Here is a 72,089-nt window from a genome sequence, read left to right on the forward strand (position 1 = left end):
TTCTCTTAACAATAATGACTATGACGAATGGTTTAGCTAATATGGTAACAACGATATAGGCTGTGTGTAGCGGTTATGATATGGTGTGGCTTGGAAAAGTTTTTTCGCCTGGAAGGGAAAAGGTGAGAGACAGAGAGCGCATAGATGAGAGAAGGAATACAGTGATTAAAGTGACCTGTGTTTATGTGTGATCAGGGGTGTATTCATTCTGCCGATTCTGTTGAAAATGTTTATTTAACAGAAGCAAACGGAACAAAACGGGGATAAACATACCTGAATTTGTCCAATTGAAACTATCGTTTGCAACTGTTGGACTAATTATTACACCGTAGATTGGCTAGATGCAGGCAAGAGTGAGCAAGGCAGTATTGAATGTGTCACTGTCTGTCAATTCAAATTATTCTCTCAACCTGTTTGTGCCTACATTGTAAACTTTCATTCATAGGCTAGGTTGTAGCAACCTCATGATGGGTAAAGGGAAAATGTGAGTATCATGTACAGTAGTAGCCTAAACCTATCAATGGTAAATTAAACTGAGTGAATGGAATATGAATGACAGTCATCCAATATGCTGTAAAAGAATTAAGGTCATTCTCATGAAAAACAGAGTGTCCTCCATCATCATAAACGTCACAGACCGACACTGGCAGGCAGACCAGCTCCTTGGGAGTGGAGCACCCTTACTGGGTTGTATGGAACAAGCATGTCTGTCAGATAAGAGGGGGCAAGGTCATGCAGTACTTTAAAAGTTAAGTGTAAGATCTTAAAAATCAGACTGATACTTCACAGGCAACCAGCCCAGTGCAGATAAAACTGGAGGGATTCTAGTGTTGGTTAAAATCCCAGCTGCAGTGTTTTGGACAATTTGTAGGCTTTAATAATAGAGACTGAGCAGCTGGAGAGGAGGAGCTCAATCGTCTAATCTAGATTAAACAAATGCATTGGCCAATTTTTCGGTATTTGACTGTGAGATTAAGTGTATGGGCTATGGGTTTATCTGTGATTGACTGTATGACTAGTTGAACCTACATTTGTAGTGTGTGTCGGGGCAGTGTTCACCAACCATCTTTGCTGAGATCGGTGGATTTTCACCACAACGTCACATAACACAACAGATTCCGCCAAACAAGTTCCTGTTGGGGAGCTAAGTGTACAATGGAAAGGTCAGATGCTTATTATCTAAATGTTGAAAGTGTGTTGGCGACGGAGAGAAACAAAATGGTGAAGTTTGAGGCAAGGTGGTGGAGAGTGATGAGAGTGATGCGGAGCTGAAGATGAGGGTGTGAGCAGGTGGGTCTGGCCAGGTGTGATGTCGTAGTGGCAGGGAATATAATGCAGGCAAACATAAATCTGTTTAACCTCATTTCTACCAGCATGTCACATGTGCAACCAGAGGGAAAAAAACTCTAGACCACCTTTACTCCACACACAGAGATAAGAACAAAGCTCTCACTCGCCCTCCATATGGCAAATCTGACCATAATTCCATCCTCCTGATTCCTGTTTACAAACAAAATCTAAAGCAAGAAGTACCAGTGACTCACTCAAAATGGAAGTTGTCAGATGATGCGGATGCGTCATCGGCTTCATCAATAGGTGCATCGATACGGTCGAGTGACCGTACGTACGTATCCCAACCAGAAGCCATGGATTACAGGCAACATCCGCACCGAGCTAAAGGTTAGAGCTGCCGCTTTCAAGGAGTGGGACACTGATCCGGACACTTATAAGAAATCCTATGCCCTCAGACGAACCATCGAACAGGCAAAGCGTCAATACAGGACTAAGATTAAATCCTACTACACCGGCTCTGATGCTCATCCGATGTGGCAGGGCTTGCAAACTATTAAGGACTACAAAGGGAAACCCAGCTCTAAACCCTCAGAGGTAGTAATCACATTACCTTTGTTTTGGTAGTGTTCAGTAGAGAAAGCTTGTTGGACACTAAGAAAGCTATGCTGTAGAGCTTTTAACACAAAAACACGGTACGGTCCAGCTGAGTATAAGACCGTATCATCTGCATGTAAATGGATGAGAGAACTTCCTGCCTGAGCTATGCTATTGATGTATATTGAGAAGAGCGTAGGGTCTATGACTTGGGTGGCTGGAGTCTTTGGCAATTTTTTGGGCTTTCCTCTGACACCGCTTGATAGAGTGGTCCTGGAATGCAGAGAGCTCGACCCTGGTGATGCGCTGGGATGTCCGCAACACCGTCTGTAGCGCTTTGTGGTCAAGAACGGTGCGTTTGCCATACCAAGCGGTGATACAGCCAGTCAAGATGCATTGTCTCCCAAGATGGCATAGCAGTCAGGCGTCCTTTGTCCTCGTCTTGTTGTGTCCCGTATATATATTTACACCTTTCTTCGCTTATCGTTTATATATTTTATTTTCCAAAAACTCAACTTCAAAACACTCTTCTGCAACCCGCAGTATTATTTATCTCAAATCTGAAATGCACAATTGAAGCTAACCAGAAGCTAACCAGAAGCTAACCAGAAGCTAGCCAGAAGCTAACCAGAAGCTAACCAGAAGCAAGCCAGAAGTTAGCCAGAAGCCAGCCAGTTTACTGGCTAACTTTAGTATTCAGCTAACCACGGTTTGTGGTCATCAGCTATCCTTTAGCTCGAAAATATTTTTGTACAACGCAACTCAGACCAGAACATACCGGTCCTATTTTTCTCTCCATATCCCCAGATTTCAACCACAAGTTCTGGACATTTACACCTGGATCTCGCAGCTAGCTAGCTGCTATCCGTGTGACTATTGGCTTACGTCGATCCTGGAGCAAACATCAATTATTCCGGAGCTAGCCAGCTGAAGAGTTCCATCAGCCACTCCTGGGCTACAATCACCTATCCGGACCCGTTTTACTGCCAATGTGGAGCCCCACTGTGCCTTCACGTCTGGACTACCGACGTTATCCAACTGGCCCCTCCGTCGCGACATTACCTGAACGCCCATCTGTGGCCCGCTAATCATTAGTTGTCTTATCGGCTGCTATCTGAATAGGTCTTTCGGACTATTTTTCTTGGGTCACTATAACTATATCTATTTGCCACTTGGATTGATCCCCTCTACCACACGGAACCCCACTAATCTACCGACGGAAATGCACGAGGTGGCAAAAAACAGACCTCCATTCTATGCTAGCTTGCTACCGATGGCCCGGCTAGCTGACTGAATCGCCGTGACACCCAACCAACCTCACTACTCACTGGACTCTTATGATCACTCGACTAAGCATGCCTCTGCTTAATGTCAATATGCCTTGTCAATTGCTGTTCTGGTTAGTGTTTATTGGCTTATTACACTGTAGAGCCTCTAGCCCTGATCACTATAACTTATCCAACCTTTCAGTTTCAATGATGTTTCTAGAGACAATATCTCCCTCATCATCACTCAATACCTAGGTGAACCTCCACTGTATTCACATCCGACCATACCTTTGTCTGTACATTATACATTGAAGCTATCTTATCGCCCCCAGAAACCTCCTTTTACTCTCTGTTCTAGACTAACAATTCTCATAGCTTTTAGCCGTACCCTTATCCTACTCCTCCTCTGTTCCTCTGGTGATGTAGAGGTGAATCCAGGACCTGCAGTGCCTAGCTCCACTCCTATTCCCCAGGGGCTCTCTTTTGATGACTTCTGTAACAGTAATAGCCTTAGTCTCATGCATGTTAACATTAGAAGCCTCCACCCTAAGTTTGTTTTATTCACTGCTTTAGCACACTCTGCCAACCCGGATGTTCTAGCCGTGTCTGAATCCTGGCTTAGGAAGACCACCATTTTCATCCCTAGCTACAACATTTTCAGACAAGATGGAACGGCCAAAGGGGGCGGTGTTGCAATCTACTGCAAAGATAGCCTGCAGAGTTCTGTCCTTACTATCCAGGTCTGTACCCAAACAATTTGACCTTCTACTTTTAAAAATTCACCACTCTAAAAACAAGTCTCTCACCGTTGCCGCCTGCTATAGACCACCCTCTGCCCCCAGCTGTGCTCTGGACATTATATGTGAACTGATTGCCCCACAATTATCTTCAGAGCTTGTGTTACTAGGCGACCTAAACTGGAACATGCTTAACACCCCAGCCATCCTACAATCGAAGCTTGATGCCCTCAAACTCACACAAATTATCAATGAACCTACCAGGTACCACCCTAAAGCCGAAAACACGGGCACCCTCATAGATATCATCCTAACCAACTTGCACTCTAAATACACCTCTGCTGTTTTCAACCAAGGTCTCAGCGATCACTGCCTCATTGCCTGCATCCATAATGAGTCAGCGGTCAAACAACCTCCACTCATTACTGTCAAACGCTCCCTGGAATACTTCAGCAAGTAGGCCTTTCTAATTGACCTGGACGGGGTATTCTGGAAGGATGTTGATCTCATCCCGTCAGTAGAGGATGCCTGGTTATTTTTTTTATGACTTCCTCACCATCTTAAATAAGCATGCCCCGTTCAAAAAATGTAGAACCAGGAACAGATATAGCCCTTGGTTCTCTCCAGACCTGACTGTCCTTAACCAACACAAACACATCCTATGGTGTTCTGCATTAGCATCGAACAGCCCCCATGATATGCAACTTTTCAGGAAAGCTAGAAACCAATATACACAGGCAGTTAGAAAAGCCAAGGCTAGCTTTTTCAAGCAGAAATTTGCTTCCTGCAACACAAACTCAAAAAAGTTATGGGACACTGTAAAGTCCATGGAGAATAAGAACACCTACTCCCAGCTACCCACTGCACTGAATATAGGAAACACTGTCCCCACTGATAAAACCACCATAATTGACAATTTCATTTTTCTAAGGCTGGCCATGCTTTCCACCTGGCTGCCCCGGTCAACAAAACTGCACCCCTACAGCACCTCGCCCAAGCCTTCCCCATTTCGCCTTCTCCCAAATCCAGTGAGTTGATGTTCTGAAAGAGCTGCAAAATCTGGACCCCTACAAATCAGCCGGGCTAGACAATCTGGACCCTTTCTTTCTAAAATGATCTGCCGAAATTATTGCCACCCCTATTACTAGCCTGTTCAATCTCTCTTTCGTGATGTCTGAGATTCCCAAAGATTGGAAAGCAGCTGCGGTCATCCCCCTCTTCAAAGGGGGGGACACTCTTGGCTCAAACTGCTACAATCCTAAATCTATCCTACCCTGCCTTTCTAAGGTCTTCAAAAGCCAAGTCAACAAACAGATTACTGACCATTTAGAATCCCACCATATCTCCGCTATGCCATCTGGTTTCAGAGCTGGTCATAGGTGCACCTAAGCCACGCTCAAGGTCCTAAACAATATCTTAACCGCCATCGATAAGAAACAATACTGTGCAGCCGTATTCATTGACCTGGCCAAGGCTTTCGACTCTGTCAGTCACCACATCCTCATCGGCAGAATTGACAGCCTTGGTTTCTCAAATGATTGCCTCGCCTGGTTCACCAACTACTTCTCTGATAGAGGTTGGTGTGTCAAATCGGAGGGTCTGTTGTAACACAGGGTTCAATTCTTGGACCGACTCTCTTCTCTGTATACATCAATGATGTCGCTCTTGCTGCTGGTGAGTCTCTGATCCATCTCTCCTTCCGTGGCCTCCAATTGCTCTTAAATACAAGTGAAACTAAATGAATGCTCTTCAACCGATCGCTGCCTGCACCTGCCCGCCTGTCCAACATCACGACTCTGGACGGCTCTGACTTAGAATATGTGGACAACTACAAATACCTAGGTGTCTGGTTGGACTGTAAACTCTCCTTCCATACTCATATCAAACAACTCCAATCCAAAGTTAAATCTAGAATTGGCTTCCTATTTCGCAACAAAGCATCCTTCACTCATGCTGCCAAACATACCCTTGTAAAACTGAACATCCTACCAATCCTCGATTTCAGCGATGTCATTTAAAAAATAGCCTCCAATACCCTACTCAATAAATTGGATGCAGTCTATCACAGTGCCATCCGTTTTGTCCCCAAAGCCCCATATATTACCCACCACTGTGACCTGTACGCTCTCGTTGGCTGACCCTCACTTCATACTCGTCGCCAACCCCACTGGCTCCAGTTCATCTACAAGACCCTGCTAGGTAAAGTCCCCCCTTACCTCAGCTCATTGTTCACCATAGCAGCACCCACCTGTAGCACGCGCTCCAGCAGGTATATCTCTCTGTTCACCCCCAAAACCAATTCTTCCTTTAGCCGCCTCTCCTTCCAGTTCTCTGCTGCCAATGACTGGAACGAACTACAAAAATCTCGGAAATGTATCTCCCTCTCTAGCTTTAAGCATCAGCTGTCAGAGCAACTCACAGATTACTGCACCTGTACATAGCCCATCTATAATTTAGCCCAAACAACTACCTCTTTCCCTACTGTATTTATTTTTATTTTTATTTTGCTCCTTTGCACCCCATTATTTCTATCTCTACTTTGCACATTCTTCCACTGCAAATCAACCATTCCAGTGTTTTACTTGCTATATTGTATTTACTTCGCCACCATGGCCTTTTTTTGCCTTTACCTCCCTTATTTACATTTACATTTATCTCACCTCACTTGCTCAAATTGTATATAAACTTATTTTTCTACTGTATTATTGACTGTATGTCTGTTTTACTCCATGTGTAACTCTGTGTTGTTGTATGTGTCGAACTGCTTTGCTTTATCTTGGCTAGGTCGCAATTGTAAATGACGACTTGTTCTCAACTTGCCTACCTGGTTAAATAAAGGTGAAATAAAAAATCAAATAAAAAATTCCATGGTGCAGCTCTAGAACTTTTAGTGGACTTCGTCTCATGCAAATTAATGTTAGATTTAAATTATGTTGACAATGTGAAATATTAAGAGTAGAATATCTTTATTATCACATAAAATCACACGTTGTCTGAACATAGGGATTTTTTATTCAGGAAAATGAGAAACCGGAAGGCCTGCCTCTTGTGCAGTCAGTGTGTTATGCGGGTGAATGAGGACCCAAAAGCGACTTGGCGAAAACAGAGTTTTTAATCCAGTAAAGTTACTTTACAAAACAAAAGGCATAATACTACTCGTAATGACGAGAACAGACTGGAGACTTGATCAAGAACTGCAGGTTGCCTCGGGAAGGCACTTGAACGTAGCAGACTCAGACACCTGCTCACCACGCAGCATCTGAGGGAAACACGACACGACAGGGCAATACATAGACACAGCACGGTGAATTATAGACAAGGATCCGACAGGGCAGGAACGGAAAACAAGGAGAGAAATAGGGACTCTAATCAGGGAAAAGGATCGGGAACAGGTGTGGGAAGACTAAATGATTGATTAGGGGAATAGGAACAGCTGGGAGCAGGAACGGAACGATAGAGAGAAGAGAGAGCGAGAGAGTGAGAGAGGGAGGGGGAGAGAGAGGGATAGAAAGAGGGAAAGAACCTAATAAGACCAGCAGAGGGAAACGAATAGAAGGGGAAGCACAGGGACAAGACATGATAATCAATGACAAAACATGACACAGTGTATATATATATACAGTGGGGAGAACAGGTATTTGATACACTGCCGATGTAATACAATAGGCAAGCATCTTCGTGAGAAGGCAACAATTATTAGAAAATGGAAGAAGTTCAAGATGACCGTCAGTCACCCTTGGTCTGAGGCCGCATGCAAGATCTCACCTCGTGGGGCATCAATGATCATGAGGAAGGTGAGTGATCAGCCCAGAACTACACGGCAGGACCTGGTCAATGACCTGAAGAGAGCTGGGACCACAGTCTCAAAGAAAACCATTAGTAACACACTACGCCTTCAATGGATTAAAATCCTGCAGCGCACGCAAGGTCCCCCTGCTCAAGCCAGCACATGTCCAGGCCCGACTGAAGTTTGCCAATGACCATCTGGAAGACCCAGAGGAGGAATGGGAGAAGGTCATGTGGTCTGATGAGAAAAATATCTAGCTTTTTGGTCTAAACTCCACTCGCCGTGTTTGGAGGAAGACGAAGGATGAGTACAACCCCAAGAACACAATCCCAACCGTGAAGCATGGAGGTGGAAACATCATTCTTTGGGGATGCTTTTCTGCAAAGGGGAAATGATGACTGCATCATATTGAGGGGAGGATGGATGGGGCCATGTATTGCAAGATCTTGGCCAACAACCTCCTTCCCTCAGTAAGAGCATTGAAGATGGGTCGTGGCTGGGTCTTCCAGCATGACAACGACCTGAAACACACAGGCAGGGCAACTAAGGAGTGGCTCCGTAAGAAGCATCTCAAGGTACTGGAGTGGCCTAGCCAGTCTCCAGACCTGAACCCAATAGAAAATCTTTGGAGGGAGCAGAAAGTCAGTATTGCCCAGCGACAGCCCCGAAACCTGAAGGATCTGGGGAAGGTCTGTATGCACGAGTGGGCCAAAATCCCTGCTGCAGTGTGTGCAAACCTGGCCAAGAACTTCAAGAAACATATGATCTCTGTAATTGCAAACAAAGGTTTCTGTACCAAATATTAAGTTATGCTTTTCTGATGTATCAAATATTTATGTCATGCAATAAAATGCAAATTAATTACTTAAAATCAATGAATGTGATTTTCTGGATTTTTGTTTTAGATTCCATCTCTCACAGTTGAAGTGTACCTATGATAAAAATGACAGACCTCTACATGCTTTGTAAGTAGGAAAACCTGCAGAATCGGCAGTGTATCAAATACTTGTTCTCCCCACTATATATATATATATTTATACATGTATATTTCTGTATGAACTCAAACCATTAAGTAATGACTTTAACAATGATTACCTACTGCATTCAAAGAGAACCAACCTACAGCAATAGACGACACATCACTTGCATCATCCTTGTGGTATTGAGAGGTAAACATGGCAATGCTTTCACTGATTGCACGTAAAGGAAGATCATTCCTACATGATAGAGTGCTTGCTTTGTTATCATCTGATCTTTTGTCTTTTCTGTCATCCTGTGAACCCCTGTCATTGCTGTTCACGGGCAATATTTTGTTTTTTGGATGCTGAAAACATTTAACTTATTGCCAACCACTAAAAATGGGAATCTATTTCTGAATGAATGTGTCCAGTTGTCTTTAAAAAAATCATTTTTTACTAAAGATGCAAATGTTTGTCTTTCTCTTTGTCTTAGGTTGGCCATGGGTGGAAAGGGCTTCCTAGGATGTTTCATCCTGTTTATGTCTCTGGCTTCAGTAGCCACTATCAAACAAACCCTTATTTCAATACATGACCTCAGGGGCATAGAGTTTGGCCACACTTTTCCTCGACATGGCCTGATGCTGCTCCACTGGCTAGCCAACAACATTCACACTGACAACAACGGCAACATGAGACTCAATTTCAACCCAACTAGGGGAGACTATGGCTTTAATTTCTATGGAAACACTGACAGACTCCGCCCATTACCTTTTCTGCCCTGTGAAAGTGGTAGTTATTACTCATTAGGGAATATTGATAGAAATTACAACTATAATGGCGCTACGGCACTTCCTGACTATGTCACTCGAAGCTTCTACAACTCAGGGAGAACAGAGAGAAACAGGGACAGAGTCATTATCAGAGTTAGGGAGGAAGGATCCAATCAGTTCATAGTAGATGAGGTCTACATCACACAGCATTACTCGCCAAATGAAAACAGAGGAAGTGCCTATGATCCAGACAATACATACCCTGTCAGTTTCAGCCGCTTAACACAAATCCAAATTCTCCCAACCATTACACGAGATGTAATTCAACGTATACACAATGTAGAGATCAACGACAACAGTGTGGAGAACATCTGGGGACATACACCTGGGCTGGCACTTCTTTTGGCAATTGCATTGTACTTGACACGTCCCAAGGTCTCATTCATACAGCAAGTGTTTATGACCATGGAAAGCCAGCATCACATGCAGGATGATGAAACTAAATCGATAAAGCTTGCGGTGAAAACTACAAATAGAGGAGGTGCCAGGATCACCTTCAGTGGTATCCCCAGGAGGCTTTTGGACAAGGGTGTGATTTGGGCGCTTTAAAAGAACAATGACAGTACGGACATGCTAGACTTTTCCTCAGTCATAGATGGTGCCTCTGGTTCCTTTGACACCTCAGGATCCCTCAACCCTGGTCACCAGGCCAGGCTTCATCAGCACAAATCAAGGTGTCCTTTTGTATTATGCAGGAATTATAACACATCTGGGGAGGAAATACATAGGAGTCCTGAGTTTCATGATGCCAACAGAGAGATTCCTGTTGATATAAGCGGCTATAAGCCTAACGCCAGTCTGCAGCTCTTCCTAAAGGATGGAAAGGCCTGCGCTCGCCTGTATGTGACGAAGTCCTTCACTGACTGGAAGGAGAAGTTGAATAACTCCTGGGTTGGGTTTTACTCTTCAGAAAAAAACAACACCAATGAATATTATATATTATTATAATATAAAACCTCCCAATGGCAATGGGCTGTGAAGTTTTCTGAGGAAAGCCGCTCAGATTGGAAAGATATACCTGAGTATGACGTCTATGTGTACAGGTCTAGTATGCCCATGTCTCCTGGGGTCCAGACCCGATTCATGCTGGGGAAATCTGGGGGTGAAAAGGCACGAACTCCACCCTGGGAGGTACATACATCAACAATTTAAAGCACACAACTTTTACTGGTACGTGCTTTTGTCCATTGTGTTTAGCCTGGTTCTTACATGCCCATTTTCTGCTTGTTATTAATGGATTATTATCTATGAGATTTTTCATCCTGTTTCGTATTGATTACATATGTCATTTATATTATCATTGATATCTAATTGTGTAATTGTCTCCGTCCATTTTTGTTTATCATTTCTGCACCCTGCTTGTCCTTTATATTGATTGGTTTGAATTGCTAATCTGTGCAGAGTGTCAAAAGAAAAATATAAAGAATCTGTCCTCAATAAACTGTTGAGGAAATTGAAGTGAAAACACAATAACAAGCTGTGAAAACCAAATAATCTTGAGCACTTAGAAGATGGTCTGAGTGCAAGGGTGAGATAATGCTAGCCGGTCACGCTGATGGTTGACTAATGTCCATAGTCAGTCAGTTTTCATATTAATGTAAGGTATTATGAAGGATGGAACCTTATGTGAACTGTCAAATATACTGTACACATACACAAACACACACACAGGACTGCATGAATACGTTTTAAACCTAAGAACATAACATAATTTTAAGAAACTGAGTTTCAAGAAAAGCATGTGTAAGTGGTTTTGCAACTTTATGAAGCTTTCTTTACCCTTCGTGTTCGTTACTAAAGAGCTTCCTCTTCATAAGTTTAGATAAGCCCCCAAACCAGGAAGTACTAAGTTTAGCAATGGGCCTCACATCCTCAATGACACGAACCTGTTTTCCTCCTGTTATGCAGGTGAATGAGGACCCAAAAGCGACTTGGCGAAAACAGAGTCTTTAATCCAGTTTAAGGAAATAGCAATACTCCTAGACAAATCGGAGCGGTAAATAAAGCATAAAAACAATTTCACTCGTAATCACGAGAACAGACTGGAGACTCGATAATAAACTGCAGGTTGCCTCGGGAAGGCACTTGACCGTAGCAGACTCAGACACCTGCTCACCACGCAGCATCTGAGGGAAACACGACACGACAGGGCGATACAAAGACACAGCACGGTGAACAATATACAAGGATCCGACAGGGCAGAAACGGAAAACAAGGGGAGAAATAGGGACTCTAATCAGGGGAAAAGATAGGGAACAGGTGTGGGAAGACTAAATGATTGATTAGGGGGAATAGGAACAGCTGGGAGCAGGAACGGAACGATAGAGAGAGAGAGAGAGAGAGAGGGAGAGAGAAAAAGGGGAACGAACCTAAAAAGACCAGCAGGGGGAAAACGAACAGAAGGAAAAGCAAAATGACAAGACAATATAAGACAAAACATGACAGTACCCCCCCACTCACCGAGCGCCTCCTGGCGCACTCGAGGAGGAATCCTGGTGGCAACGGAGGAAATCATCAATCAGTGAACGGTCCAGCACGTCCCGAGACGGAACCCAACTCCTCTCCTCAGGACCGTAACCCTCCCAATCCACTAAGTATTGGTGACCCCGTCCCCGAGAACGCATGTCCATGATCCTACGTACCTTGTAAATAGGTGCGCTCTCGACAAGGACGGGAGGGGGGGAGGGAAGACGAACGGGGGTGCGAAGAAAGGGCTTGACACAGGAGACATGGAAGACAGGATGGACGCGACAAAGATGTCACGGAAGAAGCAGTCGCACAGCGACAGGATTGACGACCTGGGAGACACGGAACGGACCAATGAACCGCGGAGTCAACTTACGAGAAGCTGTCGTAAGAGGAAGGTTGCGAGTGGAAAGCCACACTCTCTGGCCGCAACAATACCTTGGACTCTTAATCCTGCGTTTATTGGCGGCTCTCACAGTCTGTGCCCTGTAGCGGCAAAGTGCAGACCTCACCCTCCTCCAGGTGCGCTCACAACGTTGGACAAACGCTTGAGCGGAGGGAACGCTGGACTCGGCAAGCTGGGATGAGAACAGAGGAGGCTGGTAACCCAGACTACTCTGAAACGGAGATAACCCGGTAGCAGACGAAGGAAGCGAGTTGTGAGCGTATTCTGCCCAGGGGAGCTGTTCTGCCCAAGACGCAGGGTTTCTGAAAGAAAGGCTGCGTAGTATGCGACCAATCGTCTGATTGGCCCTCTCTGCTTGACCGTTAGACTGGGGATGAAACCCGGAAGAGAGACTGACGGACGCACCAATCAAACGACAGAACTCCCTCCAAAACTGTGACGTGAATTGCGGACCTCTGTCTGAAACGGCGTCTAACGGGAGGCCATGAATTCTGAACACATTCTCGATGATGATTTGTGCCGTCTCCTTAGCGGAAGGAAGTTTAGCGAGAGGAATGAAATGTGCCGCCTTAGAGAACCTATCGACAACCGTAAGAATCACAGTCTTCCCCGCAGACAAAGGCAGACCGGTAATGAAGTCTAGGGCGATGTGAGACCATGGTCGAGAAGGAATGGGGAGCGGTCTGAGACGACCGGCAGGAGGAGAGTTACCTGACTTAGTCTGCGCGCAGTCCGAACAAGCAGCCACGAAACGGCGCGTGTCACGCTCCTGAGTCGGCCACCAAAAGCGCTGGCGAATAGAAGCAAGAGTGCCTCGAACACCGGGATGACCAGCTAACTTGGCAGAGTGAGCCCACTGAAGAACAGCCAGACGAGTGGAAACAGGAACGAAAAGAAGGTTACTAGGACAAGCGCGCGGCGACGCAGTGTGCGTGAGTGCTTGCTTAACCTGTCTTTCAATTCCCCAGACTGTCAACCCGACAACACGCCCATAAGGAAGAATCCCCTCGGGATCAGTAGAAGCCACAGAAGAACTAAAAAGACGGGATAAGGCATCAGGCTTGGTGTTCTTGCTACCCGGACGGTAAGAAATCACAAACTCGAAACGAGCGAAAAATAACGCCCAACGAGCTTGACGAGCATTAAGTCGTTTGGCAGAACGGATGTACTCAAGGTTCTTATGGTCTGTCCAAACGACAAAAGGAACGGTCGCCCCCTCCAACCACTGTCGCCATTCGCCTAGGGCTAAGCGGATGGCGAGCAGTTCGCGGTTACCCACATCATAGTTGCGTTCAGATGGCGACAGGCGATGAGAAAAATAAGCGCAAGGATGAACCTTATCGTCAGACTGGAAGCGCTGGGATAGAATGGCTCCCACGCCTACCTCTGAAGCGTCAACCTCGACAATGAATTGTCTAGTGACGTCAGGAGTAACGAGGATAGGAGCGGACGTAAAACGTTCTTTTAGAAGATCAAAAGCTCCCTGGGCGGAACCGGACCACTTAAAACACGTCTTGACAGAAGTAAGAGCTGTGAGAGGGGCAGCAACTTGACCGAAATTACGAATGAAACGCCGATAGAAATTAGCGAAACCTAGAAAGCGCTGCAACTCGACACGTGACCTTGGAACGGGCCACTCACTGACAGCTTGGACCTTAGCGGAATCCATCTGAATGCCTTCAGCGGAAATAACGGAACCGAGAAAAGTAATGGAGGAGACATGAAAAGAGCACTTCTCAGCCTTCACGTAGAGACAATTCTCTAAAAGGCGCTGGAGAACACGTCGAACGTGCTGAACATGAATCTCGAGTGACGGTGAAAAAATCAGGATATCGTCAAGGTAGACAAAAACAAAGATGTTCAGCATGTCTCTCAGAACATCATTAACTAATGCCTGAAAAACAGCTGGCGCATTGGCGAGACCAAACGGCAGAACCCGGTACTCAAAATGCCCTAACGGAGTGTTAAACGCCGTTTTCCACTCGTCCCCCTCTCTGATGCGCACGAGATTTACATTTACATTTAAGTCATTTAGCAGACGCTCTTATCCAGAGCGACTTACAAATTGGTGCATTCACCTTATGACATCCAGTGGAACAACCACTTTACAATAGTGCATCTAAGTATTTTAAGGGGGGGGGGGGTGAGAAGGACTACTTTATCCTATCCTAGGTATTCCTTAAAGAGGTGGGGTTTCAGGTGTCTCCGGAAGGTGGTGATTGACTCCGCGAGATGGTAAGCGTTACGAAGGTCCAACTTAGTAAAGCACCTGGCTCCCTGCAGAATCTCGAAGGCTGATGACATAAGGGGAAGCGGATAACGATTCTTAACCGTTATGTCATTCAGCCCTCGATAATCCACGCAGGGGCGCAGAGTACCGTCCTTTTTCTTAACAAAAAAAAACCCCGCCCCGGCCGGAGAGGAAGAAGGCACTATGGTACCGGTGTCAAGAGACACAGACAAATAATCCTCGAGAGCCTTACGTTCGGGAGCCGACAGAGAGTATAGTCTACCCCGAGGAGGAGTGGTCCCCGGAAGGAGATCAATACTACAATCATACGACCGGTGAGGAGGAAGGGAGTTGGCTCGGGACCGACTGAAGACCGTGCGCAGATCATGATATTCCTCCGGCACTCCTGTCAAATCGCCAGGTTCCTCCTGAGAAGTGGGGACAGAAGAAATGGGAGGGATGGCAGACATTAAACACTTCACATGACAAGAAACGTTCCAGGATAGGATAGAATTACTAGACCAATTAATAGAAGGATTATGACATACTAGCCAGGGATGACCCAAAACAACAGGTGTAAAAGGTGAACGAAAAATCAAAAAAGAAATAGTCTCACTGTGGTTACCAGATACTGTGAGGGTTAAAGGTAGTGTCTCAAATCTGATACTGGGAAGATGACTACCATCTAAGGCGAACATGGGCGTAGGCTTGTCTAACTGTCTGAAAGGAATGTCATGTTTCCGAGCCCATGCTTCGTCCATGAAACAACCCTCAGCCCCAGAGTCTATCAAGGCACTGCATGTAGCACCCGAACCGGTCCAGCGCGTAGATGGACCGACATAGTAGTACAGGATCTAGATGGAGAGACCTGAGTAGTAGCGCTCACCAGTAGCCCTCCGCTTACTGATGAGCTCTGGCTTTTACTGGACATGAATTGACAAAATGTCCATCAAATCCGCAATAGAGGCACAGGCGGTTGGTGATCCTCCGTTCCCTCTCCTTAGTCGAGATGCGAATACCTCCCAGCTGCATGGGCTCAGTCTCTGAGCCAGAGGAGGGAGATGGTTGCGATGCGGAGCAGGGAAACACCGTTGACGCGAGCTCTCTTCCACGAGCTTGGTGACGAAGATCTACCCGTCGTTCTATGCGGATGGCGAGAGCAATCAAAGAGTCCACACTGGAAGGAACCTCCCGGGAGAGAATCTCATCTTTGACCACTGCGTGGAGTCCCTCCAGAAAACGAGCGAGCAGCGCCGGCTCGTTCCAGTCACTAGAGGCAGCAAGAGTGCGAAACTCTATAGAGTAATCCGTTATGGATCGATCACCTTGGCATAGGGAAGCCAGGGCCCTAGAAGTCTCCCTACCAAAAACTGAACGGTCAAAAACCCGAATCATCTCCTCTTTAAAGTTCTGGTAATTGTTTGAACAATCAGCCCTTGCCTCCCAGATAGCTGTGCCCCACTCTCGAGCCCGGCCAGTAAGGAGTGAAATGACGTAAGCAACCCGAGCTCTCTCTCTAGAGTATGTGTTGGGTTGGAGAGAGAACACAATATCACACTGGGTGAGAAAGGAGCGGCACTCCTTGGGCTGCCCGGAGTAGCAAGGTGGGTTATTAACCCTAGGTTCCAGAGGCTCGGCAGACCAGGAAGTAACAGGTGGCACGAGACGAAGACTCTGGAACTGTCCAGAGAGGTCGGAAACCTGAGCGGCCAGGTTCTCCATGGCATGACGAGCAGCAGACAATTCCTGCTCGTGTCTGCCGAGCATGGCTCCTTGGATCTCGACGGCAGTGTTACGAGCGTCTGTAGTCGCTGGGTCCATTCTTTGGTCGGATCCTTCTGTTATGCAGGTGAATGAGGACCCAAAAGCGACTTGGCGAAAACAGAGTCTTTAATCCAGTTTAAGGAAATAGCAATACTCCTAGACAAATCGGAGCGGTAAATAAAGCATAAAAACAATTTCACTCGTAATCACGAGAACTGACTGGAGACTCGATAATAAACTGCAGGTTGCCTCGGGAAGGCACTTGACCGTAGCAGACTCAGACACCTGCTCACCACGCAGCATCTGAGGGAAACACGACACGACAGGGCGATACAAAGACACAGCAAGGTGAACAATATACAAGGATCCGACAGGGCAGAAACGGAAAACAAGGGGAGAAATAGGGACTCTAATCAGGGGAAAAGATAGGGAACAGGTGTGGGAAGACTAAATGATTGATTAGGGGAATAGGAACAGCTGGGAGCAGGAACGGAACGATAGAGAGAAGAGAGAGAGAGAGGGAGAGAGAAAAAGGGGAACGAACCTAAAAAGACCAGCAGGGGGAAAACGAACAGAAGGAAAAGCAAAATGACAAGACAATATAAGACAAAACATGACACCTCCATTTCAGAGCAGTGGGTTTGTCCGCACCTGGTATGTCATGTACGCCTCAACGCTGACATACCCTGCCAATAACATTCTCTGCCCTCTGAAATAAGTAATTATTACTCTCTAGGGATAAGTTGAATTTATTTTGAAACATGTGTTACCAAGTGGTGTTGTAGATCAGCCTTTTTAAAACTCAGTTTTGCTGGCCCTTGTCTTGTAACTGCCCTGTCTACTGGTTGTGTATGTAGGCTACAAGAGGGATATTTTAGACAGAGGAGAGAGACAAACAGTCCAAATTTGATTCTGGTGGTGTAACATCATTCCTCTGTTGAATGAAGAGAGTCAGACCGAAATGCAGCGTGTAGGTTATTCATGACTTAAATGAAGGAATTGCGGTACATGAAAATAACTGAATAAATACAAAAACAACAAACGGAACGTGAAACCTATTACAGCCTATCTGGTGAACAATACACAGAGACAGGAACAAACACCCACAAAATACAAAGCGAACTCAGGCTACCTAAATACGGTTCTCAATCAGAGACAACGACAAGCACCTGACTCTGATTGAGAATCGCCCCAGGCAGCCAAGCCTAACTAGATACACCCTTAATCATACACAATCCCAATACTACAAACCCCAATACGAAACACAACATATAAACCCATGTCACACCCTGGCTTAAGCAAACATATACAAAATACAATGACCAAGGCGTGACAGGTGGATGATATATTTTTGGGTTACTCATTCGTTTTATTTTGATGTGAGGACAATAATGCATCATACTACAGTATCGATCAATTAACAAGTTTCCACATGTTATTTTGGAAGACCTTATGGTTCATATTGTGACAGATTAAAGTGACAGTTCACTCCAAATTCAAAGTTGTCAAATTTTACAATTAGACATTTTTAGACCTAACCTTTTCAGATCTAGTGGTATAACTATGTTCCTGAACACTTTTAATGTATTGTCAAACACTAGAAATCAATTACAGATAAAAAAAACTGTAAACAATTCTGAAGGTACAAACATTGACACAATCGTTGCTCTGACTTAGGTTGGCCATAAGTGGGAAAGGTTTCCTAGGTTATTTCATCCTGCTTTTGTCTCTGGCCTCATTATGCCCTGTAAAGGCCAATACACTGTAACCATTACCTCAATAAATGATCTCAAAGATTGAGCTTGGCCACGCCTCTCCACAACATGAACTGATGAGGCTCCAGTGGCTAGCCAATGACATGAACTGATGAGGCTCCAGTGGCTAGCCAATGACATGAATGTTGAAAACAATGGCAACATGAACTGATGAGGCTCCAGTGGCTAGCCAATGACATGAATGTTGAAAACAATGGCAACATGAACTGATGAGGCTCCAGTGGCTAGCCAACGACATGAACTGATGAGGCTCCAGTGGCTAGCCAACGACATGAACTGATGAGGCTCCAGTGGCTAGCCAACGACATGAACTGATGAGGCTCTAGTGGCTAGCCAATGACATGAACTGATGAGGCTCCAGTGGCTAGCCAACGACATGAACTGATGAGGCTCCAGTGGCTAGCCAACGACATGAACTGATGAGGCTCCAGTGGCTAGCCAATGACATGAACTGATGAGGCTCCAGTGGCTAGCCAATGACATGAACTGATGAGGCTCCAGTGGCTAGCCAATGACATGAATGTTGAAAACAATGGCAACATGAACTGATGAGGCTCCAGTGGCTAGCCAATGACATGAATGTTGAAAACAATGGCAACATGAACTGATGAGGCTCCAGTGGCTAGCCAACGACATGAACTGATGAGGCTCCAGTGGCTAGCCAACGACATGAACTGATGAGGTTCCAGTGGCTAGCCAACGACATGAACTGATGAGGCTCTAGTGGCTAGCCAATGACATGAACTGATGAGGCTCCAGTGGCTAGCCAACGACATGAACTGATGAGGCTCCAGTGGCTAGCCAACGACATGAACTGATGAGGCTCCAGTGGCTAGCCAACGACATGAAATGATGAGGCTCTAGTGGCTAGCCAATGACATGAACTGATGAGGCTCCAGTGGCTAGCCAACGACATGAACTGATGAGGCTCTAGTGGCTAGCCAATGACATGAACTGATGAGGCTCCAGTGGCTAGCCAACGACATGAACTGATGAGGCTCCAGTGGCTAGCCAATGACATGAACTGATGAGGCTCCAGTGGCTAGCCAACGACATGAACTGATGAGGCTCTAGAGGCTAGCCAATGACATGAACTGATGAGGCTCCAGTGGCTAGCCAACGACATGAACTGATGAGGCTCTAGTGGCTAGCCAATGACATGAACTGATGAGGCTCCAGTGGCTAGCCAATGACATGAACTGATGAGGCTCCAGTGGCTAGCCAACGACATGAATGTTGAAAACAATGGCAACATGAACTGATGAGGCTCCAGTGGCTAGCCAACGACATGAATGTTGAAAACAATGTCAACATGAACTGATGAGGCTCCAGTGGCTAGCCAACGACATGAACTGATGAGGCTCCAGTGGCTAGCCAACGACATGAATGTTGAAAACAATGGCAACATGAGGATTGATTTTGATCCAACGAGGGGAGACTATGGCATTTATTTATATGGACATTATTATAGAGTTCAGTCAGCACTTAGTGAAGTCTACATCACACAGCATTATCACCCAGATGACTACAGAGTAACAGGGTCAGAGTTCAGTCAGCACTTAGTGAAGTCTACATCACACAGCATTATCACCCAGATGACTACAGAGTAACAGGGTCAGAGTTCAGTCAGCACTTAGTGAAGTCTACATCACACAGCATTATCACCCAGATGACTACAGAGTAACAGGGTCAGAGTTCAGTCAGCACATAGTGAAGTCTACATCACACAGCATTATCACCCAGATGACTACAGAGTAACAGGGTCAGAGTTCAGTCAGCACTTAGTGAAGTCTACATCACACAGCATTATCACCCAGATGACTACAGAGTAACAGGGTCAGAGTTCAGTCAGCACATAGTGAGGTCTACATCACACAGCATTATCACCCAGATGACTACAGAGTAACAGGGTCAGAGTTCAGTCAGCACTTAGTGAGGTCTACATCACACAGCATTATCACCCAGATGACTACAGAGTAACAGGGTCAGAGTTCAGTCAGCACATAGTGAAGTCTACATCACACAGCATTATCACCCAGATTAGTACAGGAGGGAGAAGCTGTGATCCAAGCTATACATACTGTGTGGATGTCAACCTCCTAAGAGAAATTCAAATGCCCTCAACATTTACCTGAGGTGAAACTCCATATAAAGAAGTGATTCATGAAAAAAAGTTTGAAGCATCTTGAAAAAACCTGGAGGACACCTGGTCTGCCACTTTTACTGTCAAATGTACAGTACTGAGTCAGGTAACCAACTGTACAGTACTGAGTCAGGTAACCAACTGTACAGTACTGAGTCAGGTAACCAACTGTACAGTACTGAGTCAGGTAAACCACTGTACAGTACTGAGTCAGGTAACCAACTGTACAGTACTGAGTCAGGTAAACCTCCAACTGTACAGTACTAAGTCAGGTAAACCAACAACTGTACAGTACTGTACAGTACTGAGTCAGGTAAACCACTGTACAGTACTGAGTCAGGTAAACCAACAACTGTACAGTACTGAGTCAGGTAACCAACTGTACAGTACTGAGTCAGGTAACCAACTGTACAGTACTGAGTCAGGTAACCAACTGTACAGTACTGAGTCAGGTAAACCAACTGTACAGTACTGAGTCAGGTAACCAACTGTACAGTACTGAGTCAGGTAAACCAACTGTACAGTACTGAGTCAGGTAACCAACTGTACAGTACTGAGTCAGGTAACCAACTGTACAGTACTGAGTCAGGTAAACCAACAACTGTACAGTACTGAGTCAGGTAACCAACTGTACAGTACTGAGTCAGGTAAACCAACTGTACAGTACTGAGTCAGGTAACCAACTGTACAGTACTGAGTCAGGTAACCAACTGTACAGTACTGAGTCAGGTAAACCAACAACTGTACAGTACTGAGTCAGGTAACCAACTGTACAGTACTGAGTCAGGTAACCAACTGTACAGTACTGAGTCAGGTAAACCACCAACTGTACAGTACTGAGTCAGGTAACCAACTGTACAGTACTGAGTCAGGTAACCAACTGTACAGTACTGAGTCAGGTAAACCACCAACTGTACAGTACTGAGTCAGGTAACCAACTGTACAGTACTGAGTCAGGTAAACCACCAACTGTACAGTACTGAGTCAGGTAACCAACTGTACAGTACTGAGTCAGGTAACCAACTGTACAGTACTGAGTCAGGTAAACCAACAACTGTACAGTACTGAGTCAGGTAACCAACTGTACAGTACTGAGTCAGGTAACCAACTGTACAGTACTGAGTCAGGTAACCAACTGTACAGTACTGAGTCAGGTAACCAACTGTACAGTACTGAGTCAGGTAACCAACTGTACAGTACTGAGTCAGGTAACCAACTGTACAGTACTGAGTCAGGTAACCAACTGTGCCTTAGTCCTTTGTGCCACTCGGGAACCCCAGTAGGAGCTAGACTGTGTCTTGCCTGGCAGAGACACTGGCAACACCTCAGTACCCCTCAACCCTCAAGGTCAGGCTTCAGAAAAGTATCATTCTCATCCACTGTGGGGAAGGAGGTCTGGAGAGGTTTTAAGTTTCATGATGCCAACAGAGAGAATCCGGCTGATAATATCGGCTATGATGCCAGTCTGCAGCTCTTCGTAAAGGATGGAAAGGCCTGCGCTCGCCTGTATGTGACGAAGTCCTTCACTGACTGGAAGGAGAAGTTAAATAACTCCTGGGTTGGGTTCAACTCTTCCCTTAATAAAGCCATGCTCTACTATAATACCTGGCAATGGGCAGTGTCTTTTCCTAAAGAAATACAATCAGATTTTGGAGGGCTTAGCTGAATATAACGTCTATATCTAGTATAGTCATCGCTCCTGTGGTCCCGGTCTGATTTATGCTGCAGAGTAGATCCAGTGAAATAGCCCTACTATGCCTTGCGACAGAGTTGTGCTCAGACAAATCATATCATAAAGGGATTATAGATGAGCTGTGACAGTAGAAATTGACAGAGAAATCACCCTGTCATGTACAATGCATCAACAATTTACACAACAATACACTTATTTACATGTTTTAGTGTTAGTAATATAATAATAATAATAATATATGCCATTTAGCAGACGCTTTTATCCAAAGCGACTTACAGTCATGTGTGCATACATTCTACGCATGGGTGGTCCCGGGGATCGAACCCACTAACCTGGCGTTACAAGCGCCATGCTCTACCAACTGAGCTACAGAAGGACCGCATTGTGTTGTACATTATTTGGTTCTTAGATGTGCTTCTTCTGCCATTCAGTTGTATGTATTATTACACAGTATCCTGTTTCATATTGATTACACAACGTTGATAATGTCGCTGATAACGGACTGTGTAATTACCTCTTGTCAGTGTTTGTTTCATTTCTACACCCTGCTTGTACTTTTTATTGATTGATTTTGCTCATCTGTGTGAAATGTGAAAGAAAGAGAGCCAGTTCTCGCTATCTGGTCAATCAAATGGGGGGGGGGGGGAATAAACACTTGTGAAGAGTCAAGTTTGACTCATCCTCAACATAATGAAAAGCTGACTGGTTCTGGAGCTGGTCAATGCAGATTTATTTAATTCAGTCAATGAAATTGTTCAATTTTGAGCTTGACGTTTTTGCCGATGAGTGTCAAGTATTTACATACTGTAACAGACAATATTTTGAAAGAAGCCACCCAAAGACAAACAAACAAGTAAACAAACACACACACAGAGCAATGATTACAACATCAACGGTGGTTATGATTAGCATTAGCATAGCATGCATTAATAATCTAAATGCTGCATTCACCTTTCTAGATCATTTCAGATATTATGATTAGCATTAGCATAGCATGCATTAATAATCTAAACGCTTCATTCACCTTTCTAGATCACTTCAGATATTATGATATGTGAAGTGAAATAGAATGATATAGCATCTCTGGAGAGACCATTATGGGGGATTGTGTGTAGATTGATTCAAGAAAAAAACAAAGAATTTAATCCATTTTGAGAATAAGTCTGTAACGTAACAACATGTAGAAAAAGTGAAAGGGTCTGAATACTTTCTGAATGCTCTGTAACCAGATACATAAACAGCCATCTATGGTCTAGCTACCGCTATACTCACCATCATTAGGGACCAACCTATTCCACATGGTAGGGTACTCGGGTCCTTTTGGCAGAGCACGCCATCCATAGTTGGCTGTGCACCCTGCTGGAAACATGCATTGTCGAACCAGAGCCAAGGCATGGTCAATCCGTATAGGACCTTTTCAATCTCAAATGGCAGTGGTCCTTTGGCACATGTTGGGGGCGATGAAACAACAAAGCTCCATTCAATGAAAGGAAGTGGAGTGGGCGGCGGAGCGATTTGCATGTAGAGCTTGGCAAAAGGAGGCATGAATTGTTGACATCCAAACTCATTGTAATGCACTCAGGTTACAAACTAGGTTTTAGACGAGACTATTTGACCAACATTATCAACATTATTATTACAATTTGTAGTCAATTTTGACATTAGAATACATGTTTCTGACTCATATCGATTAGTTGGTTTTTAGGGGCAGTAGTTCATTAAGTGAAATAATAGCTTGATCTGAAGTTCATTACAGTATGGCAAATGTAATTCAGTTAATTTGCGTAAAATATGATGTTTCTGTATATTATTTTCAATAAATGTGCAAAAATGTCTAAAAACATGTTGTCACTTTGTCATCAAGGCTGAGAGAAAAACATCTGTTTCCTCCGTTTTGAATTCAGACAGTAACAACATGTGGAATAAGTGAGGGGTGTGAATACTTTCTGAAGGTTATCTGGATGTTCACATGATGGAAGTCAGAAGTAGCCTAAATATTCATTATTTAATATATAGAAAAAAATGCACTGACTATTATGTGACAAAAAATATCTGCGACTAAAACTAGACTGAAGTGTTCTTGTTTTAGTTGCCTGACATGTGACTAAGAATAAAAAAGTGTTTTAAGACTTAAAAAAAAACACTGGTATGTTGTTCAGCTAAAATAGTTGAACAATCTTTTATCATTATTATTATTATTTGATATGATCACGTATTTCTATTGTGGTCCTCATGAAAATACACGAAAACAAAATATACATACGATTATAACACGGAAAAACGGAAAAATTATCTCAGATACATCTTATAGGGAGTAAACCGTAGAAGGCATCTAATTGATTACCAAAAGTAACATTCAATGAAACAATTATACTTTCGTTAAGCCGGTGCAGTTTTAAAGCATTTTGTCCATTAAACACTTCTTATGGTTTATCTTAACACACCATAGCGTATGGATGGATCTTTATGAACCATTCTGTTCCTCTGCACCAGTGTTAAAACATTCTAACAAGGGAAACAAAAGGTATTTGTCATGCTATTTCATTACCAGATCATATCGAGGATCCCAGTAGACCATGTCATTTGTTGTCATCATATCCAGAAACATTTATAAGAATAGCGTCGGGTGTTGCACAATAGTCTATCCTACACAAACTATGCACAGAAGAGTAGGTCTCCAATCCAAGGCAAGAAAACATATGAAAACATAAACTCATTACCTTGATGCTTTCTCTGTTAAAATCGAACGAGAGCTTGCTGTAAATCAAGCAGGAAACAACAGACTATCAACATCAATTATTAGATTCAACGTGGATCCAGGAAAAACTGGGTAATGTGTATGGTGCTGAGCTTCCTGCCATCCAGGACCTCTATACCAGGCGGTGTCAGAGGAAGGCCCCCAAAAGTTGTCAAGCACTCCAGCCACCCTAGTCATAAACTGTTCTCTCTGCCACCGCACGGCATGCTGTATCGAGCGCCAAGTCTGGGACAAAAAGGCTCCAAAACAGCTTATACCGGGAAGAGCAGCTGCTGTTTTGGCAGCAGCTAATGGGGATCCTTTGTAAATACAAGTACAAATACCCCCAAGCCATAAGACTGCTGAACAATTGTTATTATTTTACCAGGTAAGTTGACTGAGAGCACATTCTCAGCAACGACCCGGGGAACAGTTAGAGAGGAGGGGGGATGAATGAGCCGTTTTGAAGTTGGGGATGATAAGGTGACCATGATGGTATGAGGACAAGATTGGGAATTTAGCCAGGACACCGGGGTTAACACCCCTACTCTTACGATAAGTGCCATGGGATCTTCAGTGACGACAGAGAGTCAGGACAGACGTTTAACGTCCCATCCGAAAGAAAACACCTTACACCTGCCCCTGGGCAGTCCCCAATCACTGCCCAGGGGCATTGACATATACAGTATTTTTTAGACAAAAATAAAGAGTGCCTCCTACTGGCCTTGCAGCAGCATTTCCAGCAGTTACAATCCATTTCTGATATCTCTATACAAAAAACTGTCGGACAGCTAGATCCAGGATTCTTACAGGGAGTAACGATTCTTATATGATATAACCAGGGGCGCAACTTTCATTGGGGACGGGGGGAAATGCCCCCCCCCCACACACATTCTGAAATTGCATTTTTGTCCCCCCCAGTTTGGTTGTGAATGTGATACAAAATGAGGCAACGGTGTGCTTTACGACTATGCCCTGCTAATCCGACAGAAAGAATTTAAAAAATGAAATGATGTCCCCCCCATTTCTAAAACCGAAGTTGCGCCCCTGGATTTAACGACAACTTACACTGCCATAAATACAAGGACGGAAAAGTAATGTTTTATGTAACATGATTTTAGACAAGTACATCAAGACACCAACCATGAGAAATTGTTAAACTTGTGAATTTGAAATGGTTAAACTCTTGAATATAGCTATGATCCCCTTTATATCTTAATGTAATGACATGACAAAATTTGGCAGATTATTATCAATGACCTGTCAACAGCTGTAACAAGTTGTCCAGTGTAGGAAATCCTCACTGGTATGCTAGTATATAGAAAGACCCCAGTCCTTAATGATTTCCAGAATACCCATAACATGAGTGATGTCTTCAGTTGGATTTGCCCCAAACATAATGCTTTCTATTCAGTACAAAAAAAAGCAATTTCTTAGATTATTGTTTTTTGCAAGTTTACTTTCGTGAAAACAGGATGCATGTTATGGAATATGTTGTATTCTTCCTTCTTTTCACTCTGTCATTTAGGTCAGTATTGTGGAGTAACTACAATGTTGTTGATCCATCCCCATATTTTTCTTATAACAGCCATTACACTCTGTAGCTGTAATAAATTCACCATTTGGCTTCATGGTGAAATCCCTGAAGGGTTTCCTTCCTCTCCGGCCAATGAGAGAGAAGGACGACTGTATCTCTCTAGTGACTGACTGGGTGTATTGATACACCATCCAAAGTGTAATTAATAACTTCACCATGCTCAAAGGGATATTCAATGCAGCATTTAGATTATTAATGCATGCTATGCTAATGCTGATCATAATATCTGAAGTGATCTAGAAAGGTGAATGCAGCGTTTAGATTATTAATGCATGCTATGCTAATGCTAATCATAACCACCGTTGATGTTGTACTCATTGCTCTGTGTGTGTGTTTGTTTACTTGTTTGTTTGTTTGTCTTTGGGTGGCTTCTTTCAAAATATTGTCTGTTACAGTATGTAAATACTTGACACTCATCGGCAAAAACGTCAAGCTCAAAAGTGAACAATTTCATTGACTGAATTCAATAAATCTGCATTGACCAGCTCCAGAACCAGTCAGCTTTTCGTTATGTTGAGGATGAGTCAAACTTGACTGTTCACAAGTGTTTATTTTTCCCCCCCATTTGATTGACCAGATAGCGAGAACTGGCTCTCTTTCTTTCACATTTCACACAGATGAGCAAAATCAATCAATAAAAAGTACAAGCAGGGTGTAGAAATGAAACAAACACTGACAAGAGGTAATTACACAGTCCGTTATCAGCGACATTATCAACGTTGCGTAATCAATATGAAACAGTGTAATAATACATAAAACTGAATGGCAGAAGAAGCACATCTAAGAACCAAATAATGTACAACACAATGCTAACACTAAAACGTGTAAATAACTGTATTGTTGTGTAAATTGTTGATGCATTGTACATGACAGGGTGATTTCTCTGTCAATTTCTACTGTCACAGCTCATCTATAATCCCTTTATGATATGATTTGTCTGAGCACAACACTGTCGCAAGGCATAGTAGGGCTATTTCACTGGATCTACTCTGCAGCATAAATCAGACCGGGACCACAGGAGCGATGACTATACTAGATATAGACGTTATATTCAGCTAAGCCCTCCAAAATCTGATTGTATTTCTTTAGAAAAAGACACTGCCCATTGCCAGGTATTATAGTAGAGCATGGCTTTATTAAGGGAAGAGTTGAACCCAACCCAGGAGTTATTAAACTTCTCCTTCCAGTCAGTGAAGGACTTCATCACATACAGGCGAGCGCAGGCCTTTCCATCCTTTAGGAAGAGCTGCAGACTGCCATCATAGCCGATATTATCAGCCGGATTCTCTCTGTTGGCATCATGAAACTTAAAACCTCTCCAGACCTCCTTCCCCACAGTGGATGAGCATGATACTTTTCTGAAGCCTGACCTTGAGGGTTGAGGGGTACTGAGGTGTTGCCAGTGTCTCTGCCAGGCAAGACACAGTCTAGCTCCTACTGGGGTTCCCGAGTGGCACAAAGGACTAAGGCACAGTTGGTTACCTGACTCAGTACTGTACAGTTGGTTACCTGACTCAGTACTGTACAGTTGGTTACCTGACTCAGTACTGTACAGTTGGTTACCTGACTCAGTACTGTACAGTTGTTGGTTTACCTGACTCAGTACTGTACAGTTGGTTACCTGACTCAGTACTGTACAGTTGGTTACCTGACTCAGTACTGTACAGTTGGTGGTTTACCTGACTCAGTACTGTACAGTTGGTGGTTTACCTGACTCAGTACTGTACAGTTGGTTACCTGACTCAGTACTGTACAGTTGTTGGTTTACCTGACTCAGTACTGTACAGTTGGTTACCTGACTCAGTACTGTACAGTTGGTTACCTGACTCAGAACTGTACAGTTGGTGGTTTACCTGACTCAGTACTGTACAGTTGGTGGTTTACCTGACTCAGTACTGTACAGTTGGTTACCTGACTCAGTACTGTACAGTTGGTTACCTGACTCAGTACTGTACAGTTGTTGGTTTACCTGACTCAGTACTGTACAGTTGGTTACCTGACTCAGTACTGTACAGTTGGTTACCTGACTCAGTACTGTACAGTTGGTTACCTGACTCAGTACTGTACAGTTGGTTGTTTACCTGACTCAGTACTGTACAGTTGGTTACCTGACTCAGTACTGTACAGTTGGTTACCTGACTCAGTACTGTACAGTTGGTTACCTGACTCAGTACTGTACAGTTGGTTACCTGACTCAGTACTGTACAGTTGGTGGTTTACCTGACTCAGTACTGTACAGTTGGTGGTTTACCTGACTCAGTACTGTACAGTTGGTTACCTGACTCAGTACTGTACAGTTGGTTACCTGACTCAGTACTGTACAGTTGTTGGTTTACCTGACTCAGTACTGTACAGTTGGTTACCTGACTCAGTACTGTACAGTTGGTTACCTGACTCAGAACTGTACAGTTGGTGGTTTACCTGACTCAGTACTGTACAGTTGGTGGTTTACCTGACTCAGTACTGTACAGTTGGTTACCTGACTCAGTACTGTACAGTTGGTTACCTGACTCAGTACTGTACAGTTGTTGGTTTACCTGACTCAGTACTGTACAGTTGGTTACCTGACTCAGTACTGTACAGTTGGTGGTTTACCTGACTCAGTACTGTACAGTTGGTTACCTGACTCAGTACTGTACAGTTGGTGGTTTACCTGACTCAGTACTGTACAGTTGGTTACCTGACTCAGTACTGTACAGTTGGTTACCTGACTCAGTACTGTACAGTTGGTTACCTGACTCAGTACTGTACAGTTGGTGGTTTACCTGACTCAGTACTGTACAGTTGTTGGTTTACCTGAATCAGTACTGTACAGTTGTTGGTTTACCTGAATCAGTACTGTACAGTTGTTGGTTTACCTGACTCAGTACTGTACAGTTGGTTACCTGACTCAGTACTGTACAGTTGGTTACCTGACTCAGTACTGTACAGTTGGTGGTTTACCTGACTCAGTACTGTACAGTTGTTGGTTTACCTGAATCAGTACTGTACAGTTGTTGGTTTACCTGAATCAGTACTGTACAGTTGTTGGTTTACCTGACTCAGTACTGTACAGTTGGTTACCTGACTCAGTACTGTACAGTTGGTTACCTGACTCAGTACTGTACAGTTGGTGGTTTACCTGACTCAGTACTGTACAGTGGTTTACCTGACTCAGTACTGTACAGTTGGTGGTTTACCTGACTCAGTACTGTACAGTTGGTGGTTTACCTGACTCAGTACTGTACAGTTGGTGGTTTACCTGAATCAGTACTGTACAGTTGGTTACCTGACTCAGTACTGTACAGTGGTTTACCTGACTCAGTACTGTACATTTGGTGGTTTACCTGACTCAGTACTGTACAGTGGTTTACCTGACTCAGTACTGTACAGTTGGTTACCTGACTCAGTACTGTACAGTTGGTTACCTGACTCAGTACTGTACAGTTGGTGGTTTACCTGACTCAGTACTGTACAGTTGTTGGTTTACCTGAATCAGTACTGTACAGTTGTTGGTTTACCTGAATCAGTACTGTACAGTTGTTGGTTTACCTGACTCAGTACTGTACAGTTGGTTACCTGACTCAGTACTGTACAGTTGGTTACCTGACTCAGTACTGTACAGTTGGTGGTTTACCTGACTCAGTACTGTACAGTGGTTTACCTGACTCAGTACTGTACAGTTGGTGGTTTACCTGACTCAGTACTGTACAGTTGGTGGTTTACCTGACTCAGTACTGTACAGTTGGTGGTTTACCTGACTCAGTACTGTACAGTTGGTGGTTTACCTGAATCAGTACTGTACAGTTGGTTACCTGACTCAGTACTGTACAGTGGTTTACCTGACTCAGTACTGTACATTTGGTGGTTTACCTGACTCAGTACTGTACAGTGGTTTACCTGACTCAGTACTGTACAGTTGGTTACCTGACTCAGTACTGTACAGTACTGTACAGTTGGTGGTTTACCTGACTCAGTACTGTACAGTTGGTTACCTGACTCAGTACTGTACAGTGGTTTACCTGACTCAGTACTGTACATTTGGTGGTTTACCTGACTCGGTACTGTACAGTGGTTTACCTGACTCAGTACTGTACAGTTGGTTACCTGACTCAGTACTGTACATTTGACAGTAAAAGTGGCAGACCAGGTGTCCTCCAGGTTTTTTCAAGATGCTTCAAACTTTTTTTCATGAATCACTTCTTTACATGGAGTTTCACCTCAGGTAAAGGTTGAGGGCATTTGAATTTCTCTTAGGAGGTTGACATCCACACAGTATCTATAGCTTGGATCACAGCTTCTCCCCCCTGTACTAATCTGGGTGATAATGCTGTGTGATGTAGACTTCACTATGTGCTGACTGAACTCTGACCCTGTTACTCTGTAGTCATCTGGGTGATAATGCTGTGTGATGTAGACCTCACTAAGTGCTGACTGAACTCTGACCCTGTTACTCTGTAGTCATCTGGGTGATAATGCTTTGTGATGTAGACCTCACTATGTGCTGACTGAACTCTGACCCTGTTACTCTGTAGTCATCTGGGTGATAATGCTGTGTGATGTGGACTTCACTAAGTGCTGACTGAACTCTGACCCTGTTACTCTGTAGTCATCTGGGTGATAATGCTGTGTGATGTAGACTTCACTATGTGCTGACTGAACTCTGACCCTGTTACTCTGTAGTCATCTGGGTGATAATGCTGTGTGATGTAGACCTCACTAAGTGCTGACTGAACTCTGACCCTGTTACTCTGTAGTCATCTGGGTGATAATGCTGTGTGATGTAGACTTCACTAAGTGCTGACTGAACTCTATAATAATGTCCATATAAATAAATGCCATAGTCTCCCCTCGTTGGATCAAAATCAATCCTCATGTTACCATTGTTTTCAACATTCATGTCGTTGGCTAGCCACTGGAGCCTCATCAGTTCATGTCGTTGGCTAGCCACTGGAGCCTCATCAGTTCATGTCGTTGGCTAGCCACTGGAGCCTCATCAGTTCATGTTGCCATTGTTTTCAACATTCATGTCGTTGGCTAGCCACTGGAGCCTCATCAGTTCATGTTGTGGAGAGGTGTGGCCAAACTCAATCTTTGAGATCATTTATTGAGGTAATGGTTACAGTGTATTGGCCTTTATAGGGCATAAAGAGGCCAGAGACAAAAGCAGGATGAAATAACCTAGGAAACCTTTCCCACTAATGGCCAACCTAAGTCAGAGCAACGATTGTGTCAATGTTTGTACCTTCTGAAATGTTTACATTTTTTTTTATCTGTAATTTATTTCTAGTGTTTGACAATATATTAAAAGTGTTCAGGAACATAGTTATACCACTAGATCTGAAAACGTTAGGTCTAAAAATGTCTAATTGTAAAATTTGACAACTTTGAATTTGGAGTGAACTGTCACTTTAATCTGTCACAATATGAACCATAAGGTCTTCCAAAATAACATGTGGAAACTTGTTAATTGATCGATACTGTAGTATGATGCATTATTGTCCTCACATCAAAATAAAACGAATGAGTAACCCAAAAATATATCATCTTCCTGTGCAGCCTACCACCTGTCACGCCTTGGTCATTGTATTTCGTATATGTTTGGGTAAGCCAGGGTGTGACATGGGTTTATATGTTGTGTTACGTATTGGGGTTTGTAGTATTGGGATTGTGTATGATTAGGGGTGTGTCTAGTTAGGCTTGGCTGCCTGGGGCGATTCTCAATCAGAGTCAGGTGCTTGTCGTTGTCTCTGATTGAGAACCGTATTTAGACAGCCTGACTTTCGCGTTGTAATTTGTGTGTGTTTGTTCCTGTCTCTGTGTATTGTTCACCAGATAGGCTGTAATAGGTTTCACGTTCCGTTTGTTGTTTTTGTATTTATTCAGTTATTTTCATGTACCGCAATTATCTTCATTTAAGTCATGAATAACCTACACGCTGCATTTCGGTCTGACTCTCTTCATTCAACAGAGGAATGATGTTACACCACCAGAATCAAATTTGGACTGTTTGTCTCTCTCCTCTGTCTAAAATATCCCTCTTGTTGCCTACTTACACAACCAGTAGACAGGGCAGATACAAGACAAGGGCCAGCAAAACTGAGTTTTAAAAAGGCTGATCTACAACATCACTGGGTAACACGTTTCAAAATAAATTCAACTTATCCCTAGAGAGTAATAACTACTTATTTCAGAGGGCAGAGAATGTTATTGGCAGGGTATGTCAGCGTTGAGGCGTACATGACATACCAGGTGCGGACGAACCCACTGCTCTGAAATGGAGGAAAACAGGTTCTTGTCATCGAGGATGTGAGGCCCCTTGTTAACCTTAGTACTTCCTGATTTGGGGGCTTATCTAAACTTATGAAGGGGAAGCTCCAGATAGCCCAGAATAAGTTGATCAGTGTAGTTTTGAAGGTGAGTCCATGTACTCACATAGGCAGCAGATGCTTTCAGGAACTAAACTGGCTGCCTGTTGAGGCTAGGGTGTCCCAGATTAGACTAGGTTTGGTTTACAGGAGTATTTATGGTCCTGCGCCCAGATATTTAAGTGATTACTTTCCTCGTGTCAGGGATGCACACAATCACAGCACCAGATCAGGTCATCAGATCAGCTTACACAGGTTCAGGAGTAATACTGGAAAAGGTCATTTCCTGTATACTGGAGCCTCAGAATGGAATGAGTTGCCTATAAAAACAACGTCATCTCTGGACAGCTTTAAAAATAAAGTAAAAGTATGTTTGATGTCTTCTGTGCCCATATGAATAACCCCTATGATGTAACTGGAATGATGAGATATGTTCTTCTTCTCTGTTTTTGATGAGAGAGATGTTCTTCTTCTCTGTTTTTGATGAGAAAGATGTTCTTCTTCTCTGTTTTTGATGAGATACATGTTCTTCTTCTCTGTTTTTGATGAGATACATGTTCTTCTTCTCTGTTTTTGATGAGATACATGTTCTTCTTCTCTGTTTTTGATGAGATAGATGTTCTTCTTCTCTGTTTTTGATGAGAAAGATGTTCTTCTTCTCTGTTTTTGATGAGATCGATGTTCTTCTTCTCTGTTTTTGATGAGAAAGATGTTCTTCTTCTCTGTTTTTGATGAGATACATGTTCTTCTTCTCTGTTTTTGATGAGATACATGTTCTTCTTCTCTGTTTTTGATGAGATACATGTTCTTCTTCTCTGTTTTTGATGAGATCGATGTTCTTCTTCTGTTTTTGATGAGAAAGATGTTCTTCTTCTCTGTTTTTGATGAGATACATGTTCTTCTTCTCTGTTTTTGATGAGATACATGTTCTTCTTCTCTGTTTTTGATGAGATACATGTTCTTCTTCTCTGTTTTTGATGAGATACATGTTCTTCTTCTCTGTTTTTGATGAGATACATGTTCTTCTTCTCTGTTTTTGATGAGATACATGTTCTTCTTCTCTGTTTTTGATGAGATACATGTTCTTCTTCTCTGTTTTTGATGAGATACATGTTCTTCTTCTCTGTTTTTGATGAGAAAGATGTTCTTCTTCTCTGTTTTTGATGAGATCGATGTTCTTCTTCTCTGTTTTTGATGAGAAAGATGTTCTTCTTCTCTGTTTTTGATGAGATACATGTTCTTCTTCTCTGTTTTTGATGAGATACATGTTCTTCTTCTCTGTTTTTGATGAGAAAGATGTTCTTCTTCTCTGTTTTTGATGAGATCGATGTTCTTCTTCTCTGTTTTTGATGAGAAAGATGTTCTTCTTCTCTGTTTTTGATGAGATACATGTTCTTCTTCTCTGTTTTTGATGAGATACATGTTCTTCTTCTCTGTTTTTGATGAGATACATGTTCTTCTTCTCTGTTTTTGATGAGATACATGTTCTTCTTCTCTGTTTTTGATGAGATACATGTTCTTCTTCTCTGTTTTTGATGAGATACATGTTCTTCTTCTCTGTTTTTGATGAGAAAGATGTTCTTCTTCTCTGTTTTTGATGAGATACATGTTCTTCTTCTCTGTTTTTGATGAGATACATGTTCTTCTTCTCTGTTTTTGATGAGATACATGTTCTTCTTCTCTGTTTTTGATGAGATACATGTTCTTCTTCTCTGTTTTTGATGAGAAAGATGTTCTTCTTCTCTGTTTTTGATGAGATCGATGTTCTTCTTCTCTGTTTTTGATGAGAAAGATGTTCTTCTTCTCTGTTTTTGATGAGATACATGTTCTTCTTCTCTGTTTTTGATGAGATACATGTTCTTCTTCTCTGTTTTTGATGAGATACATGTTCTTCTTCTCTGTTTTTGATGAGATACATGTTCTTCTTCTCTGTTTTTGATGAGATACATGTTCTTCTTCTCTGTTTTTGATGAGATACATGTTCTTCTTCTCTGTTTTTGATGAGAAAGATGTTCTTCTTCTCTGTTTTTGATGAGATACATGTTCTTCTTCTCTGTTTTTGATGAGATACATGTTCTTCTTCTCTGTTTTTGATGAGATACATGTTCTTCTTCTCTGTTTTTGATGAGATACATGTTCTTCTTCTCTGTTTTTGATGAGATCGATGTTCTTCTTCTCTGTTTTTGATGAGATACATGTTCTTCTTCTCTGTTTTTGATGAGATCGATGTTCTTCTTCTCTGTTTTTGATGAGATCGATGTTCTTCTTCTCTGTTTTTGATGAGATACATGTTCTTCTTCTCTGTTTTTGATGAGAAAGATGTTCTTCTTCTCTGTTTTTGATGAGATACATGTTCTTCTTCTCTGTTTTGGTTGTATTATTTCTCTGCCATACTGTGTTTGATCCTGTCCAGCCATCTTGTCTCAAGAGGACCACAATGGAAATAATTCCCAGACTTTATTGTTTATGTGTGCTTGTTTTTTTTTAAATGGTCAAATTAATAAACTAAACTAACCGAGCAGGAAGGGTAAAGCTTCATAAAGTTGCAAAACCACTTACACATGCTTTTCTTGAAATGAAGATGTTATATTTTTAGGTTTAAAACGTATTCATGCAGTCCTGTGTGTGTGTTTGTGTATGTGTACAGTATATTTGGCAGTTCACAGATGGTTCCATCCTTCATAATACCTTACATTAATATGAAAACTGACTGACTATGGACATTAGTCAACGATCAGCGTGACCGGCTAGCATTATCTCACCCTTGCACTCAGACCATCTTCTAAGTGCTCAAGATTATTTGGTTTTCACAGCTTGTTATTGTGTTTTCACTTCAATTTCCTCAACAGTTTATTGAGGACAGACTCTTTATATTTTTCTTTTGACACTCTGCACAGATTAGCAATTCAAACCAATCAATATAAAGGACAAGCAGGGTGCAGAAATGATAAACAAAAATGGACGGAGACAATTACACAATTAGATATCAATGATAATATAAATGACATATGTAATCAATACGAAACAGGATGAAAAATCTCATAGATAATAATCCATTAATAACAAGCAGAAAATGGGCATGAAAGAACCTGGCTAAACACAATGGACAAAAGCACCAGTAAAAAGTTGTGTGCTTTAAATTGCTGATGTATGTACCTCCCAGGGTGGAGTACGTGCCCCAGATTTCCCCAGCATGAATCGGGTCTGGACCCCAGGAGACATGGGCATACTAGACCTGTACACATAGACGTCATACTCAGGTATATCTTTCCAATCTGAGCGGCTTTCCTCAGAAAACTTCACAGCCCATTGCCATTGGGAGGTTTTATATTCATTGGTGTTGTTTTTTTCTGAAGAGTAAAACCCAACCCAGGAGTTATTCAACTTCTCCTTCCAGTCAGTGAAGGACTTCGTCACATACAGGCGAGTGCAGGCCTTTCCATCCTTTAGGAAGAGCTGCAGACTGGCGTTAGGCTTATAGCCGCTTATATCAACAGGAATCTCTCTGTTGGCATCATGAATCTCAGGACTCCTATGTATTTCCTCCCCAGACGTGTTGTAATTCCTGCATAATACAAAAGGACACCTTGATTTGTGTGGATGAAGCCTGGCCTGGTGACCAGGGTTGAGGGATACTGAGGTGTCAAAGGAACCAGAGGCACCATCTATGACTGAGGAAAAGTCTAGCATGTCCGTACTGTCATTGTTCTTATAAACTGCCCAAATCACACCCTTGTCCAAAAGCCTCCTGGGGATACCACTGAAGGTGATCCTGGCACCTCCTCTATTTGTGGTTTTCACCGCAAGCTTTATCGATTTTTGGCTTTCCATGGTCATAAACACTTGCTGTATGAATGAGACCTTGGGACGTGTCAAGTACAATGCAATTGCCAAAAGAAGTGCCAGCCCAGGTGTGTGTCCCCAGATGTTCTCCACACTGTTGTCGTTGATCTCTACATTGTGTATACGTTGAATTACATCTCGTGTAATGGTTGGGACAATTTGGATTTGTGTTAAGAGGCTGAAACTGACAGGGTATGTATTGTCTGGATCATAGACACTTCTTCTGTTTTGATTTGGTGGGTAATGCTGAGTGATGTAGACCTCATCTACTATGAACTGATTGGATCCTTCCTCCCTAACTCTGATAATGACTCTGTCCCTATTTCTCTCAGGTATCCATGAGTTGTAGAAGCTTCGAGTGACATAATCAGGAAGTGCAGTAGCTTGTAGTTGTAATTTCCATCAATATTCCCTAATGAGTAGTAACTGCCACTTTCAGAGGGCAGAAAAGGTAATGGGCGGGGTCTGTCAGTGTTTCCATAGAAATTAAAGCCATAGTCTCTCTTTGCCCCTGAGGTCATGTATTGAAATAAGGGTTTGTTTGATAGTGGCTACTGAAGCCAGAGACATAAACAGGATGAAACATCCTAGGAAGCCCTTTCCACCCATGGCCAACCTAAGACAAAGAGAAAGACAAACATTTGCATCTTTAGTAAAAATATTTGATTTTGTAAGACAACTGGACACATTAATTCAGAAATAGATTCCCATTTCTAGTGGTTGGCAATAAGTTAAATGTTTTCAGCATCTAAGAAACGAAATATTGCCCTTGAACAGCAATGACAGGGGTTCACAGGATGACAGAAAAGACAAAAGATCAGATGATAACAAAGCAAGCACTCTATCATGTAGGAATGATCTTCCTTTACGTGCAATCAGTGAAAGCATTGCCATGTTTACCTCTCAATACCACAAGGATGATGCAAGTGAAGTGTAGTATACTGCTGTAGGTTGGTTCTCTTTGAATGCAGTAGGTAATCATTGTTAAAGTCATTTCTTAATGGTTTGAGTTCATACAGAAATATACATATTTATAAATACACTGACTGCACAAGAGGCAGGCCTTCCGGTTTCTCATTTTCCTAAATAAAAAGTCACTATGTTCAGAGGGCAACAATGTATGATTTACTATCTACGTGATGATAAAGATACTCTAATCATAATATTTCACACTGTCTGCATAATTTAAATCTAACATACATTTGCATGAGACAAAGTCCACTAAAAGTTCTAGAGCTGCACCATGGAATGCATCTTGACTGGCTGCATCACCGCTTGGTATGACAAACGCACCGCTCTTGACCACAAAGCGCTACAGACGGTGGTGCTGACAGCCCAGTACCTCACCAGGGTCGAGCTCCCTGCCATCCAGGACCACTCTATCAGGCGGTGTCGGAGGAAAGCCCCAACAACGGCCAAAGACTTCTGCCACCCAAGTCATAGACCCTACGCTCTTCTCAATTTACATCAATAACATAGCTCAGGCAGGAAGTTCTCTCATCCATTTATACACAGATGATACGGTCTTATACTCAGCTGGACCGTACCGTGTTTTTGTGTAAAACACTCTACAACAAAGCTTTCTTAGTGTCCAACAGGCTTTCTCTACCCTTAACCTTGTTCTGAACACTTCCAAAACAAAGGTAATGTGGTTTGGTAAGAAGAATACCCCTCTCCCCACCAGTGTGATTATTACCTCTGAGGGTTTAGAGCTGGGTTTCCACCAGCTCTTATAGCTGGCGTTCATCCACCTCTGGCCTGCTCGCCTCCCTACCACTGAGGAAGTACAGCTCCTGCTCAGCCCAGTCAAAACAGTTCGCTGCTCTGGCCCCCCAATGGTGGAACAAACTCCCTCACGACGCCAGGACAGCGGAGTCAATCACCACCTTCCGGAGACACCTGAAACCCCACCTCTTTAAGGAATACCTAGGATAGGATAAGTAATCCCTCTCACCCCCCCCCCCTTTAAGATTTAGATGCACTATTGTAAAGTGACTGTTCCACTGGATGTCATAAGGTGAATGCACCAATTTGTAAGTCGCTCTGGATAAGAGCATCTGCTAAATGACTTAAATGTAAATGTAAGGGCACTGCGTTCATCCACCTCTGGCCTGCTCGCCTCCCTACCACTGAGGAAGTACAGCTCCCGCTCAGCCCAGTCAAAACTGTTCGCTGCTCTGGCCCCCCAATGGTGGAACAAACTCCCTCACGACGCCAGGACAGCGGAGTCAATCACCACCTTCCGGAGACACCTGAAACCCCACCTCTTTAAGGAATACCTAGGATAGGATAAGTAATCCCTCTCACCTCCCCCCCTTTAAGATTTAGATGCACTATTGTAAAGTGACTGTTCCACTGGATGTCATAAGGTGAATGCACCAATTTGTAAGTCGCTCTGGATAAGAGCGTCTGCTAAATGACTTAAATGTAAATGTTTCCCTTTGTAGTCCTGTTGAGTGTAGGAGGCAGTATTTTGATGTTTGGATGAAAAACATTCCTAAATTAAACTGCCTATTTCTCAGGCCCAGAATCTAGAATATGCATATAATTGTCAGATTAGGATAGAAAACACTCTACAGTTTCCAGAACTGTCCAAATATTGTCTGTGAGTATAACAGAATTGATATTGCAGGTGAAAACCTGAGGAAAATCCAACCAAGAAGTGGCTGCTATTTTGAAAGCTCCATGTTCCATTGCCTGCCTTTGCTGCATTTAAAGGGATATCAACCAGTTTCCTTTTCTTATTACTTCCTCATGATGTGAACAGTCTTTAGACATTAGTTAAACATTTTTTTTAAACGAGCGCAAAAGATCACATCGCGTAAGGGGATTGCTGGGTGCCAGCAGCGTGGAGAAGCCATTTACTCTCTCTCTCCTATCGAAGAAGCTACAGTTCCCGGTTGATATATTATCGATTATATATTGTAAAAACAACCTGAGGATTGATTATAAAAAAAACATTTGACATGTTTCTACGAACATTACGGATACTATTTGGAATTTCCGGCTGCGATGACGTGACCGCCTGAGCCTGTGGTTTTCTGAACATAACACGCCAAACAAATGGAGGTATTTTGGATAAAAAATAATCTTTATGGAACAAAAGGAAAATGTATTGTGTAACTGGGAGTCTCGTAGGTGCAAACATCCGAAGATTTAATATATTGCTTTTCTGACTTTCGTGACCAATCTACTTGGCTGCTAGCTGTTTGTAATATTTTGTCTACTGAGAGAGATGTCCTTACATAAACGCTTGGTATGCTTTCGCCGAAAAGCTTTATTGAAATCTGACACGCCAGGTGGATTAACAACAAGCTAAGCTGTGTTTTGCTATATTGCACTTATGATTTCATGAAAATTAAATATTTTTTGTAATTTAATTTGAATTTGGCGCTCTGCAATTCCGCGGATGACGATGAATATTATCCCGCTAAAGGGATGGGTGCGCCAAGAAGTTAATAGTTTGCAAGCCCTACCACATCCAATGAGAATCAGAGCCGGTGTAGTAGGATTCAATCTTAGTCCTGTATTGACGCTTTGCCTGTTTGATGGTTCGTCTGAGGGCATAGCGGGATTTCTTATAAGCGCCTGGATTAGTGTCCCGCTCCTTTGAAAGCGGCAGCTCTAACCTTTAGCTCGGTGCAGATGTTGCCTGTAATCCATGGCTTCTGGTTGAGATACGTACGTACGGTCACTCGACAGCATCGATGCACTTATTGATGAAGCCGATGACGCATCCGCATGATCTGACCACTTCCATTTTGAGCGAGTCACTGGTACTTACTGCTTTAGATTTTTTCTTGTAAGCAGGAATCAGGAGGATGGAATTATGGTCAGATTTGCCAAATGGAGGGCGAGTCAGAGCTTTGTTCTTATCTCTGTGTGTGGAGTAAAGCTGGTCTAGATTTTTTTCCCTCTGGTTGCACATGTGACATGCTGGTAGAAATGAGGTTAAACAGATTTATGTTTGCCTGCATTATATTCCCTGCCACTACGACATCACACCTGGCCAGACCCACCTGCTCACACCCTCATCTTCAGCTCCGCATCACTCTCATCACTCTCCACCACCTTGCCTCAAACTTCACCATTTTGTTTCTCTCCGTCGCCAACACACTTTCAACATTTAGATAATAAGCATCTGACCTTTCCATTGTACACTTAGCTCCCCAACAGGAACTTGTTTGGCGGAATCTGTTGTGTTATGTGACGTTGTGGTGAAAATCCACCGATCTCAGCAAAGATGGTTGGTGAACACTGCCCCGACACACACTACAAATGTAGGTTCAACTAGTCATACAGTCAATCACAGATAAACCCATAGCCCATACACTTAATCTCACAGTCAAATACCGAAAAATTGGCCAATGCATTTGTTTAATCTAGATTAGACGATTGAGCTCCTCCTCTCCAGCTGCTCAGTCTCTATTATTAAAGCCTACAAATTGTCCAAAACACTGCAGCTGGGATTTTAACCAACACTAGAATCCCTCCAGTTTTATCTGCACTGGGCTGGTTGCCTGTGAAGTATCAGTCTGATTTTTAAGATCTTACACTTAACTTTTAAAGTACTGCATGACCTTGCCCCCTCTTATCTGACAGACATGCTTGTTCCATACAACCCAGTAAGGGTGCTCCACTCCCAAGGAGCTGGTCTCAGTTTAATGTAACATTGATAGGTTTAGGCTACTACTGTACATGATACTCACATTTTCCCTTTACCCATCATGAGGTTGCTTCAACCTAGCCTATGAATGAAAGTTTACAATGTAGGTGCAAACTGTCATGCAGGTGAAAGAGGACCCAAAAGCGACTTGGCGAAAACAGAGTCTTTAATCCAGTAAAGTAAATACAAACAAAAAACACAACTTTCACTCGAAATGACGAGGACAAACTGGAGACTCGATCTTGAACAGCAGGTGAACAGCAGGTTGCCTCGGGAAGGCACTTGAACCAGACAGACTCAGACACCTGCTCACCACGCAGCATCTGAGGAAAACATGACACGACAGGGCGATACACAAACACAGCACGGTGAATTCTAGACAAGGAACCGACAGGACAGGAACGGAACACAAAGGAAGAAATAGGGACTCTAATCAGGGGAAAGGATCGGGAACAGGTGTGGGAAGACTAAATGATTGATTAGGGAATAGGAACAGCTGGGAGCAGGAACGGAACGATAGAGAGAAGAGAGAGCGAGAGAGTGAGAGAGGGAGGGGAGAGAGAGGGATAGAAAGAGGGAAAGAACCTAATAAGACCAGCAGAGGGAAACGAATAGAATGGGAAGCACAGGGACAAGACAAGATAATAAATGACAAAACATGACAGTACCCCCACTCACCGAGCGCCTCCTGGCGCACTCGAGGAGGAATCCTGGCGGCAACGGAGGAAATCATCAATGAGTGAACGGTCCAGCACGTCCCGAGACGGAACCCAACTCCTCTCCTCAGGACCGTAACCCTCCCAATCCACTAAGTATTGGTGACCCCGTCCCCGAGAACGCATGTCCATGATCTTATGTACCTTGTAAATAGGTGCGCTCTCGACAAGGACGGGAGGGGGGAGGGAAGACGAACGGGGTGCGAAGAAAGGGCTTAACACAGGAGACATGGAAGACAGGATGGACGCGACGAAGATGTCGCGGAAGAAGCAGTCGCACAGCGACAGGATTGACGACCTGGGAGACACGGAACGGACCAATGAACCGCGGAGTCAACTTACGAAGCTGTCGTAAGAGGAAGGTTGCGAGTGGAAAGCCACACTCTCTGGCCGCAACAATACCTTGGACTCTTAATCCTGCGTTTATTGGCGGCTCTCACAGTCTGTGCCCTGTAACGGCAAAGTGCAGACCTCACCCTCCTCCAGGTGCGCTCACAACGTTGGACAAACGCTTGAGCGGAGGGAACGCTGGACTCGGCAAGCTGGGATGAGAACAGAGGAGGCTGGTAACCCAGACTACTCTGAAACGGAGATAACCCGGTAGCAGACGAAGGAAGCGAATTGTGAGCGTATTCTGCCCAGGGGAGCTGTTCTGCCCAAGACGCAGGGTTTCTGAAAGAAAGGCTGCGTAGTATGCGACCAATCGTCTGATTGGCCCTCTCTGCTTGACCGTTAGACTGGGGATGAAACCCGGAAGAGAGACTGACGGACGCACCAATCAAACGACAGAACTCCCTCCAAAACTGTGACGTGAATTGCGGGCCTCTGTCTGAAACGGCGTCTAACGGGAGGCCATGAATTCTGAATACATTCTCGATAATGATTTGTGCCGTCTCCTTAGCGGAAGGAAGTTTAGCGAGGGGAATGAAATGTGCCGCCTTAGAGAACCTATCGACAACCGTAAGAATCACAGTCTTCCCCGCAGACAAAGGCAGACCGGTAATGAAGTCTAGGGCGATGTGAGACCATGGTCGAGAAGGAATGGGGAGCGGTCTGAGACGACCGGCAGGAGGAGAGTTACCCGACTTAGTCTGCGCGCAGTCCGAACAAGCAGCCACGAAACGGCGCGTGTCACGCTCCTGAGTCGGCCACCAAAAGCGCTGGCGAATAGACGCAAGAGTGCCTCGAACACCGGGATGACCAGCTAACTTGGCAGAGTGAGCCCACTGAAGAACAGCCAGACGAGTGGAAACAGGAACGAAAAGGAGGTTACTAGGACAAGCGCGCGGCGACGCAGTGTGCGTGAGTGCTTGCTTAACCTGTCTTTCAATTCCCCAGACTGTTAACCCGACAACACGCCCATAAGGAAGAATCCCTCGGGATCAGTAGAAGCCACAGAAGAACTAAACAGACGGGATAAGGCATCAGGCTTGGTGTTCTTGCTACCCGGACGGTAAGAAATCACAAACTCGAAACGAGCGAAAAACAACGCCCAACGAGCTTGACGGGCATTAAGTCGTTTGGCAGAACGGATGTACTCAAGGTTCTTATGGTCTGTCCAAACGACAAAAGGAACGGTCGCCCCCTCCAACCACTGTCGCCATTCGCCTAGGGCTAAGCGGATGGCGAGCAGTTCACGGTTACCCACATCATAGTTGCGCTCAGATGGCGACAGGCGATGAGAAAATAAGCGCAAGGATGAACCTTATCGTCAGACTGGAAGCGCTGGGATAGAATGGCTCCCACGCCTACCTCTGAAGCGTCAACCTCGACAATGAATTGTCTAGTGACGTCAGGAGTAACGAGGATAGGAGCGGACGTAAAACGTTCTTTTAGAAGATCAAAAGCTCCCTGGGCGGAACCGGACCACTTAAAACACGTCTTGACAGAAGTAAGAGCTGTGAGAGGGGCAGCAACTTGACCGAAATTACGAATGAAACGCCGATAGAAATTAGCGAAACCTAAAAAGCGCTGCAACTCGACACGTGACCTTGGAACGGGCCAATCACTGACAGCTTGGACCTTAGCGGAATCCATCTGAATGCCTTCAGCGGAAATAACGGAACCGAGAAAAGTAACGGAGGAGACATGAAAAGAGCACTTCTCAGCCTTTACGTAGAGACAATTCTCTAAAAGGCGCTGTAGAACACGTCGAACGTGCTGAACATGAATCTCGAGTGACGGAGAAAAAATCAGGATATCGTCAAGATAGACAAAAACAAAGATGTTCAGCATGTCTCTCAGAACATCATTAACTAATGCCTGAAAAACAGCTGGCGCATTGGCGAGACCAAACGGCAGAACCCGGTACTCAAAATGCCCTAACGGAGTGTTAAACGCCGTTTTCCACTCGTCCCCCTCTCTGATGCGCACGAGATGGTAAGCGTTACGAAGGTCCAACTTAGTAAAGCACCTGGCTCCCTGCAGAATCTCGAAGGCTGATGACATAAGGGGAAGCGGATAACGATTCTTAACCGTTATGTCATTCAGCCCTCGATAATCCACGCAGGGGCGCAGAGTACCGTCCTTCTTCTTAACAAAAGAACCCCGCCCCGGCCGGAGAGGAAGAAGGCACTATGGTACCGGCGTCAAGAGACACAGACAAATAATCCTCGAGAGCCTTACGTTCGGGAGCCGACAGAGAGTATAGTCTACCCCGAGGAGGAGTGGTCCCCGGAAGGAGATCAATACTACAATCATACGACCGGTGAGGAGGAAGGGAGTTGGCTCGGGACCGACTGAAGACCGTGCGCAGATCATGATATTCCTCCGGCACTCCTGTCAAATCGCCAGGTTCCTCCTGAGAAGTAGGGACAGAAGAAACGGGAGGGATGGCAGACATTAAACACTTCACATGACAAGAAACGTTCCAGGATAGGATAGAATTACTAGACCAATTAATAGAAGGATTATGACATACTAGCCAGGGATGACCCAAAACAACAGGTGTAAACGGTGAACGAAAAATCAAAAAAAGAAATAGTCTCACTGTGGTTACCAGATACTGTGAGGGTTAAAGGTAGTGTCTCAAATCTGATACTGGGAAGATGACTACCATCTAAGGCGAACATGGGCGTAGGCTTCTCTAACTCTCTGAAAGGAATGTCATGTTTCCGAACCCATGCTTCGTCCATGAAACAACCCTCAGCCCCAGAGTCTATCAAGGCACTACATGTAGCACCCGAACCGGTCCAGCGTAGATGGACCGACAAAGTAGTACAGGATCTTGATGGAGAGACTTGAGTAGTTGCGCTCACCTGTAGCCCTCCGCTTACAGATGAGCTCTGGCTTTTACTGGACATGAATTAACAAAATGTCCAGCAACTCCGCAATAGAGGCACAGGCGGTTGGTGATCCTCCGTTCCCTCTCCTTAGTCGAGATGCGAATCCCTCCCAGCTGCATGGGCTCAGACTCTGAGCCAGAGGAGGGAGATGGTTGCGATGCGGAGCAGGGAAACACCGTTGATGCGAGCTCTCTTCCACGAGCCCGGTGACGAAGATCTACCCGTCGTTCTATGCGGATGGCGAGAGCAATCAAAGAGTCCACATCTGAAGGAACCTCCCGGGAGAGAATCTCATCCTTAACCACTGCGTGGAGTCCCTCCAGAAAACGAGCGAGCAGCGCCGGCTCGTTCCACTCACTAGAGGCAGCAAGAGTGCGAAACTCAATAGAATAATCCGTTATGGACCGTTCACCTTGGCATAAGGAAGCCAGGGCCCTAGAAGCCTCCCTACCAAAAACTGAACGGTCAAAAACCCGAATCATCTCCTCTTTAAAGTTCTGGAACTTGTTAGAGCAATCAGCCCTTGCCTCCCAGATAGCTGTGCCCCATTCTCGAGCCCGGCCAGTAAGGAGTGAAATGACGTAAGCAACCCGAGCTCTCTCTAGAGTATGTGTTGGGTTGGAGAGAGAACACAATCTCACACTGCGTGAGAAAGGAGCGGCACTCAGTGGGCTGCCCGGAGTAGCAAGGTGGGTTATTAACCCTAGGTTCTGGAGGCTCGGCAGGCCAGGAAGTAACAGGTGGCACGAGACGTAGACTCTGGAACTGTCCAGAGAGGTCGGAAACCTGAGCGGCCAGGTTCTCCACGGCATGGCGAGCAGCAGACAATTCCTGCTCGTGTCTGCCGAGCATGGCTCCTTGGATCTCGACGGCAGTGTAACGAGCGTCTGAAGTCGCTGGGTCCATTCCTTGGTCGGTTCCTTCTGTCATGCAGGTGAAAGAGGACCCAAAAGCGACTTGGCGAAAACAGAGTCTTTAATCCAGTAAAGTAAATACAAACAAAAAACACAACTTTCACTCGAAATGACGGGGACAAACTGGAGACTCGATCTTGAACAGCAGGTGAACAGCAGGTTGCCTCGGGAAGGCACTTGAACCAGACAGACTCAGACACCTGCTCACCACGCAGCATCTGAGGAAAACATGACACGACAGGGCGATACACAAACACAGCACGGTGAATTCTAGACAAGGAACCGACAGGACAGGAACGGAACACAAAGGAAGAAATAGGGACTCTAATCAGGGGAAAGGATCGGGAACAGGTGTGGGAAGACTAAATGATTGATTAGGGGAATAGGAACAGCTGGGAGCAGGAACGGAACGATAGAGAGAAGAGAGAGCGAGAGAGTGAGAGAGGGAGGGGGAGAGAGAGGGATAGAAAGAGGGAAAGAACCTAATAAGACCAGCAGAGGGAAACGAATAGAATGGGAAGCACAGGGACAAGACAAGATAATAAATGACAAAACATGACACAAACAGGTTGAGAGAAAAATATGCATTGACAGACAGTGACACATTCAATACTGCCTTGCCCATTCTTGCCTGCATCTAGCCAATCTACGGTGTAATAATCAGTCTAACAGTTGCAAACGAGAGTTTCAATTGGACAAATTTCAGGTATGTTTATCCCCGTTTTGTTCCGTTTACTTCTGTTTAATAAGAAACATTTTCAACAGAATCGGCAGAATGAATACACCCCTGATCACATGTCAACACAGGTCACTTTAATCACTGTATTCCTTCTCTCATCTATGCGCTCTCCGTCTCTCACCTTTTCCCTTCCTTTGTGGACTTCAATGCACAACACATCAGATGTATGTGACCAGGTGAAAACACCTTTCCAAGCCAAAGCATATCATAACCGTTATACACAGCCTATATCGTTGTCACCATATTAGCTAAACTAACGTCATAGTCAACATTGCTAGGAGAATCATACGTAGTAGTTTAGCACTTACACCGGTGGGCCATAATGGCAATAAATTAGTAAAACCAAAAGCTTAACTTGACTTGGAAGAGTTCCAGTGTTGTGTTGGATAGGCATAGATTGCTAGCTATCATGGCACCCCTCTGAGTAGGATAAACTAGCTTGCTGCATTTGCTAGCGAAGTAACTGAAACTAAAAGTGAAAAACAACAAAATCTCCCTCTCGCTATTGATACTCCTTCATTTTTTAAGAAATTAATTTGTTCAAAACTGTTCAACAATTGTTTTTCTCTCGATTTAAGTCAACTACTCACCACATTTTATGGACTGCAGTGCTAGCTAGCTTATGCTTATGCTTATGCTTAAAGTACTAGATTAATTCTCTGATCCTTTGATTACAGTGGCTTGCGAAAGTTTTCACCCCCCTTGGCATTTTTCCTATTTTGTTGCATTACAACCTGGAATTAAAATGGCTTTTATGGGGTTTGTATCATTTGATTTACAAAACATACCTACCACTTTGACCATGCAAAATATGTTTTATTGTGAAACAAACAAGAAAAAAAAACAACTTGAGCGTGCATTACTATTCACCCCACCAAAATCAATACTTTGTAGAGCCACCTTTTGCAGCAATTACAGCTGCAAGTCTCTTGGGGTATGTCTCTATAAGCTTGGCACATCCAGCCACTGGGATTTTGCCTATTCTTCAAGCCAAAACCGCTCCAGCTGCTTTAAGTTGGATGGGTTCTGCTGGTGTACAGCAATCTTAAGTCATACGACAGATTCTCAATTGGGTTTGTTCTGGGCTTTGACTAGGCCATTCCAAGACATTGAACATTTTCCCCTTAGACCACTCAAGCGTTGCTTGGTGATGCGATGTGTTGGGTTTGCGCCAGACATAGCATTTTCTTTGATGGCATAAAACCTCAATTTAGTCTCTGACCAGAGTATCTTCTTCCATATGTTTGGTGAGTCTCCCACATGCCTTTTGGTGAACACCAAACGTGTTTGCTTATTTCTTTCTTTAAACAGGGTTGGTCTCTTTGTTGCCTCTCTGATTAATGCCCTCCTCCTTGGTCCGTGAGTTTTGGTGCGCGGCACTCACTTGGCAGGTTTGTTGTGGTGCCATATTCTTTCAATTTTTTAAAATAATGATTTTAATGGTGCTCTGTGGGATGTTCAAAGTTTCAGATATTTTTTATAAACCAACCCTGATCTGTACTCTGCACAACTTTATCCCTGGCCTGTTTGGAGAGCTCCATGGACTTCATGGTGTCGCTTGCTTGTTGGTGCCCCTTTCTTAGTGGTGTTGCCGACTCTAGGAGCCTTTCAGAACAGGTGTATATATACTGAGATTATGTGAAAGATCATGTGACACTTAGATTGCACACAGGTGGACTTTATTTATCTAATTGTGTGACTTCTGAAGGTAATTGGTTGCACCAGATCTTATTTAGGGGTTTAATAAATATGCACACCCCACTTTCACATTTTTTTTTTTTTTGCTTTAATTTTGAAACAAGTAATTTTTTAACTTCACTTCACTATTTTGGACTATTCTGTGTGTGTCTATTACATGAAATCCTAATCCAAATCAGGTTGTAATGCAACAAAAAATAATAACACCAAGGGGGAAGAATAGTTTTGCAATGCACTGTATGTGGAAAACATGTCAGTTCATGCTGCAAGAGCTCTGATATGTTGGAGGACAGGGGTGAGAACCATGAGCCTCCTAGGATTTGTATTGAAGTCAATGTACCCTGAGGAGGACTGAAGCTAGCTGTCCTCCGGCTACACCATGGTGCTACCCTACAGAGTGCTGTTCAGGCTACTGTAGATCTTCATTGCAAAACAGCGTGTTCTAATCAATTATTTGGTGACGTGAATATAATTAATAGAGTTTTACCTAATAAATGTTTAAAAATATATATTTTTATGAAATTCACTGAGGACGATGGTCCTCTGCTTCCTCCTCTGAGGAACCTCCACTGCTGTCTACAGTACCTAGATGTAGAACCAAGGAGTCTGTCTGCTTACTGTACCTAGATGTAGAACCAAGGAGTCTGTCTGCTTACTGTACCTAGATGTATTGCGAAACATGTGGTTGCTTCATGTTGTGTATTTACGTTATTTTATGTATTGCCTTGGAATCAACATCAATTCCAATGGTAGTCCTTTATAGATCGCTAAATACATTAAATTGCATTCATTTGCAGTCCACGTGGTTCTAATAAATGACATTGCTTCAAGAGCATTCAAACTGCCTACTGTAAATTGCAGCTGAGCATGGACATAACAAACATTGCTAATAAGCAAGATTAAAGAATACAGAGTTTTTCATCACATTTGGAAACTTGTGAAAAATGATCAATAGTGTTAATGATGTAATACATCCTGAAAATAAATATACATATCAAATTAGTTACCCCCCCCCGGAAAAAATCTCACCTTCTTGTGCAGGCTACCACCAGATTGTAGTCTTGACTGTGTTTGTCTTGCTCCTCTGTCAACAGAACCCAAGATTGGAACAGGCTAAAATATGCTTCTGGATTCCTACATACACATACACAGTGCAGATACAAGCCAGCAAAGCTGAGCTTTAAAAAGGCTGATCTACAATGTCACTGGGTGACTCATGTTTCGTCAGAAACTAAACGTATCCCTTGTTAGTGCTCACTTTCAGAGGGCAGACAAAGTAATGTGCTTGTGTTTGAATAGAAATGCAAGCCGTGCTTCTTGTAAACACATAGCAGGCAGTGGTGGAAAAAGTGCCCAATTGTCACTCTTGAGTAAAAGGAAAGATACCTTCATGGAAAATAACTCAACTGAAAGTGAAAGTCGTCCAGTAAAATACTACTTGAGTAAAAGTCTAAAAGTATTTGGTTTTCATGTGCACTTCATGTGTACAGACACCTGAAACCCCACCTCTTTAAGGAATACCTAGGATAGGATAAGTAATCCTTCTCACCCCCCCCCTTTAAGATTTAGATGCACTATTGTAAAGTGACTGTTCCACTGGATGTCATAAGGTGAATGCACCAATTTGTAAGTCGCTCTGGATAAGAGCGTCTGCTAAATGACTTAAATGTAAATGTAATATAAATGTACTTAAGTATCAAAAGTAAAAGCATACATCATTTCACATGCTTTATGTTTATCTTTATCTTTAAACCAGACGGCATCATTTTCTTATTTTTCTTCAGTTGTGGAAAAAGTACCCAATTGTCATACTTAGACATCATTTACAAACAAACAAAGCAGTTGTGTTTAGTGAATCTGTCAGATCAGGTAGTAGGGGTGACCATGGATGTTCTCTTGATAAGTTTGTGAATTGGACCATTTTCCTGTCCTGCTAAGCGTTCAACATGTAACTAGTACTTTTGGGTGTCAGGGAAAATGTATGGAGTAAAAGTACATTATTTCCTTTAGAAATGTAGTGAAGTAAAAGTACAAGTTGACCAAAATATAAATAGTAAAGTAATGTACAGATACCCAAAACAACTACTTATGTCGTACTTTAAAGTATTTTTACTTAACTACCGATACCTGGTGCGGCCACACACCCTGGTCTGAGCACCTTGAAGTTCAGATGGGTTAAATGGAATAGTAACTGCAATCTGAACCCTGACTGTAGGTCTGTAACCTCTCACATGTAACCTAATATAAAATTAACTGTAGTTCTGTAACCTCTCACATGTAGAGTAATATAATATTAACTGTAGTTCTATAACCTCTCACATGTAACCTAATACAATATTAACTGTAGTTCTATAACCTCTCACATGTAACCTAATACAATACTAACTGTAGTTCTGTAACCTCTCACATGTAGAGTAATATAATACTAACTGTAGTTCTATAACCTCTCACATGTAACCTAATACAATATTAACTGTAGTTCTATAACCTCTCACATGTAACCTAATACAATACTAACTGTAGTTCTGTAACCTCTCACATGTAGAGTAATATAATACTAACTGCAGTTCTACACTGTAAAATAAAGTATTTACATGTTTTCTGTGTTTATGAACAATGTCACGCCTTGGTCATTGTATTTTGTGTTTTTGTTATATGTTTGGTTAGGCCAGGGTGTGACATGGGTTTATATGTTGTTTTTCGTATTGGGGTTTGTAGTATTTGGGATCGCGGCTGATTAGGGGTGTTGTATAGGCTTGGCTGCCTGAGGCGATTCTCAATCAGAGTCAGGTGCTTATCGTTGTCTCTGATTGTGAACCGTATTTAGGGAGCCTGAGTTTCACTGTGTATTTCGTGGGTGATTGTTCCTGTCTTCGTGTAGTTTCACCAGATAGGCTGTAATTGGTTTCACGTTCCGTTTGTTGTTTTTGTATTTAGTTATTTCATGTATCGTTTTGTTTTCTTCATTAAAGATCATGAGTAACAAACACGCTGCATTTCGGTCCGACTCTCTTCCTTCAACAGACGAATGTCGTTACAAACAATGGTAGAATACTGTGAATTTACAGGGATAAACTTGTATTTCACTTTCGTCGTGTAGAATAATAGGAAATGTCAGAAATAGAAAAATACATTAAACTTCCTGTATTTTTACAAACGTGCATCCCTTTTTCACAACAATAAGCTCTAGAAATACAGCAATATACATTATAAAGAAAACACAAAATGTAAAATTTGTTTATGGATATTTACTTTCGTTTTACGTTCTAAATGCAGATAATTATCGTTAAAAAATACATTTCTGATGTTTATAAACAGTATAAAACTATGCAAGAGAATGTAAAAAGAATGCTGTCGTCTGTGATTGTACTGATATTGATCACTACATTACAAACATTAATTCCCTCAATCACTTTCATGTCTGTCAGCCACAATGCAAATAGTCTGGGTAGCCATTTGATTATATGTTCAGGAGTCTTATGGCTCGGGGGATAAAAACTGTTGAGGAGCCTTTTGGTCCTAAGCTTGGCGCTCCTGCACCGCTTGCCATGCGGTAGCAGAGAGAACAGTCTATGACTGGGGTGACTGGGGTCTTTGACCATTTTTAGGGCCTTCCTATGACACCGCCCGGTGTAGAGGTCCTGGATGGCAGGCAGCTTAGCCACGGTGATGTACTGGGCCGTACGCACTACCCTCTGTAGTGCCTTGTGGTCGTAGAACCTTTTTAGGATCTGAGAACCCATGCCAAATCTTTCAGTCTCCTGAGGGAGAATAGGCTTTGTCGTGCCCTCTTCACGACTGTCTTGGTGTGTTTGGACCATTCTAGTTTGTTGGTGATGTGGACACCAAGTAACTTGAAGCTCTCAACCTGCATCATGTACTTTGTTAAAGTAAAGAAATGATTTACTTCCTCAGAGCTTAACCACAGGATCAGGCAGTTTAGCTACAAAGGATCTGATGTGAATTCCACACCCTCAGAAGTTGGTGAAAAGGGAATTAAACTAGGTGGCCAGGCAACAGAAAACTGGCCTCATTTGAGGCTCCTCCCTGTGATAATAGGCAAAAAGATGACTGATAAAAAAAGATTGTATATGGCAACTAACAATCCTACTTAAATATCCTGTGGAATTAATCTGTGCCCCTTCATTTCTGTGGCTCAAGTTCATTTGCTCAATGTTCTGATTCCTGAGTATCTACAGACAAGAAAATACCTTTTTGCCTTCTCACAAACTGAAACTGAAGCACCACTATCTGATCTACTATCCTGCTTTGAAACTAAAGTTTGGCCAACTTATAAGGATGTGGAAAGCGAGGTTCGAAAGTAAACATTAATATTTCAAAAGATGTGTCTGGAGAGTGCAACATTTAAAAAATCTGTGTTAAACGCTTGCCAATAATCACCAACTTCTGCAAACCGATCTGAACTCAAGTTCCTTTTTTTAGCAAGTAAAAGATTAATTCCCTTTTCAATGCTGAGTTATACAATGATGCTTTACACAATGCAGTGGAGGCAAGCTTGCTTAGGAGACCAGATATTGTGGTGTCCACTGAGATACATTTCAAGGGCACCTTTTACAGAAAGGGCCTCTTTCTATGCCTTTGTTACGGTGAGTCATAAGATTTTCTGTTGATAAAGGAGAACAAGAATTCTCCTGTTACACGTATGAAGTTCAAAGTGCTGTTGACGGCATGATGTGTCTTAATGCAGAAGTATGTTTGGCTCACTACACCACCGTTACCTGCGTATGCATTCTACAGAACTGGAGTCATTCCACTGGAACACGGCATAGTAGATGCTGAATAGGAAATCCATTTGTATTTTTATTTTATTTGACCTTTATTTAACTAGGCAAGTCAGTTAATGGTCCTTCCGTAGCTCAGTTGGTAGAGCATGGCGCTTGTAACGCCAGGGTAGTGGGTTCGATTCCCGGGACCACCCATACGTAGAATGTATGCACTAATGACTGTAAGTCGCTTTGGATAAAAGCGTCTGCTAAATGGCATATATAGTTAAGTCAGACGGCCTAGGAACAGTGGGTGAACTGCCTGTTCAGGGGCGGAATGACAGATTTGTACCCTGTCAGCTCAGGGGTTTGAACTTGCAACCTTGCAGTTACTAGTCTAGCGCTCTAACCACTAGGCTACCCTGCCGCCCCAATTAAGTGGTAGAAGTAGATAGTTCAAATAACACGAGTTTGGACAAAAATACATTTGAATAGAGAACAATTTGTATTGAACGGTAGGCTTGACTTTAGTAGACATGGATGATCAAGACATCTTGCATCATTTATATGTTCTTTGCTGCCAAACTCAAGTGGACATCAGTCAGTGCTTGGATTCTCTTAAGACATTGGGTGTGGAAGAGCTGAAAGACATGAAGTATGTCCAGGAGGCAGATCTTCTCCATGTCCTGAGGCAAGCAGAAACAAGGAAGCTGATAGCCCAAATGAACACTACGTGTGTGTGTCAGTTTGTTGCTTAATAAACTCATGATAACTGTCATTTAAAACATTGTATTGTCACTATGTAAACTGTGTTAAACCTCCTGTTGCTTTCGTTTCATGTTAATTAATACTGTGTTCCCGGTCCAAAATGACCGCCCCGTTATAGCTGGTTATAAATCCATAATAATACATATATTATCACCTAATGTTGCGTTAGATCTTTTCATCAACATAATTAAGTTCTTGTGAACATTATAAGTTTTGAACTTCTATTTGCTATTGATGGCCTGTAGTCCTCATTGACCTGAGCTCATACAACTCACTTTTGAGTAAAAAAGATGTATGGATTATTGTGACTATAACAAATACTCAGATGAAACATATTGTGCTATTTATCACAGACTACTTTGTGTCAAAGTTTAACAAGGGCTATCTCCTCCTCACCAGTGTCATGATCAAAGATATGATCAAGAGCCTCACATACAGTATAATGTCATTGGTCATTGTGCAGCCACAGAATGAATTGTGAGCAAGGCCTCAAAAAACCTTTGTATACCAGAGCTGTTAGAAAAGTTCTATATATTATTGAAACAATGGTGCGATTGTTTGTGAGAATGGCAACAGGTGAGGTTCCCGTGGGGGAAAGATTCTACTGGGGAAAGGTTCCCGTGGGGGTTGGCATGGAAACCAAGAAGGGGAGTGAAGTGTGTGCTCAAACACACATGTGCATGGGGTCTGGGAGAGGAAGTGTGTCCAAAAAAGAGGAAGTGGGCATGTGCCTGAACTCAATTTTATACACTAACTGTAGTCTCACCCATTCATTTCTAATGACCTGTCATTTTTAACAGGAAACATCACACGTACAAAAGTTCTTATGGCTTGAATCCCGCTAACGGGAACGATATGACAACAACCAGTGAAAGTGCAGGACGCTAAATTCAAACAACAGAAATCTCATAATTAAAATTCCTCAAACAGATAGTAAAAACGTTCCATTACAGTTCGTAGAAACATGTCAATATAGAATCAAAGTTTAGGTTGTTTTTATCATAAATCTTTAATAATGTTCCAAACGGAGAATTCCTTTGTCTGTAGAAATGCAATGGAAAGGAAGCTAACTCTCAAGTGAACAAGTGTGACAAGCTCATGCCATTCTGGCAGACCTCTGGCTCATTCAGCTCCCATCCCCCCCTACCTCACAGTAGAAGCATCAAACAAGGTTCTAAAGACTGTTGACATCTAGTGGAAGCCGTAGGAAGTCCAATATGACCCCATAGACAATGTATATTCGATTGGCAATGAGTTGAAAAACTACAAACCTCAGATTTCCAACTTCCTGGTTGGATTTTTTCTCAGGTTTGTGCCTGCCATATGAGTTCTGTTATACTCACATACATCATCCAAACAGTTTTAGAAAGTCCAGAGTGTTTTCTATCCACATCTATGAATAATATGCATATCTTAGCTTCTGGGATAGAGTAGCAGGCAGTTTACTCTGGGCATCTTATTCATCCAAGCTACTCAATACTGCCCCCAGCCATAATGAAGTTAGGGTTCGGTGTGTCCCCCACGGGACAGTTAAGCTAACATAGGATAATGTGATTAGCATGAGGTTGGGCAGAAAGCTTAAATTCCTGTTAATATAACTGCATTGTCCAATTTACAGTAGCTATTATAGTAAAATAATATCATGCTATTGTTTGAGGAGAGAGCAAAACATTGCACATACACTGCTGGCATCTAGTGGCCAAAATCTACATTGCGCCTGGGCTGGAATAATACATTAGGGCCTTTCTCTTGCATTTCAAAGTTGATGGTACAACTATTATCTTTTACCAGATGTAATGTGTTATATTCTCCTACATTAATTTCACATTTCCACAAACTTCAAAGTGTTTCCTTTTAAATGGTATCAAGAATATGCATTTCCTTGCTTCAGGTCCTGAGCTACAGAAGGTTAGATTTGGGTATGTCATTTTAGGAGAAGATTGAAAAAAAGAGGTGGATCCTTAAGAGGAAAGAGCATGACACAATGTCCCAAGAATGTCCTCTGGGACAAACCGGGGATTATACTAAACCCTCAGGGGATCATGACGCAACGTGCCAAGAATGTCCAAGAAATGTCCTCAGGGATATCCCGGGACAAACCGGGAACTAGACAAAACCTCCAGCGGACTATGACACAATGTCCTAAAAACGTCCTCAGGGACGTCCTGGAACTAGACAAAACCTCTCTGTGACCATGACAGAACATCCTTAAAACATCCTTGGGGATGTTCCTGGGAATTAGACAAAACCTCCAGGGTACCATGACACAATGCCTTGATAACATTAGGCGACAATTGCGTGACTTCCTAATGACTAAGCTAACATATAGAATTGTTTTAAAGTTGTCGTACCATGGATCATTAAGCTATTTCATTTTGAATTTAGGACCCCTTCAGGTATAGAATAAATCAAATGTAGAATTTTTCCTTTTCTGCTAACGCCCATAGAAACGCATTGGATAACACATTCATAAAATGCAAAAATACTGGGAAAAAATAATCAAAATTAATAAGGTTTTGATGTGTCTGTCCTATTTACATTTACATTTACATTTAAGTAATTTAGCAGACGCTCTTATCCAGAGCGACTTAGGACATATAAGAAAGCTCAGGAAATATTTTAGATTTTATTTTGTACACATATTTAACACCTTATTTTTGTTGGCACAAAACTACCTCCATACTTCCATTCATGTTATGATTCACCTTCAGACAACTGTGAAACCAGTTTGTTAGAGTGAGGGCTGTTTGTGGCTCATTTTTGTGTTTGTGGCTAATTAGAGCAGCCCTGGGTGTGTGTGTGTGTGTGTGTGTGTGTGTGTGTGTGTGTGTGTGTGTGTGTGTGTGTGTGTGTGTGTGTGTGTGTGTGTGTGTGTGTGTGTGTGTGTGTGTGTGTGCGTGCGTGCGTGCGTGCGTGCGTGCGTGCGTGCGTGCGTGCGTGCGTCTGTCTGTCTGTCTGTCTGTCTGTCTGTCTGTCTGTCTGTCTGTCTGTCTGTCTGTCTGTCTGTCTGTGTCTGTCTGTCTGTCTGTCTGTCTGTGCGTGTGCGCGCGTGCGCGTGCGTGCGTGTGCACGTGCGTGTGTGCGTGTGTGTGTGTGCGTGTGTGTGCGTGTGTGTGTGTGTGTGCGTGTGTGTGTGCTCCAGGGAACAGGGAAGTTAGAGTACAGCAGGTCATTCCTCTCCTACAGCTGCCCTGCCTGTTGGGTTCTGTTCTGTCCTTACTGTACTGTCCCCTACCCTTTACCCAGCACTACAACCCACTATGAGCCGGCCTCTTGACATGCTTCTGACAAATGGAATGGTCGTATCATAAATGGTCATGCAATCATATGGAATGTTCATGCAATAAAATGGTCATATGATGAAATGGAATGGCCATATGATGAAATGGAACGGCCATATGATGAAATGGAATGGCCATATGATGAAATGGAATGGCCATATGATGAAATGGAATGGCCATATGATGAAATGGAATGGCCATATGATGAAATGGAATGGCCATATGATGAAATGGAATGGTCATAAGATGAAATGGAATGGCCATACGAGGAAAGGGAATGGCCATATGATGAAATGGAATGGTCATATGATGAAATGGAATGGCCATATGATGAAATGGAATGGTCATAAGATGAAATGGAATGGCCATATGATGAAATGGAATGGTCATATGATGAAATGGAATGGCCATATGATGAAATGGAATGGCCATATGATGAAATGGAATGGCCATATGATGAAATGGAATGGCCATATGATGAAATGGAACGGCCATATGATGAAATGGAATGGCCATATGATGAAATGGAATGGTCATAAGATGAAATGGAATGGTCATATGATGAAATGGAATGGCCATATGATGAAATGGAATGGCCATATGATGAAATGGAATGGCCATATGATGAAATGGAATGGCCATATGATGAAATGGAATGGTCATAAGATGAAATGGAATGGCCATATGATGAAATGGAATGGCCATATGATGAAATGGAATGGCCATATGATGAAATGGAATGGCCATAAGATGAAATGGAATGGCCATATGATGAAATGGAATGGTCATAAGATGAAATGGAATGGTCATATGATGAAATGGAATGGTCATATGATGAAATGGAACGGTCATAGTGTGAAATGGAACGGCCATATGAGGAAATGGAATGGTCATATGAGGAAATGGAATGGCCATATGAGGAAATGGAATGGCAATATGAGGAAATGGAATGGCCATATGAGGAAATGGAATGGTCATATGAGGAAATGGAATGGTCAAAATATCAAATGGAATGGCCATATGAGGAAATGGAATGGCCATATGAGGAAATGGAATGGTCATATGAGGAAATGGAATGGCCATATGAGGAAATGGAATGGTCATATGAGGAAATGGAATGGCCATATGAGGAAATGGAATGGTCATATGAGGAAATGGAATGGCCATATGAGGAAATGGAATGGCCATATGATGAAATGGAACGGCCATATGATGAAATGGAACGGTCATATGATGAAATGGAACGGCCATATGATGAAATGGAACGGCCATATGATGAAATGGAACGGCCATATGATGAAATGGAATGGCCATACAATGAAATATTAATACCATACAACAACAGCGAATGTCGATACATTGTATTGACCCCCTCATTTTTGATGTCCTTCAGCTAATTTCACTTACTGCAGGAGTAAATCGCAGCATTAGAAGCAGTGGAATATTTTCTTGAAAATTACGACAATGCGACTCTCTGTGCACCTCTCCCAATCAGAACAATTTCATCATAGCAAACAACATAGCAATGAATGCTATATATATTTTGTATATTATTTAGGCAAATGGACACCTGTATGTGAAGTGGAGTTGGAGTATAGTGATGAGCGGAGTACACATCATTTGACTGAAACACAGAGTGGATAATATTTGTGTTTATCTCCCACTCCAATTTCGCTCCACTGTCGCTCAGCCATGAGTTCTGCTCTGCGCAGCATTTCTCGTTTCCTTCATCAATATTATTTTAATTACACCTATTACGTTGTGTTGATATAACTCACTGCCAGTGATTTGCAAAGATGTTGACAGCCTGTGTAATTGCAAGACAAAAACGAATTTGCGCTTGGTGACGTTTTGATTTCAACAAGGCTATTGTTAAAAAAAGATGATATTCAGTCTATGTTTGTAACAGTGCTAAAGTCAACAGCTACCTGGCTGGCTTGTTCCTCCTGATTGATTTAGAGTTAGCATGTTGTTTAATAGCCTGTACCCAAGCCTCTCCTTGGGGACTGGATAGAGAGTCTGTTGTGATGAGGAGACCCAAGCCTCTCCGTGGGGACCTGATAGAGAGTCTGTTGTGATGAGGAGACCCAAGCCTCTCCGTGGGGACCTGATAGAGAGTCTGTTGTGATGAGGAGACCCAAGCCTCTCCTTGGGGACTGGATAGAGAGTCTGTTGTGATGAGGAGACCCAAGCCTCTCCGTGGGGACTGGATAGAGAGTCTGTTGTGATGAGGAGACCCAAGCCTCTCCTTGGGGACTGGATAGAGAGTCTGTTGTGATGAGGAGACCCAAGCCTCTCCTTGGGGACTGGATAGAGAGTCTGTTGTGATGAGGAGACTCAGCTTTTATGTACAGTAGAGCTGGATAGAGAGTCTGTTGTGATGAGGAGACTCAGCAGTGATGTACAGTAGAGCTGGATAGAGAGTATGTTGTGATGAGGAGACTCAGCAGTGATGTACAGTAGGTCTGGATAGAGAGTCTGTTGTGATGAGGAGACTCAGCAGTGATGTACAGTAGAGCTGGATAGAGAGTCTGTCGTGATGAGGAGACTCAGCAGTGATGTACAGTAGGGCTGGATAGAGAGTATGTGGTGATGAGGAGACTCAGCAGTGATGTACAGTAGAGCTGGATAGAGAGTCTGTTGTGATGAGGAGACTCAGCAGTGATGTACAGTAGAGCTGGATAGAGAGTCTGTTGTGAGGAGGAGTATTTAACTGTGGTGTAAAGTACTTAAATAAAACGACTTTAAAGGACTAGTTAAGGCTGAGGCGAGGGAGCCCAAAGAGCCGGCCGAGGCGCGGAAGGTTGACACGCAGGCTGAGACGCGGGAGCCTGACGAGCCGGCTGAGGTATGGGAGCCTGACAAGCCGGCTGAGGCATGGTGTGGGAGCCTTCAGTGCCAACCGAGGCATGTTAGCCTCTCGAGCCAGCTGAGGCATGGGAGCCTGACGAGCCAGCTGAGGCATGGGAGCCTGACGAGCCAGCTGAGGCATGGGAGCCTGACGAGCCAGCTGAGGCATGGGAGCCTGACGAGCCAGCTGAGGCACGGGAGCCTGACGAGCCAGCTGAGGCACGGGAGCCTGACGAGCCAGCTGAGGCATACCGGTTGCTTTTGAAGCGGCACCTGGACCCAACATCACCAACAGAAAAAAAACTCCCTGATGCTTCCAATTGTGGTGTCTGCATTCTGTAAGTGTTCCGTAACTACAGACGCTGGGAGACGGGAAGCAAGTACAGGATGAGGATTTAACAATAAATAGACAAGGACCTGAACAAGAACAGCGTCTGGACAAGAGAAACAAAACAGCATCAATGCAGACACGGGAAAATGAAATTGAGGAAGTGACAGAAGTAGGGGAGGCAATCAATGATGTGACTCTTATTATCAAGAGAACGTCTCTGGTAATCCTTAACGGCTCTGGTCTGGCAGACTCACTAAACACAAATCATTTTTCTGTAATTGTTGTGCTGGAGTGTGCCCCTGGCTAGCCGTAAAAATAAAGAATATGCCCCTGGCTATCGGTAGTAAATCTGGTTAGATTAATATAAGGCATTTTAAATTATTTATAATCTTCATTTTCATTTTGATACATAAGTATATTTTAGCAATTACAATACCTTTTGATACTTACGTATATTTAAACCAAATACTTTTAGACTTTTACCTAAGTAGTATTTTACTAGGTGACTTTCACTTCTACTTGAGTCATTTTCTATTAAGGTACAGTATATTTACTTTTGATATCTGGGTACTTTTTCATCACTGGTTGTTAATACAGGGACATCAATTTAGATTGACACACATATTATTCCAATCGTATTTACCTCCACAGAAAGTATATGCACCAAGCACTTTGAGGGAGCTCAATGGAAGTACAATACATGACCAACAGGTTGTGGACACCTGCGCATCGAACATCTCATTCCAAAATCATGGTCATTAATATGGAGTTGGTCCCCCCTTTGCTACTATAACAGCCTCCACTCTTCTGGGAAGGCTTTCCAGTAGATGTTGGAACATTGCTGCTATAACAGCCTCCACTCTTCTGGGAAGGCTTTCCACTAGATGTTGGAACATTGCTGCTATAACTGCCACTACTCTTCTGGGAAGGCTTTCCACTAGATGTTGGAACATTGCTGCTATAACAGCCACTACTCTTCTGGGAAGGCTTTCCACTAGGTGTTGGAACATTGCTGCTATAACAGCCACTACTCTTCTGGGAAGGCTTTCCACTAGGTGTTGGAACATTGCTGCTATAACAGCCACTACTCTTCTGGGAATGCTTTTCACTAGATGTTGGAACATTGCTGCTATAACAGCCTCTACTCTTCTTGAAAGGCTTTCCACTAGGTGTTGGAACATTGCTGCTATAACAGCCACTACTCTTCTGGGAATGCTTTCCACTAGATGTTGGAACATTGCTGCTATAACAGCCTCTACTCTTCTTGAAAGGCTTTCCACTAGATGTTGGAACATTGCTGCTATAACAGCCACTACTCTTCTGGGAATGCTTTTCACTAGATGTTGGAACATTGCTGCTATAACAGCCTCTACTCTTCTTGAAAGGCTTTCCACTAGATGTTGGAACATTGCTGCTATAACAGCCTCTACTCTTTTGGGAAGGCTTTCCACTAGGTGTTGGAACATTGCTGCTATAACAGCCACTACTCTTCTGGGAAGGCGTTCCACTAGGTGTTGGAACATTGCTGCTATAACAGCAACTACTCTTCTTGAAAGGCTTTCCACTAGGTGTTGGAACATTGCTGCTATAACAGCCTCCACTCTTCTGGGAAGGCTTTCCACTAGATGTTGGAACATTGCTGCTATAACAGCCACTACTCTTCTGGGAAGGCTTTCCACTAGATGTTGGAACATTGCTGCAGGGACTTGCTTCCATTCAGCCACAAAAAGCATTAGTGAGGTCAGGCACTAACGTTGAGAAAAATATATATTTTGATTTGTTTAACAATTGTTTGCTTCCTACATGATTCCACATGTCTTCACTATTATTCTACAATGTGGAAAATAGTACAAATTTTTACAAAAAATGAAATTAGTAGGTGTGTCCAAACTTTACACTGCTACTGTATATTTCTTAATTAGCAAATAAAATAAATAAATCTAATCTGCATGTTAATCATCCTTCTCCTCACGCTCTGACTCCACTTGTTTGACATGTGAAAGGTTGCAAGTCGATGGCTGTTTCTGAAAAGGCACCAATGTCCCAATATTTTGCACTTTATTTTTTTTACCAGGTCACTGCTGCTACTCGCTGTTTATTATCTTATTATCTATGCATAGTCACTTCACCCCCACCTACATGTAAAAATGACCTCAACAAACCTGTACCCCACACACTGACTCGGTACCGGTGCCCCCTGTATATAGCCTCCACACTGACTCGGTACCGGTGCCCCCTGTATATAGCCTCCACACTGACTCTGTACCGGTGCCCCCTGTATATAGCCTCCCCACTGACTCTGTACAGGTGCCCCCTATATACAGCCTCCACACTGACTCTGTACCGGTACCCCCTGTATATAGCCTCCACATTGACTCTGTACCGGTGCCACCTGTATATAGCCTCCAAACTGACTCTGTACCGGTGCCCCCTGTATATAGCCTCCACACTGACTCTGTACCGGTACCCCCTGTATATAGCCTCCACATTGACTCTGTACTGGTGCCCCCTGTATATAGCCTCCACACTGACTCGGTACCCCCTGTATATAGCCTCCACACTGACTCGGGAACCAGTGCCCCCTGTATATAGCCTCCACACTGACTCGGGAACCAGTGCCCCCTGTATATAGCCTCCACACTGACTCGGGAACCAGTGCCCCCTGTATATAGCCTCCACACTGAATCGGGAACCAGTGCCCCCTGTATATAGCCTCCACACTGACTCGGGAACCAGTGCCCCCTGTATATAGCCTCCACACTGAATCGGGAACCAGTGCCCAATGTATATAGCCTCCACACTGACTCGGGAACCAGTGCCCCCTGTATATATCCTCCACACTGACTCGGGAACCAGTGCCCCCTCTATACAGCCTCCACACTGACATGAGAACTAGTGCCCCCTGTATATAGCCTCCACACTGACTCGGGAACCAGTGCCCCCTGTATATAGCCTCCACACTGACTCGGGAACCAGTGCCCCCTGTATATAGCCTCCACACTGACTCGCGAACCAGTGCCCCCTGTATATAGCCTCCACACTGACTCGGGAACCAGTGCCCCCTGTATATAGCCTCCACATTGACTCTGTACCGGTACACCCTGTATAAAGCCTCCGAATTGACTCTGTACCGGTACCCCCTGTATATAGCCTCCACACTGACTCTGTACCGGTACCCCCTGTATATAGCCTCCACATTGACTCTGTACCGGTACCCCCCTGTATATAGCCTCCACATTGACTCTGTACTGGTGCCCCCTGTATATAGCCTCCACACTGACTCTGTACCGGTGCCCCCTGTATTTAGCCTCCACACTGACTCGGGAACCAGTGCCCCCTGTATATAGCCTCCACACTGACTCGAGAACCTGTATATAGCCTCCACACTGACTCGAGAACCAGTGCCCCCTGTATATAGCCTCCACACTGACTCGAGAACCAGTGCCCCCTGTATATAGCCTCCACACTGACTTGAGAACCAGTGCCCCCTGTATATAGCCTCCAGATTGACTCGGGAACCAGTGCCCCCTGTATATAGCCTCCACACTGACTCGGTACCAGTGCCCCCTGTATATAGCCTCCACACTGACTCGGTACCAGTGCCCCCTGTATATAGCCTCGTTATTGTTATTCTTATTGTGTTACTTAAAATATTACTTTATTATAGTATATTTTCTTAACTCTCCTGCACTGTTGGTTAAGGGTTTGTAAGTAAGCATTTCACGGTTGTATTCGGCGTATGTGACGAATACAGTTTGATTTGATTTGATTAGTGCAAGGCCGATTTGTTTTCAGACCGGTTGACTTCTACTTTACCTGAGATGCTTTGGAGTGCTATCACAGGCAACGTATGACTTCAATTAGGTACAGTGAAAATCAATATTACACACAATCTGATCAAGCCTAACTATAAAAAACGTATTGTTTTCAGAGAGTGAGATATTTTCTTGTAAAATCAATAAATGTTTCAGATTAATTTAGTAACAAGAACAGGAACGATAGTCTCAGCACTGGCAAGATGGCCCAAGGAACTTAACAACAGACATTTTGAGAAATTCCACAAATGATTTCAAATGTAGATGAGGCTGTGATTAATATTCTGGAAGTCTACATCCCACGTGGCACACTATTACCTATATACTGGAGACTGAGAGGGGACAGAGAGGAGACTGAGAGAGGACAGAGAGGAGACAGAGAAGAGACAGAGAAGAGACAGAGAGGAGACAGAGAGGACAGAGAGGGGACAGAGAGGGGACAGAGAGGGGACAGAGAGGAGACAGAGAGGGGACTGAGAGGGGACTGAGAGGAGACTGAGAGGGGACTGAGAGGGGACTGAGAGGAGACTGAGAGGGGACTGAGAGGGGACTGAGAGGGGACTGAGAGGAGACTGAGAGGAGACAGAGAGGAGACAGAGAAGAGACAGAGAAGATACAGAGAGGGGACAGAGAAGATACAGAGAGGGGACTGAGAGGGGACAGAGAGGGGACAGAGAGAGGACAAAGAGGAGACTGAGAGGGGACAGAGAAGAGACACAGAGGGGACAGAGAGGAGACAGAGAGTACAAAGAGGAGACTGAGAGGTGACTGAGAGGGGACAGAGAGGGGACAGAGAGGGGACAGAGAGGGGACAGAGAGGAGACTGAGAGGGGACAGAGAGGGGACAGAGAGAGGACAGAGAGAGGACAGAGAGAGGACAAAGAGGAGACTGAGAGGGGACAGAGAAGAGACACAGAGGGGACAGAGAGGAGACTGAGAGGTGACTGAGAGGAGACTGAGATGAGAGAGAGGAGACAGACAGGGGACAGAGAGGAGACAGAGAGGAGACTGAGATGAGAGAGAGGAGACAGAGAGGGGTCAGAGAGGAGACAGAGAGGAGACTGAGAGGGGACAGAGAGGGGACAGAGAGAGGACAGAGAGAGGACAGAGAGAGGACAAAGAGGAGACTGAGAGGGGACAGAGAAGAGACACAGAGGGGACAGAGAGGAGTCAAAGATGAGACCGAGATGAGACCGAGATGAGACCGAGAGGAGACCGAGAGGAGACAAGAGACATGGAGGAGACTGAGATGAGAGAGAGGAGACAGAGAGGAGGCAGGAGGTATGGAGGAGATAGAGGAGTCAGAGAGGAGACAAAGACGAGACTGAGATGAGAGAGAGGAGACAGAGAGGAGTCAGAGACGAGACAGAGACGAGACAGAGATGAGACCGAGACGAGAGGAGACAAGAGTCATGGAGGAGACAAAGAGGATTATAATCACAGTTGTGTATATCGCCCCCCATGCAGACACATCGACGGCCCTGAAAGAACTTCATTGGACTCTATGTATACTGGAAACCACATATCCTGAGGCTGCATTTATTGTAGCTGGGGAATTTAACAAGGCTAATCTGAAAACAAGTTTCCCTAAATTTATTAGCATATCGATTGCGCAACCCGGGCTGGCAAAATCCTGGATCGTTGTTATTCTAACTCCCACGACGCAAACAAAGCCCTCCCCCGCCCTCCTTTCAGAATATCTGACCACGACTCCATTCTGTTGCTCCCAGCCTACAGACAGAAACTAAAACAGGAAACACCGGTGCTCAGGTCTGTTCAACGCTGGTCTGACCAATCAGATTCCACTCTTCAAGATTACTTCAATCACGTGGACTGGGATATGTTCCGCATTGCGTCGGACAGCAACATTGATGAATACCCTGATTAGGTGAGCGAGGTTATTCGCAAGTGCATCGGTGATGTTGTAACCAAACCTTCCCATATCTAGAAACCATGAATTGATGGCAGCATTCGCGCAAAACTGAAAGCGCAAACCACTGCTTTTAATCTGGGCAAGGCGACCGGAAACCCGGACCTAATACAAACAGTGTAGCTATTCCCTCCACAAGACAATCAAACAAGCTAAGCGTCAGTAGAGAGACAAAGTAGTCGCAATTCAATGGCTCAGTCACGAGAGGTATGTGGCAGTCAATCACGGACTACAAAAAGAAAACCAGCCCCTTCGCGGACCATGATGTCTTGCTCCGAGACAAACTAAACAACTTCTTAGCTCGCTTTGAGGACAATACAATGCAACCGACATGGCCCGCTACCAAAACCTGTAGACTCTCCTTCACTGCAGCCAACGTGAGTAAAACATTTAAATGTGTTAACCCTCGCTAGGCTGCCGGCCCAGATGGCATCCCTAGCCGCGTCCTCAGAGCATGCGCAAACCAGCTGGCTGGTGTGTTTACGGACATATTCAATCAATCCTTATCCAAGTCTGCTGTTCCCACATGCTTCAAGAAGGCCACCATTGTTACTGTTCCCAAGAAAGCTAAAGTAACTGATCTAAATGACTATCGCCCGTAGCACTCACTTCCATCATCATGATGTCACAAATATTACCGAAGGTGACTCCCCTTCTTGTTCGGGTGGCGCTCGGCGGTCGTCGTCGGCGGTCTACTAGCTATCGCCGATCCGTTGTTCTGTGTTCGTTTAGTTTTGTCTAATTGGTAGCACCTGTTTCTAGTTTGGTTGTTTGGATAGGGTTATATATAGTCTGTTCAGCCCGCTTCTGTTTCGTGCGGGCTTGTTCTCCTGTTTCCTTGTTTGAGTGTATTTTTGTTGGCATTTTGGGTTTCACGCTGTCCGTTTATATTTCTGTTCATTTGTGTTTCCACTTTTGTTCATGTTATGTTTCCAGGACATTAAAGCGTGTTGTTTTTCCCACATCCTTTGCTCTCTGCACCTGACTCCACACCTCTTCACTCATTTACTCTTAACAGAAGCCCGCACCATACTATGGAGTCAGCAGGAGCAGCGACCACTCCTCTTCCCACTATGGAGGAGCGAGTTCAACATCACACGTCCATCCTCCATCGCCTAGGATCAGCAATGGAACAGATGATGGAGAGGATGGATCGTTGGGAGAGGAATGATTTCCCTATGACTACCCCACCGACCCTTCTACCAGCAACTCTACCATCTCCCCCATCTGGATCCGGTTCCAGCGCTCTGCACATGACGCCTCCGAGGAATTACGATGGAGCAGCGACGGGGTGCCAGGGATTCCTGCTGCAATTAGACCTCTACCTGGCCACCGTTCGGCTGGCCGCCTCGGAGGAGGAGAGAGTAGGGGTCCTCATCACCTGCCTGACCGGTAGAGCCCTGGAGTGGGCTAATGCGGTCTGGAACGGGCCCGACTCAGCGAAGGACAACTACCCTGGACGTTCTGAAAGGGTCCTGTCAGTTCTACCCCCTGATCCTCCTGCCCCTATCCCGATGGAGCTAGGAGGGACCGCGTCAAGGGAGATCGGAGGAGGAAGCTCCTCCTGTACCAGTTGTGGCCGGAGAGGGCACACGTCTGGTCGGTGCTGGAGGAATTCATCTGGGAATAGTGAGGGCAGGCAGAACACTCATCGGTTACCCCAGGTGAGTAAGCACCACACTCTCCCAGAGTTTCCTGTTGGTCACATGTTCCTATTAATTTGTTTCCTTAATTATTCTCCTTCGGTCCAGCATAAGGCACTGGTAGATTCAGGCGCAGCTGGAAACTTTATAGATCGCGGACTCGCTCAGAGGTTGAGGATTCCGTTAGTAAAAGTAGACCCCCTTTTACCGTGCACTCTTTAGATAGTCGACCATAAGGGTCAGGGCAGGTGAAGCGAGCCACAATTTCGTTGGAGATGATTACGCAGGGGAATCACAAGGAGCGAATTAGTTTGTTCCTTATCGATTCACCTGCGTTTCCAGTTGTTCTGGGGATTCCCTGGCTAGCTATTCATAATCCTACGATTTCGTGGAAACAGGGAACTCTACAGGGGTGGTCTGATGAGTGTTCAGGCAGGTGTGTAGGGGTTTCCATCGGTGCTACAACGGTGGAGAGTCCAGACCAGGTTTCCACCGTGCGCATTCCAGCTGAGTGTGACGATTTGGCTATCGTTTTCAGTAAAAAGAAAGCGACCCAATTACCCCCCCCATAGGCAGGGCGATTGCGTGATAAATCTCCAGGTTAACGCTGCACTCCCCAGGAGTCATGTGTATCCTTTGTCCCAGGAGGAGAAGGTGGCTATGGAAACTTATATCACCGAGGCTCTGGGACAGGGGTACATTCAGCCCTCCATGTCACCTGTCTCTTCGAGTTTCTTTTTTGTGAAGAAAAAAGATGGTGGTTTACGTCCGTGTATTGATTATAGAGGTCTAAATTCCATCACAGTGGGTTTTAGTTACCCACTACCTCTCATTGCTACGGCAGTGGAATCATTTCACGGAGTGCAGTTCTTCACTAAACTGGATCTCAGGAGTGCTTATAATTTTAACACATGAAGTGTTTTGAGAGACTAGTCAAGGACCATATCACCTCCACCCTACCTTATATCCTAGACCCACTCCAATTTGCTTACCACCCCAATAGGTCCACAGACGATGCACTCACACTGCACCCTGCACACTGCCCTAACCCATCTGGACATGTAAGAATGCTGTTCATCAACTACAGCTTAGCATTCTACACCATAGTACCTTCCAAACTTGTCATTAAGCTTGAGACACTGGGTCTCGACCCCGCCCTGTGCAACTGGGTCCTGGACTTTCTGACGTGCCGCACCCAGATGGTGAGGGTAGGAAACAACATCTCCACCCCGCTGATCCTCAACACTGGGGCCCCACAAGGGTGTGTTCTCAGCACTCTCCTGTACTCCCTGTTCACCCATGACTGCGTGGACATGCATGCCTCCAAATCAATCATCAAGTTTGCAGACAACCCTACAGTGGTAGGATTGATTATCAACAATGATAAGGCGGCCTACAAGGAGGAGTGTGGTGTCAGCAACATAACCTCACACTCAACGTCAACAAAACAAAGGAGATGATCGTGGACTTCAGGAAACAGCAGAGGCAGCACCCCCCTATACACATCGACAGGACAGTAGTGGAGAGGGTGGAAAGTTTTAAGTTCCTCAGCGTACACATCACGGACAAACTGAATTAGTCCACCCACACAGACAGCGTGGTGAAGAAGGCGCAGCAGCGCCTCTTCAACCTCAGGAGGCTGAAGAAATTTGTCTTGTCACCAGAAAAACTCACAAACTTCTACAGATGTACAATTGAGAGCATCCTGTTGGCTGTATCACCGCCAGGCACGGCAACTGCTCTGCCCACAACCGTAAGTCTCTCCAGAGGGTAGTAAGGTCTGCACAACGCATCACTGGGGGCAAACTACCTGCCCTCCAGGACACCTACACCACCCGATGTTACAGGAAGGCCATAAAGATCATCAAGGACATCAACCACCCGAGCCACTGCCTGTTCACCCCGTTGTCATCCAGAAGGCGAGGTCAGTACAGGTGCATCAACGCAGGGACCGAGAGACTGAAAAACAGCTTCTATCTCAAGGCCATCAGACTGTTAAACAGCCATCCCTAACATTGAGTGGCTGCTGCCAACATACTGACTCAACTCCAGCCACTTTAATAATAAAACATTGGATTTAGTAAATGTATCACTAGCCACTTTAAACAATGGCACTTAATATAATGTTTACATACCCTACATTACTCATCTCATATGTATATACTGTACTCTATACCATCTACTGCATCTTGCCTATGCCGTTCGGCCATCACTCATTCATATATTTTTATGTACATATTATTATTCATTCCTTTACACTTGTGTGTTTAAGGTAGTTGTTGGGAAATTGTTAGATTACTTGTTAGATTTTACTGCATGGTCAGAACTAGAAGCACATGCATTTCGCTACACTCGCATTAACATCTGCTAACCATGTGTATGTGACAAATAAAAAAAATAAAAAACATGTTTTTGAGGAGACAGAGAGGAGACAGAGAGGAGACAGAGAGGAGACAGAGAGGAGACAGAGAAGAGACAGAGAGGAGACAGAGAGGAGACAGAGAGGAGACAGAGAGGAGACAGAGAAGAGACAGAGAAGAGACAGAGAAGAGACAGAGAGGAGACAGAGAAGAGACAGAGAAGAGACAGAGAGAAGACAGAGAAGAGACAGAGAAGAGACAGAGAGGAGACAGAGAGGAGACAGAGAAGAGACAGAGAGGAGACAGAGAGGAGACAGAGAGGAGACAGAGAAGAGACAGAGAAGAGACAGAGAAGAGACAGAGAAGAGACAGAGAAGAGACAGAGAAGAGACAGAGGAGGAACAGAGAAGAGACAGAGGAGGAACAGAGAAGAGACAGAGAAGAGACAGAGAAGAGACAGAGACAGAGAAGAGACAGAGAAGAGACAGAGAAGAGACAGAGAAGAGACAGAGAGGAGACAGAGAGGAGACAGAGAGGAGACAGAGAAGAGACAGAGAAGAGACAGAGAAGAGACAGAGAAGAGACAGAGAAGAGACAGAGAAGAGACAGAGAAGAGACAGAGAAGAGACAGAGAAGAGACAGAGAAGAGACAGAGGAGGAACAGAGAAGAGACAGAGGAGGAACAGAGAGGAGACAGAGAGGAGACAGAGAAGCCCCAAAAGCAGAGATTTTCATTACCCTGCTTTAAAATTAACAACTGACTTTTTAATTGAACTCCCTGTTTTCCTCAAGCTTTGAACAACAAATGCTTTTCTTGGCTACATTGTTCCTGTCTTGTGAGTAGCCCAACCTGAAGAAAAGCCAATAGATGTAGCTGTAGAGTTATTGTGGTCTACAGGGATGTAATTCTCTTCTCAGGCTGTCACATTTTTATCTGTGGTAGATGGCTGACTTTAGCAATGTAATCAGGGACATTTTACAGCACCTTCCTGCCAAATTGACTATAAAAGTTTGGTTATAATTCATTAACAATAGCCCCTGTGGATATATTCCTTAGAATAGGATGCCTGCTGTGGACCTGAATAGTTGCTGCTATATACAGAGTCCCTTAATGAACCACTTCCTGAATTGCATGAAGCCATAAAGAGAGAGAAAAAAAGAGGACGATGGTAATCTTTCAAGGACATTCTATCTTCTTTGACCCAATCTATAATGAATGATAAAACATCTGATGTATGCACATGTCTATCAAGTTCAGATTTGTTCCTTGAGTTGAAAATTTTGACTCAGATTCCAACATATCACTAATAATAAATATGTTTTACGGTTTTACAGAATGAAAAGTGTGATATAGAAATTTATGAACATCATCTGAGCAGATGATAATGTTTTTGTGTGTGTGTGCGTGTGTGTGTGTGTGCGTGTGTGTGTGTGTGTGTTCGTACGTGCGTGTGCGTGTGTGAGTGAGCAGATGATTCATCTGCAGTAGCACCTTATCCTGTTCTCAGCTGTTCTTCCGCATCATGGTTATATAAAGACCATACCAGCTGATGTCTGCCTGGGATGGAGTGTAGAGTATATACAAGAAATGTCCGTCTCTCTTTCTCTCTCTGCCTCCCTCTCTCTCTCCTCCCTCTCCGTCTGAATGTTTTTTTTTCTGCAGCTGCATGATGTAGATTGGTGAAATAAACCAGTCATTATGACTGTAATTATAATGTAAAAGGGAATGCATCAGTAACTCACTGCATAACTCAACAGGCCAGTGCCTCATCATCTTAGTACTTTCTCAACTGAATCATGGGGAATCCCAGGTGTGGAAACCTCAGGTGTGGAATCTCAGGTGTGGAAGCATGGGGAATCTCAGGTGTGGAAGCATGGGGAATCCCAGGTGTGGAAGCATG

General features: G+C 43.9%; 1 pseudogene; it reads left to right on the top strand.

Annotated features, from left to right (window-relative positions):
• The first annotated feature begins 9,261 nt into the window (after positions 1-9,261).
• On the top strand, positions 9,262-35,873 carry LOC124032455 (annotated as a pseudogene).
• The last annotated feature ends 36,216 nt before the right edge of the window (positions 35,874-72,089 follow it).

Source organism: Oncorhynchus gorbuscha, linkage group LG03 (assembly GCF_021184085.1).
Source record: "Oncorhynchus gorbuscha isolate QuinsamMale2020 ecotype Even-year linkage group LG03, OgorEven_v1.0, whole genome shotgun sequence".
In the NCBI taxonomy this organism is placed as follows: Eukaryota; Metazoa; Chordata; class Actinopteri; order Salmoniformes; family Salmonidae; genus Oncorhynchus; species Oncorhynchus gorbuscha.